General features: G+C 43.0%; 2 protein-coding genes across 3 annotated transcripts; one reads left to right on the plus strand and one right to left on the minus strand.

Moving 5' to 3' along the window:
- Window positions 1-3,099: 3,099 nt before the first annotated feature.
- Window positions 3,100-36,634, minus strand: SEL1L3 (SEL1L family member 3). The gene is made up of 23 exons (XM_074147763.1): window positions 36,073-36,634; window positions 34,346-34,472; window positions 31,237-31,358; window positions 29,726-29,841; window positions 26,648-26,703; window positions 25,559-25,691; window positions 24,836-24,968; window positions 23,969-24,112; window positions 23,339-23,544; window positions 21,586-21,765; window positions 20,653-20,772; window positions 19,890-20,030; window positions 18,828-18,890; window positions 15,979-16,155; window positions 14,324-14,451; window positions 13,661-13,744; window positions 10,595-10,685; window positions 10,401-10,485; window positions 7,788-7,897; window positions 6,836-6,963; window positions 5,627-5,729; window positions 5,458-5,530; window positions 3,100-4,334 (listed from the first exon to the last, which is right to left on the minus strand). The coding sequence occupies exons 1-23, from the start codon at window positions 36,569-36,571 to the stop codon at window positions 4,168-4,170; spliced, it is 3,186 nt and encodes a 1,061-aa protein (XP_074003864.1). The 5' UTR covers window positions 36,572-36,634; the 3' UTR covers window positions 3,100-4,167.
- Window positions 36,635-41,900: 5,266 nt separating this feature from the next.
- SMIM20 (small integral membrane protein 20) lies at window positions 41,901-48,895 on the plus strand. Of its 2 annotated transcripts, XM_074148102.1 has the most exons (3): window positions 41,901-42,042; window positions 47,333-47,389; window positions 48,375-48,895. In XM_074148102.1, exons 1-3 carry the CDS (start codon window positions 41,934-41,936, stop codon window positions 48,410-48,412), a joined length of 204 nt encoding a protein of 67 aa, XP_074004203.1. In that variant the 5' UTR covers window positions 41,901-41,933; the 3' UTR covers window positions 48,413-48,895. The 2 variants fall into 2 exon arrangements, with proteins under 2 accessions (XP_074004203.1, XP_074004204.1); XM_074148103.1 differs by lacking the exon at window positions 47,333-47,389 and having other exon boundaries at window positions 41,934-42,042; window positions 48,375-48,412.
- The last annotated feature ends 22,356 nt before the right edge of the window (window positions 48,896-71,251 follow it).

Here is a 71,251-nt window from a genome sequence, read left to right on the forward strand (position 1 = left end):
CCATGAGGTAACCGGGTTCCCAGGAAGAGTTTAGCTACTTGCAGCCGGGCAGCGGAGCCTGGCCTTCATTAGTCCATCTAGATAGGGAGATCTGCTTTGAGCTTGCACAATTAAAGATACTTGCTGTATAAACGGGTGACGGGGGCCATGCCATAACGAAGAGATACCTGCACAGGATTGTCTATCTGGGTTCCTGCTATGGCAGACTGCCACATATCAGTGCTGGGCGCTGCTCCTGGACTCGTGCTTTCTCCCCTTCACCTGGTAGAACTGATAGGAGCCAATGCTGATTAGCAGGAGCTATCTAGAAGGTTGCTGAGTGACTGAGGAGAGGTCAGTGCGGACAAAGGAAGGAGAACAAAAGGAATCAGAAAATGTGAGGCGGGGAGGGAAGCAAGGTCCAGGAATACGTTAGCAGAGAGGAAAGATCACCAAACACAGTTATAAATTAACCTCTTGAACCCAGCTTTCTTCCAGGGGTTTATTAAGGTGCCCAAAGGTGGATGGGTATCTGATAGCACTTACTAAACAACGCAAGTTGCTTAAATCAATGGGTATAATTTGAGTTTGGAACTGTCGCGGACGGAGTGATTAACTTCACTAGTTAGAGTGAAGTAGTGAAATATTTATTAAGGTGAAACAGTGATTTAACAAAATCAGTAGTAAGTGCCATAAAACCAATAGTAATTGCGATAGTGTTTTACGAGATTCGATGTCAAGGTACACTCTATTATTTACTGCACAGAGGACAGGGTCAGACAAGCTGTCAGGGAGACCTTCCCGTTGAGTCGAGGTTCAGAAAGGACCCCGTGGCTTTCTAAACTCCTTCTCAGAGAGGAGTCTGGATCCAATCCTAGTCCCAGACTTGGTCAACGGTTTATATCTACAGGATCATATATGCGCAATCAACCCTTTATATTACTTAGCTAAGATTTCAAAGTTTAGCATGCTATTAGTCACTTACCAAGAATCTGTTGCGGGAAGGAATCTCTCGACCTCGAGGAGCAGAACCTTAAGCGAGCGTCCTCACAAGAGGGGGGATCCTGGCGTGCAGCCCGCTGCCATACAGGAGAGCTCAAAGGGCTCTTGGGCTGCCCACTATTTATACAGTAAGATAATTGACCTATAGTCATATTCTCATGGGAACAAAATTTCTAGGTCCCCACTCCAGAGAGTGTTTTGATTATGTTGCCAGCCATCCCCCGAAGTCCAGGTGCAAATTATCACAACTAATGTTGTGATGGCCATGGTGGCCAAGGCCTGAGCAGGAGCTGGGTGGTGGTGGTGGTGGGGAAACAAGAGAGAGCACACCACCACAAGAACGTCAGTGCTTCAGAATATCTAATCTGCAGCAAGTGGTTGGGGTTTTTGTTTGTTTCCATGTGGGTTTTGTGCAGTGTTTTCGTCTTGTGACTTATCATTTCCTGACCACTCGGCATGGGCTCCAGAAACTATAAACTTTGGTGGTCTTCTTTGAATTTAGGAAAAATAATTTTTGGTACAGCAACTCTTCTTTTTTCTTTTTCCTTTCTCTCTTTAACATTCTTGTGGATGTACTAGAACAATGTAGCTGCTTTGCTTAACTAACCATCCTTTCTCTCCCGTAATTGTTTGATTCTCCAGCTTGTCGAATAATAGCACCCTAGATCTTGAAAGAAATGAATAATAATAATGTAACTATTATTATTTCAGCCTTAAGTATTGCCAGTTTATTGTGAAGAGTTGCTTATCTTAACATACCTTAAGTATACTCTGCTAGAACTTCTGATGTAATGGCTAACAATAAACAAAGAGCCAACTATTAACTGCTGGCGTCAAGAAATACATTGCAACTTCGGCAATTGTCTGCTGAAATACAGATGTGGAATCGTGTTCCCGGCAAACCCCCTCAAAAGGAGTTAATTACCAAAGTTGAGAACGTGGGCTTCCTTTGGAGAGGAAAAGGCAGTCGACAGCCTGACTGCTAACGCTTAATTCCGAGCCATGGGCACAACCTAAATCACCGCTGCTCAAAGAGCCCCAAGACCCCAACACGTGGGTTACAAACGTGCCACCCCTGAAAACCTCCCATGGGATGAATATTTCACCAGGGGCTTCACTTTTGCAATATATGACCTATGTATGTAGTAAAATACAGCTCCCATGTGTAGCTTACTATAAGCAAGATTTCATATGCACGTCCAAGCAGTTTTTTGTGACCATCTAACTGTATTTGGTACCTGTTGTGATGATTCTCTACTTGTCTTCAAAGGTTACACTCGTCTTTCTGCAATACTTCTGGGTTTACCACCTAAACATGCCCCGGTTTTAGTGTAAATGCCCACCGTTTCCTTTCATTAGGTGATAAAAGTGGAGAGAATTCTTGAAATATCCGTCCATCTGTGTTAAGGAACTTAACATAACGGAATTTAGCTGCAGAAGTCTTTGCAACTCGGAACCGACTCTGAAACGCTGGTGCTCCGTTGGCAACGGACACCAAAAGCACAGCAGAGAATCTCTGCAAGTCACCAATGGCTTAGTGTGGAAAAGTGTAATAATTCGTAATACTTCGCTGTACATGAAAAGAACAAAATACGTACCTACGACTGTACTATGAACAAAAAGGAGTCTTTGCCCTGTTACGAAAAACTCCGTAATGTGGCACGTTCTGATTACATGGGTGGAGGGTGAGGAGGGGGGAGAGCTTCAGCATCTGGGTAGGTTTTTTTTTTTTTCCTGTTGCTTACTCAATGGAACTGCTGCTTCAAAGCAGCAACTCTTCTCTGATCGCTTCTGAACGCTCAGTTTTCTGCAAGCGAAACGCACCCTGATGGTGTGTGTATAATACGGTTTAATATATATGTAATCTCTCTCGAAAGCTGGAAGCTTTTTTCCTTTTGCTTCATTCCTTTCTTCTCCCTTTCCCTTTCTCCCTTGATTGAAAAACGAAACAAACTCTTGGAGGTGATGCTGTATTCCACAAAGGAAGCCAAGGGTTGATTGTCCCATTTGGAGCTGAGAACAGATACCTTCATAATGTTCTGAGATATGATTTCACCTGGCAGGTGCTTTAAAAAAAAAAAAAAAAAAAAAAAAAAAAAAATCCTTCACATACAGGCTGAATTAGAAAAATATTTTTATTTACAAGAGTAAATAATGTAGTGCAAGGAGAGTGGATTTAACCCTCAATAATGCATAGATTGATGCAATTTATCATCTGTGATCTGCCTCGTTTCGCAGAGGTGCGTGCACACCTGCTTTAAAGGTCAGACCTTTCCTACAGCCACTTACCGGACAAATTTAAATCGGACAGAAGGCATTTGCACTCCATACCTGTTATCCATATATCCCATCTAACATATAACAATAAATCCTAGCCAATGTTATCTATGGAAGAATCAAACAATGAATTGTTCATTCGTGTCACCCGTTTGCACTTAAATATTCTTTTATTTATTCATTGAGGAAGCCACTTTCTCTGATCTTGGCAGAGCAGGGAGGCATTTTGTTGTGCCCACCAGGGAACTGCTGACACTCGTGGAACTTTGACCAAGGGTTAATCAGCAGAACTACTACATTATGATCATATTGCAAAACCTCCTGGTGTTTTTCTTTTAAAAAAAACAACCACTCTTTTTTGGCATAAAAGAGTTAGGATGGAATATAAAATGCCAAAAAAGTTAACTGCTATCACTGCATGTACCAACGTCCTGCCTGATGTGCCATGGAATTTGGAAAGTGCTGGTGGCTAGGTTTCACTTTTATGTAATTTCCATGCTTCCAGCTTGGAAAACTCTGGTAACTTCACCAGTAAGATAAGCTCAAATGCAATAAAGGCAATTTAATAAGATGAGTAAAATTAATTCCTCATCTAAACCGATGGGAGGTTTGCTCATTCTTCAATTAGGCAAAGACTTTGCAGGTTTCGGTCTAGTCCTTCAATGAAATACAGTATGATCATGTGTTGTGTACAGTAAGATCACCTCCCTTAACTGTTTAGAGTGTTAAACAAATTATAGGGATGTTTTTCCTTTATACTGGAGAAATCAGATTGGTGAATTTCCCTAAAATTTTGGCTGTTGGACTGCATTATTAATGACAATAATGGGGTTGGTTGCCAGTTCTTAAATTTGTAGTTCTTCATATTCCACCTTCCCAATGGGATGCCAACCTGGAGAAAACTACACTTCAGCTTGTAACAAGAGGATTCTGAGGGTTTGGCTCCTGCTGTGCTAAATCGTTTGAAAAAGTAGATTCATTTTGCTGTACGAGTCTGGTGGCATCCTCAGTGCTGTTCTCTGAGGAAGAAGGTTCATCTGATGATGGTTCTGATCTCGTTCCAGGAGAATTATGGGCTTCAGAAAAAAAAACATCAAAAGAAATTATTAAAAAAGACCCCACTGCATCTAGGAAGTCTATGAATCAATATTTAAATATTACGTGGATATAAAATCACATATAAAGATAATACTCAAAGGTTAGGAAATATTGAAAGAAGAATATCTGTAACTCTATACTTTGTACATATGTAGTGTGATTCCCAAGTTACAGAAATTATAGCTAGTAAGAAAAGAAAGCAGAGTTTCAGAATTATTTCCATAGTCAGCATGTTAGTCACAGCTCCGTGTCTTAAATGCTACCTAGGAATTATAAAATTCAAATAATCTTATTACTTAATGGTGCTTTTTTTTTTTTTTTAAATACCATTCCCTTTCTATCAATGTGGAAAGTAATTTTTGCCGTATTGTATTACAGAAATATGTCCAAACCCAGTATTTTCTGACATAGGCTTAAGCTGCCTACTCTGGTTAAACCACAATATAAGAAAATGTATTTAGTGGAAAAAATTCTTTTCATAACAGATAATATTCATTTCACCACTTCCCAATCAAGATCCTGCCTTGGGATTTGAAGAGAAACACTCAGTTAAAGCTGGCAATGCTTTTTAAAAGATGATTATTTTTGCATGTGATGGTAGGGTTTTTTTCCCCTTTTCCTGCACAATATAGGTGAACTAGCCAAAATCTAGTTTTGTCTCTGATACCTCTTTCAATATGGTAAGAAAATAATGGGAGCTTTAAGAAACTGAAGTCTGGCATTTGGTTTTCTGTCCCTCAATATTCTCTGTCCCATCAGAACAGAGAACATACAGCAAACCTTTCTAGTTTACGATAGGAGGATTGAATGCATTTACTGATTCTGTTACTGGTATGAAGAGGCTCTCTGAACCTCCCTTTTTCTCCTACCTTTTATCAAAAATCTCCTTCATTAAGGGAAATTCGCCAGAAACCAACAGGTTTAAACCTGCCTTGCTTCATCCACCCCTTCTCAGTGATCAAAAAATAACTTGTGTGTCAAAGAAGTTGCTGTTCAGAGGTACCTCTACCCAATCTAGCATTCCTGCTTTTATTTTTGACGTTTTTACCGAAATAAAAAATTCACTCATCTTTCTTTGGTTCTACTACAACAAATACTTACCAGGTAAAGACTGAAAATACTGTACCGCAAATGCAACCAGAATAGATAAAAGAAAGGTTCCCATGAAGTAGATCTGTGACAGTAAGTTTAAAAAAACATGATCAGAGCAGTGTAAAGCCAAGGTCATGCTCCAAATGAACTGTGCGTGTACCAAAGGAGCAATACGTACCAGAGTAGACTGTAAAATATTGTTCCAGAAAACTCTCACGTGAAAATAAAGCAACGCTAGTGAGCATGGACTAATTGATTCTTGGTTACTATTATTCCAGCACCTACAACAAGAAGATTAAATCAACTAATTAGTCCTCATCTACAATTTTGTGGCATTCGCCATCTGGTATTCTAAAGCGGGTTTGCAGCAAACCTCAGTAACCCACAGAAATAAGCAGATATCATCACTGTCGCACAGATGGTGAAGTAAAAATTCATAGAAATATGAGATTAACTTCATTAAGCTTACAATTGAGCTTACAGTCCCAGACAAACCAGCTAGTCCAAGAAGCCCTGCTTATCTGACTGGTAATTTCACGTAGAGTGGAGGTAATTTAGGGTACAAGTCGAGGCTAACTTGGGAAACTGTGAAGAACAGTTCCAAGGGATAGCTGGTGAACTGACAAATGAGGTTTTAATGTTGACATTGTCCCCGCTTTTGTTGGGTCACACACACTCAGGAGCAAACCAGAAGAAAACCCCACTCATTCTTGATTCACAGCCTCATGGATTAAGCGTTTGCTCTTCCTTCTTTAAATATCTGCAAGGCAGTTCCACAAAGCCACCAAAAATTGTGTACGCTTCCCATTCCCGCTGTGCTGTCCAAGACATGTTGCTCTACCCAGGCAAAGGAAACCAAAGTTCTGTGCCAGAACTAGAGCTCTCGAGGTGGTTTGTTTGTGAGCAGCACTGGCACAGGCAGCAGACATGGAACCTTCTCGTGTATCTAATATTCTGTGCCACTACGTCTGTGCCAGGCTGGAACATCTTTGTGGAATAAATAGGAAGGATCGCTATTATTCCAGTTACATAGTTTTAAGTTCTGTATTAAATTACGCTATATTTATCATTAAAAGACTGTTTTGGACTGCATGCAAATTGTCAGCGCCTAACTTAGGAACTTAAGCATATTGAATTGGAAAAGCCCTCCTGGATCATTAAACCCATTCCCTGCTATTTCAGGTACCCACATATAATCAGGTGTCTTTAAGAGGCACAAACTAAAATATATTTAGGTCATTTAATCATTTGGAGCATGTTGACCTTAACCTGCCTTAAATCACACAAGTGAACAAAGTTAATAATTACAGGAGTTGCTGTTCTCCAAGAGTAAATGTTACTCACATGGAAAAACAGAAGATGCTGATTAAGGGGAAAAAAGACTCACCTGTAGTAAAGTTCCTGAAGAAGTGAGGTATTACTAGAATGCAATGCCTGGTCAATTCCCAAGTGATCCAGAATGTAGGAAGGTATGGAGTTGCCCTCTTCCATGACTAGGGCCAAATTAAAGAAACCCTAATAATAAAAAAGCATACATGCTTTTTAACCATTAAATTTTCATGTCTGTATTTAAGCTAAGCATCAAGTATCTAAATAATTATACCTGTCTTCTATAATATTACAGAATTCCCCATCGGTTTGGCTTTCATCCTTTAAAGAGGCTGTTCATGCGTCTCTTCTTTCCTTTGCTAGATTAGCAGTCATGTTTTGTCCCACTATCCTCAAAGCACAACACAACTATGCTGCCTCTAAAAAATTCACTTACGAGATACTGTCTGGAAACGTCAGAGGGACAGGGAAAATGCAATATTGCACCCAGGACACTTCAGGAGGGTCTGAGGGCAGTAAATTCAGTGTTGAAAAAGTGCATGTCTTTGGTACAGCGATCTGGGTGTATCTTTTAATTATAAAGCACTTTAAGATGAAGCTTTTGTTGGTGGAGTGAACAAAATCCACCCTAGGATTCACCCAATAGATCAAGGGAAACGGGCCAGTCTTTTTGTTTATATCCTAAAATAGCCGAATAGGACTGGAATACAACTCAGCAGTCTATTAATTCTTCCCCTTGCAGAAGCAAAAATACCAAGGTCACAACAGGATCAACTGTGCCAGGGTAAGGTAGCACTGAATTAGGCCATTCACCTTCAGCTTCTAGGACTATCTACGCTACATTTACCTTCTTTTATCACGGAACAGCAACTACTGACCCACAAGGTATTTTGAAATAATTACAACTTATTCTAGCGGGTTCCTTCAGCGCAGAATTACTAGTCTCAGATAAATCCTCAGATTGTACTAAAATCTGATGTTTTACAAACACGTTACAACCGCAGCCCCACCTGTGAGTCTCCCTCTAAGGCAGCTTGTGCGTACATCCGCATCGACAGCTCCAGGTCTTTAGACTGGTTCCGGTAACCATAGTAGTAGAAATCACCCATCTTCAAATAAGCTGTGGAAGAAACCAGTAGCAGATAATTCAGAGTATTTGTAGAAATAGAACTATTAATGTGACAGAGAAGTTAACAGTAATTTTATTTAAATTATTATTTTATTTAATTAATTAATTAAATTTAATTTAAATTAATTTAAATTATTAACAGTAATTTTATTTAAAGCACAGTATTAAAAATACAAAAAGGGACTCTCGTTCTCTGGTTGTCTCCGTGGCAATTTTACATCAGTCTGCCCCACTGAAAATATATATACCAGAGGACATTTCTCATGGTTTCTCTTTAATTAATTTAGTGAATGATATTGCTACTTCTACAAAATCTAGACTTTGAGACTTTATACTGCATTTTCTCTTTGCTTGCCACTGTCTTTGGGCAACCTGTAGCCTTACTATTCAGGTTGGCCCTACTAACTTCATGAGACTTAAAAACATGCTGTCTCAGCGTTTGTTCTGTGCCTGTCACTGCGGTGGCTGAACCCATCCCAAAAGTTACAGAACTTTGCTGTTTCAAATCCAACCCAACCCACGACAATGGTAGGTATAGAATTTTCTTGGTCTAGAAGGAAGCAATGCCCAGCAAATCTGTGCTAGAGTTTAAAAAAAATCCCATGTCTACACTTATCTGACCTAAGCCTTCCCCAAATGGTTTGAAACTCTTCTACGCCTCACCTTGTCCATCTACAGCAGCTACTTATAAATTCCACTTGTTTTTACAGTGGACAATAGCAAAGCTCTTCAAGGAAGCGAGTGGGTCACTGACCCAACAGCAAAGACCTGGGAGTCCTGGTGGACAACAGGATGACCATGAGCCAGCAATGTGCCCTTGTGGCCAAGAAGGCCAATGGCATCCTGGGGTGCATCAAGAGGAGTGTGGCCAGCAGGTTGAGGGAGGTCATCCTCCCCCTCTACTCTGCACTGGTGAGGCCCCATCTGGAGTCCTGTGTCCAGTTCTGGGCTCCCCAGTTCAAGGACAGGGAACTGCTGGAGAGGGTACAGCAAAGGTCTACAGAGATGGTGAGGGGACTGGAACACCTCTCTTACGAGGAAAGGCTGAGGGACTTGTCTGGAGAAGACTTGTCTTTTTTGTCTGCAGAAGACTGAGGGGGGGATCTGATCAACACCTATAAATATAAAAATAGTCAAGAGGAGGGGGCCGGTCTTTTTTCAGTGGTGCCCAGTGACAGGACAAGAGGGAACGGGCACAAACTTGAACATAGGAAGTTCTATCTAAACATGAGGAGGAACTTCTTTCCTCGGAGGGTGGCAGAGCCCTGGAACAGGCTGCCCAGAGAGGTGGTGGAATCTCTGTCTCTGGAGACATTCAGACCCCGCCTGGACACGTTCCTGTGCAACCTGCTCTGGGTGGACTTGCTGTAGCAGGGGGGTTGGACTAGATGATCTCCAGAGGTCCCTTCCAACTGCATATCATTCTGTGATTCTCTGAAAAGCAGAAAGACTCCCCTTATGTTACTCATGTGAGGAAGCAATAAAGTAATAAAATCCTTCCCCTGTTGAGCCCAGCGAGTCTTCTCTCCTTTACTCGAATGGAATTACAATCTCACCCCATGAGTCTGACCTTCAGAAGCTTCTCTAATGTAAGACTGCACCAGTGGATCTGCCAAAGGGTCAACCAAACTGCACCTTGCTAAGACGTCTACAACCTCCTCACGAAAGCTAACAGGGATTCTCAGCTCCTGTGGCTTCAGGCTGCATCAATGAGCTTCAGTTTCCGCCCTGCTGTGTATTTAAATGAACAGCTTGAATTATTTTTACACTCCATTTTTCCATAAAGCACTTAAACCTTTTAGTGAAACAATCAGATCAACGTTTTCAAATACTGAGTAATTCTTTTAAAGGCATCAAAATGACTTAATTGCTAAAGTCACAGATGTCGTAAAATTTAATGCTGGAGAAATAAACCTTTTTCTTTTTTTTTTTAAACAGAGAATCCTTTATTTCCCTAAGGCAAGCTGTGGCAGTGTTGATAAACTCTGTACCCTAACAGAAAAAACTCATAATAAATCAGATAAGGAATCCTTTAGCCTTCATTAGTTTCTCATGACTCAATTATGATATGGAAGTATATTTGCTTTTGGATTTTCCCTATGATAAACTGAACAGCATGAATACCTGAAGTCTACTACTACTTTTTTTTTTTTTCTTAGACCTTGAGTCAATTGCTCAGGCTCCTAAATATCTAACCCCTTCTGAGGGCTTAGCTATTTTATTTTATTTTATTCAAATTGTATCCATTTTATGCCACAAAATGGAAATTGTCAGAAACGCTGTGCTGAAACACAACACTTAAAATACATTTTTTTTCCCTCTGATATTTGTATCAAAACACTGAAAAGGAAATGTATGATAAGTGGGGATTACTCTTCCCTTAACTTGCTCATTCGCATGGAAGTTGTAACAAACATAGTTTTTGAAATTAAAAAAAAAAAAAAGAAGCATAGAAAGGTTTAATTAAAATCCAGAAAGAATTTCCTATACATACCAAATGATGGTGCATTGACTTGAGAAACAGAGAAATTGTAGTATCTCCAAACACAATCCGTTGCTAGGTATTTCCTTGCTAGGTCCTGGAAACAAAAGAATGGATCCATTCGTATCCCAGTTAAGAGATTCAGATCACATTATTATTAACAAATATTCCTTTTAGGATACCGAGTTGTGAATACATTTACTTACTGGTCTTTCTTCGCAGATGTGTGCTAAATTTGACTGTGACACTTCAATCCCAGTTTCAGCTGCTAAAACGTAGTGCAGCAGAGCTTCATGCCTAGCGTTAGACAAAATAAATTAGTGAAAAACATAGCAAAAATAACATGCACTTTTGTTAAAGTTTAAAAAAAAAAAAAAAACCACAAACCCACACTAAATACAATGATAAAATTACCTAAGGGCAAATTTTTGGTAGAAGGTTTAAAAGCAAGAGGCTGGCAAACACACGCAACAGCTACATCTCCTGGCAGTGCCTGGTGCAACAAGCCACGCTGGATGGCAAGAATTTGCTGTGTCTTCTCTCTTGCGCTGAAGCCAGATTGGCTCTGGTGTGCAGTCTGAGTGCAAGACTGACGATAAACTCACTGAATTTCACTGAATTTTTTTCACTGAATTTTTAGAGTTGGAAGGGACCATAGAGATCATCTAGTCCAGCTCCCCTGCCGAAGCAGGATTGCCCAGAGCATGTCAGAGCATGTTACTCAGGACGGCATCCAGGCGGGTCTTGAAAATCTCCAGAGAAGGGGACTCCACACCCTCCCTGGGCAGCCTGTTCCAGGGCTCTGTCACCCTCACCGTGAAGAAGTTTTTTCTCATATTTGAGTGGAACCTCCTATGTTCCAGCTTGTGCCCGTTGCCCCTCGTCCTCTCACTGGGAACCACAGAAAAGAGTCTGGCTCCCTCAACCCACCCTTTAGATACTTGTAAGCATTGATAAGGTCTCCCCTCAGCCTTCTCTTCTCCAGGCTAAAGAGTCCCAGCTCTCTCAGCCTTTCTTCATAAGGGAGATGCTCCAATCCTTGAATCATCCTCGTTGCCCTTTGCTGGACTCTTTCCAGTAGTTCCCTATCCCTCTTGAATTGGGGAGCCCAGAACTGGACACAGTATTCCAGTTTTGGCCTCACCAGTGCTGAGTAGAGGGGGAGAATGACTTCCCTCGACCTACTGGCCACACTCTTCCCTACGCAGCCCAGAAACTCGAATTGATATTAAGCCCAATTATCTACTTAAATGCTTCAGATAAAACATTCTTAAAAGACTCTTACCTCCTCCACTTAAAAAAAAAAAAATCCATAATTAACTTAGCAGTGTATGTATCTGTCAAACATTCATCTGAGTACTTCTTTGGTATGTTTTACCCTTTTATTTCTACGACTTGTCTTGTCTTTTTAGACCATGGGCTCTTTGGAACAGGAATCTTCTCTCGTTATATTTGAACGTGGAAATAAAGTAACAGTCTCAGTCCCTCTATGGACTCTACGCACCCCACTGACTGTAAAGCAAGTAATAAAAGCTAATTTTGCATTTGCAGGATAGCAATTCAGTATCACGGTCCAGTGGTACAGCATTGGTCATGATTCCAGAGGTGAATTAAAATTACTACATTAAAAAAACCACTTGGTGTACTTTTTTCCTACTAAAGCTTCGTAATAAAGGGTCACGCTTCCATCGCTCTTCCTCCACAACACAAAGCTAAAACCACGGCAAGTTTAAGGTTTCGACGGTTTGTTTAACCGGAAGCAAATACAGGTAAATATGCATTTGACTTCAAGGAACTTTAAATCAAATTGTGAAAGCAGTTGCCCTTACAGAGTTAGCAGTTGTCACCTCCTGTTTCCCAACTGCTTCTGCACGATTACAAATTCTGCCTTGTACTTTCCCTATAAAAACATCTGGGACAACGGATACCTGGCAGCACAGATGGAATTCAGGATACCGAAGCTGGGAAGTTAGTTCTTCTGATCCTTTAGTCTCAAAGGGTAATTCAGAAAAGAAAGTACATTTGAGGCCTCTAAATCAGTCTCTGAAGATCAAACTACCACGACTAACAGGTGTGTAGAACACATGGCTGCTAACACCAATACATGAAAAAATATTCAGAAGCAAAAGATTTCAACATGAACGTACTCCTAAAACCAGAGATGACTAGGACCAGTAACTACCCATACACTCCCAGTCCCATCTCAAGTGGGACTCCAGCAGGTTTCTCCTCCTACCGGCTGAGACCAGACCTTCTGGGATTTTAATGCTCTACCTGTCACTTGCACAGGACTTTCACGTGACTGTACGCAGCTGGGTGGAGTCACAGGCTTGTACATCAGAACAAGAACACGCTACAAAAATATTAACTCAGAGTTTTCCAGTGTTGAAAAGTCAAGTCAAATCTCAGGACAAACGTCTGTGATGGACTGAATAAAAAGAAGCTTCTTCTAGAAATGGGTTACTCCAGAGCAGTCCATCGACATCTTGTAGATCTCCTAAGCCTGAAGAACTAATTAAGAACTAGCAAGGGGGAGGCTGCAGGCCTAAACGAGCCATTGTCTTAATCACATACGACAGTCTGATGCCTGCACCTACAGCATCTGATGCTCATGCTGACAGGCCGCTGCAAAAACGGAGCATTAACCTAGAGGCTATTTTGAAACCTCTTGGATGGCTGATTGGATATTGTTGCCTCCTGTTATACTTTACAGAAAAGATAATATTAACCATATACAAAAAAAGAACAAATCTGATCCAGCAGCTGGAGTTTTCATGACATGGAATTATAGAGAAGAGAGAAAACAAAGTATGGTTTTAGAACAGACATAATATATGGTTTAGTGATGGTTTTTGTCAGAGTTAGGTTGACGGCTGGACTCGGCGATCTGAAAGGTCCCTTCCAACCTAAGCAATTCTAATTCTAATATTAAAAGTGGAAGACGCTCCTCTGGCTAATCCAGCGCACATTACATGGTACAGTACTACAGGATGAAAATCACAGGCAGCAGATACAACACTATTTCAACAATACAAATTCCCTACAACAAATTCCCAACAATTCTACAAACTCCCTCTTTTTCACTCGATTCTGTCAGAACTGTTGAATTATGCTTTGGGTCAACTTTATGTCAATGGGTGCTTTGCTACCGATTTCGCTGGTGCCGCTATTTGTGGTTTTCTGAAGTGATGCCCCAACGTTAATTATTTTATCATGCTATAAAGTAAGTGAAAAGTAGAAAATGAACTTGAAGAGAACAAAACCAAACATACCATGAAAGTTCCAGATAAGCGTTGAGAGCTTTTCTGATGACGTGACCCAAGTAGCCGTTCTTCTCTGCAATGTGTTTTGCCCAGCTGTAGACAAGAACAAAGAATAATAAATGAACAGCTGAGCTCCACTAACCTTATCCCAACTCACACCAGCTCAAAGGACACAAAGGCATATGGGATCACCTTCTGACTTCTTCCAGCAGACAAACTATGGGATCTCACAGTAACTGCTGCAACAGTCTTGTAACTATTGACTGAATGTTTTAAGAAAACAAACATAAGTTAAGAAGTGCTATAACTAATTATCTGCTTTTTTTCTTGATGTAAAATACTAGTTCTACCACATCAGGAACCCTGATATTTCTTGGAAAATCAAACAAGCACGGCTTTGTTAAATACGACCTCTCATAGAGTTGTCCGATAAAATCTGAGTTGTTCCAGAAGGAAAAGTACAAAAAGTACTCAGCATCTCTCAAAATCTACCGGTCATTTAAATAATACACATATTCATGCGGATCAAACTTTACTGGAGAAGAACCCTTTGTTGAGGAGGTAAGCACCATGAAGTACAAGATACTTAGATTATGGACTTAAAAATCACCAACAATCAAAATAATCCCACCAGAAATATATTCTCCTTTAACAAATGGTTTCATTCCTTACATTACAGCTTTTTCTGGATCTCTAGGGAAGTCTTCCATATTTCCTGTGATGTAGTACAGAGAGCATCGTAAAGTCCCCTCTATGTGTCCTCCTTGGGCAGCTTTATAGAAATAGCGTGCAGCAACTGTCTGTGAAGAAACAAGACACAATTAACAACTCTGCATTATTAATGTTTCCCAGGACTCATTTCATTAAAGGAATTAAAAGAGGCAATCGGCTGATGAGGGCAAGCCAGTTTAACTACTTTTACTGTATTTAGGTGGAATAAATTCCTTTCTTCTAACTTTTTAATAGTTTGGGTGGGAGAAAGGTCTGGTAATATATGGAATGTCACATAGAAAAGTGTCTAAATGTGTCACTAGCGCCTGATAGCACAAGTCCTATGTGCACTGACAGAAATAAAGTTGGTTATTCACTAGGAGGGAGATGAATCCTGAACATGACACCCAGAAGGGGACGTCTCTCAGGGACACTGCTCAGTACGTCCAGCAGAGCACAACCCCAGCACTCAAGCCTCTGAAACTGGTTTATAGAAGATAAAACAGGCTGAGTAGGCAGGGCCAGAGCCGCAGAAGCAGGAGGGCTGTGCGACTCTCCATGTTTTACCCTCAGAAACAGTAATCCATAATGTGAACCAAAGCAGCATACAGCCTGAAATTATTTACTTCAGGACATTTTTAGCCATTGATATATTTCTGTGAGTGATCATGGACTTCTGAGTACCCAGTACAGCCTTAACAAAGGACTTCTCCTTGCCCATTGGCTTTGGTGAATAAAGAAACCTGGGCACTTTGAGGTATACTCTTATAATCCATCCACTCTGAAATGTGTGTTTTGGTCCCTGGGGAAGGAAAATGTGTTTTCCAAATGCACATGTTGGCGAGCAGAAATGCTGACGGTCTGGAGCGTATCCGGATCTTAGAACTCACGCTGGAAACATCTCTTAGCCCCAAGCACAAGGTCTGCATGTATTTATTACAGCCTACCTCACTATGTTTGTGCTGTTGGTCATAAACAACCCAGTTAATTAAAAGAAATGTAACCAGAGTAGATCCCTCCTATTAGGGGAAAATTAATTTTGCACATGTCAATGAGAAAAGTTAATAAATGGGTGGCGTCATAGAAAGACAAACCGAAACACTGCAGTCTAACAGGGCTGTATTAAATAGTTACACCTGCAAGTCTGGCTTGAAGGTCTTTCACTACAGGTCTGAGGTTCACAGAAGCTCTGTGCATTCACCAGTTGAGGGACAAGGTTCCACCGCCTTCATCTACTGTGGAAAGCATCCTTTCCCTATATACTTTCCAATCTAAAACTGGGAGGAAGTGCAAGGATCACACGATGTGAGAGCACACACTATCCTGGCTGGCGTGACTGGAAGGAGCAAACCAGAGGCAGCCCCTGGAGCTAAACCTGCATCTCCTTTGTTTCTAAATCAAAGGAACACAAACACACACACGTAAGTATGACTGAGATATTTGAGTAACATCACTCTCTCCCTAAGCAATCTGATTGAATCCCCCAGTAACACCCTTCTTTGTGATAACAGGCATCAAAATCCAACACAGAGAGAACACAGCACTCTCAAGAATGAAGGAAAAACTTCTAAACTGGAGCCTGATGTAAGAAATAGGACTATTAAATATTTACTCACTTGATTTCTACCAGGCACTCCAGGGTAAATCCCATCTAAATAAAGGACACCGAGGTTGTACGATGCATCTGGATTTCCCAATTCTTCAGCAATTAACCAGTGTTTGGCTGCTTTTCTGTAGTCTCTTCTAAAATTGTGGTAATACCATCCCAATCCATTCACCGCCTGGGGCAAGCCCTTGGGGAAAGAGAACAGCAGTCTCAGGTCACAAATTTGATTCAGCTTTGGGTCACGTCGCAATTCCAATCTGCTCCTTGACTTCTGGTGCTCTCACGACCTTGCTCAGATTCTAGATGCCTGGCACAAGGATGCAGCCAAAATGCCACTCATCCGGGACTAAGGGATATAAAGGTTTTCTCGCTTTAATTCTTCCTTGTGGTCTCAAATTAAGAGCAAGGAATAAGATTCCAGTGTTGTCTTATTCCATAGAGTCTCAGCTGTGTCTGCATTCAGATTTGTACTTGTTGACAGAAGCAAACTATGACTGTTTTTCACCTGCTTCCTCCGCAAAGCCAAGAAGGGGCACCTATTCTCGTGAATGCCCAGAACCTGGCTGACTGGATTAGCAATACAAAACCCCACTTCTTTTAAACTACAACATTTCCCTAAGAATAAATAGGAAGCAATGAACGCAGAACTTTGTGATGTAGCTCTAAAAACGTATTTGACCAACATCATACAGATCTGCTCAAGATAGTGCTACGTGATAGCACTAAGTTGCATCTTTGCATCAATAATTTTGGACCAAGAGGAGGAAACCTGCCTGGGACAGTTTTTATTTTGGTTGCAATGAGTCACTGTCTCCTTGCATAAACTGGTGGATCATATGGTGGCTGTAAGTACGCCAGCAGTTCAAATTACCCTGTACCAATAAACGTGAACATGCTATTTACTCCTATTTTATAATGTATGTTTAATAGCAACCGTGCCAGAACAGCAAGATAAGGTAAAAACTACCTAAAAAAATCTCAGTGCACAAATACAAGTTATTTGCTTGCTACTGTTGGCTTCTACACTGCACAGTCTCCTTCTGTGATCTCTGCAGAAAGAACTGGCTGCAGTTTTCATATGACTGGCACTTACAAAGGCACTCTGAAAAAGGATTCCTTTTCTTTTTAGATTTAAACAGTATTTTATTTAAATTTAATTTTATTTAAATTTATTTTACTTAAAAAGTATTTGAACTTACCCATTAAAATGCAAAAGCAGTTAAACTTTTCAACAATTACAATGTTATTTTTGTATAGAAAATGTGCAGTGGAGCATAAAAAGAATAAAGTATCTGTGTTCAAGGAGAGTAAGGAAATTGTTGTCTCCAGGATGCCTCCTGGAATCTGCCCCTCAGATCCCGAGTCAAGGGACTTTTGATCACACTGTGAAACCCGCTCAGTTTATTCAAGCCTTTCCCAAACAGGTAGCGTCTCCTGTTTCAAAGGAATGACAGAATCGGCACAGTTCTTTTCTGATGGTGGTCAGCAGTGAAGTTCTATTTTCATTGTCAGTGATTTAAGCTCTGGTTCTACAGCTAGGAAGGTATTCAAGGTCTAGGTACTCTTACATTTTTATACTAAGGACCAGATCATGGACCAGAAGATGCTCAGAGGGCTGGAGCACCTCTCCTATGAAGACAGGCTGAGAGAGTCAGGGTTGTTCACCCTGGAGAAGAGACGGCTTTGGAGAGACCTTATAGCCCCTTCCAGTCCCTAAAGGAGACCACAGGAGAGATGGGGAGGGACTCTTGATCTGGAAGTGGTGAGATAGGACAAGGGGTAACAGTTTTAAACTGAAAGAGGGGAGATTTAGATGAGATATTAGGAAGAAATTCTTTCCTGTGAGGGTGGTGAGACACTGGAACAGGTTGCCCAGAGAAGCTGTGGCTGCCCCATCCCTGGAGGTGTTCAAGGCCAGGCTGGATGGGGCTTTGAGCAACCTGGTCTGGTGGGAGGTGTCCCTGCCCATGGCAGGGGGGTTGGAACTCGATGATCTTTAAGGTGCCTTCCAACCCAAACCATTCTATGATTCTATGGCCTGGATAATCTGACTGTACTAGATCATTAAACAGAGTGAGTCTCCTCCTCTGTGGTGCTTGTCAATGCTGCCCCCTGCTACGGAAAAAAACAGAAGGCTTTGGGACATCCAGGTCTTCTCCCTGAAGTAGAGAAGAGCTGGCCAGAGAGAGTGCATGCAGTCTTTTTCCAGTCACCAGCATTCCCTGGAGGAGTTCTGACTCTAAGCAGAGAGAACCAGCCATAAATCACTACTGTTCAGGGGTGGTGAGCCAGGAAGCCACCGTTCTGCATTAGGCTCTTGTGCTGCAGGAATGCACCATCGCTCATTGCAGACTGTGGAAGTACAATCCAGATCTCGGTCTTTACTTTTTTTCATTCACCTTCTGACTTAAAGATGTTCTGTTTTTATAGCAAAGCCTGCTGGCACAGATTTTCAAAGCCGGCAGTCATCCCTACCTGACTCCAGAGAGATCACCATGTCAAAAGCTCAAGCCTGGTAGGCACCCCTATGAAAAAACGTACCTTGTACGGTCTAGAGAAAAGTGCTTCGGAATATGAGGCAAAAGCATACTTCTGGATCAACTATTCACTCCCTAAGCTACTTAGCTATCATCAAGCTGCAAAAAGATATAAGTAGAGAGAATTACTTTTTTTCCACAGAAATTTTGAGTGGTCTAGTCTCCCAGTTTGGGGAAATAACGCTTTCACCATTCACGGTGAAGACACTGGGAGAAGCAACTAGTATTTACACAGAATTATGGTAATATGCGCTTTATACAAGTTCATTATTATTAGCACCTGGTATAGGACTTTTACAATAAAATATTTATTACATTTTACCTTGGCTGCTGCTTTCCTCATCAATTCCAAAGCAAGCTTCGTATTCTTTTTCACACCTTGGCCCTAGGGAATGGTTACGTGAAACAATCATTGCTTACAAATACAGGCTGATGGAAATTCACATATACACATTTAAAATGCATTTTAATATTGACATTATTATTTACGAGGTGTTATTCAGCTTTAAACAGCTACAACAACAAAAAAGCAGCTTTGTGCCCATCCTTAATTCACAGCTTTACAAAATCTCAGTGATTCAGTCTAGGAAAAATTATTTCACCAGTCAATCCGACTGATTTTTATGGGTAAACAGTATCATAGATCTTTAATTTTCGACAATGAAAAGCATTCAAAGGCGCATAGATTGTTCATGATGTGGCAATGAGTAAGAACTCTCAGCTTTCCTGAAAAAGGTTGTCAGAGAGTCTCCAGAGGAAATACACAGATATCACGCTGATGATTTCCATATAAATTAATTCCAGACACGGGTCAAACAGGCTATGGGTGCTCAAAATTAACACAAGCCAAATTTAACCAAGCATTTTGTAAAGAACAGCCCTTCACTGTCAAAGGAATGAGATGAAGACCCAAGGGCTACGCCTGAGTTTAGCCTCTGCTGTCTACTGCTTCTAGCAGGGAAAGAAACAACTGCATGCAGAAACTATTTAATTTCTACTCAAAAAATCCAAATTCCCAGAGATCTAATAAAGGGCATTCTAAGAAAGGATCAAACTTGCACCTACCTCTCTACACCAAGGCCTATGCCTACTAGCTGGTTAGATTTTTGAGGTGACAAGCCATTAGGAAAAATTAGGATCCACAGTTCAAGTGGTATTTTGATCCTGAATCTGGCTACCAACAAAGTGCTTTTAATTTGCCCTTTCAAAAATTTTCGTGCATAACTGGTAAAAATCAACATTAGCTTCGTAACTATTAATTGATTTTCTAAGTAAGTCTAAAAGCACTTGCGTAGAGTCTCACGGCGTGTCGCTGTAGATAACTGACAAACATCCATGTCATAGGAATGATTTTTTTGAAGTGAAAATACGAAATGTGACTTACCTTAAATAACACAATGGCATAATCATATATTAGCACTGGATCTTCTGTTTCCGTGGCACCCTTTGCATACCATTCTATTGCAGCTTCGGGATTTTTTGCCACTCCTTGTTGGCCCCAAAACAGCATCTGAGCCAATCGTTGCTAAAAGAAACCAACATCAGTGCGAATGTTATAAATGCTGGTATTGAAACTGGAATTGCAGGAGTGGACTTTTGCAGGCTTAAACGGATCTTAAATATGTGAAGAAACTACTTATACATCCTCAACAGTTTGAAAACAACTGGTTATCGGGAATATAAATAAAATAAAATAAAATGTACTAATATTAAATCTACCAGTAAGGTTATTTTTTTACAGCTGTCAGTACCACGAAAGCCTGATTTGATTTAAGCGCAGAGGTGAGCGCTAAAGGGGGATTTGATAGATGGAAATGGCTCGGTATTACAACATCTGAGACCAGCAGCAGTAACTGCACCGGGCCAAATGCAAACCTGGGGAAAATGAACAGAGAAGGAGGCCGCTAAGTCTTGACAACTCTTCCCCTTGACCTTGCATCACCGTTACAGCTTTTTGGATGGTCACTGGACATTATCAGATAGAAACAAGGGAAATGGTTCAAACTCATAAAAAAGAAGCAATTCTGGGTGGAAAGAGAAAATGACTGTTTGCTTTACCCTCCTCCACAACTTTCCTACACAGCCTATAGATGTACATACACGATGTGTGTATAAAACCAAGAAAGGGGAAATGCATTACTTTATACCTGTGCAGCTGCATTTCCTCTTGTTGCTTCATGTTTTAACCACATAAAGACATCACCATTTTCTTTTGTTTGAGCTTTTAGCAGTTCATCATCCATCAGCCTTATAGTTTCAACAAATGCCTGAAGAGTAGGTGAACAGAAATAAAAAATTATTATCCAATGAATTCATACATCTGCCACCAAAATGTTGCCCATTTCCTGTTTATCCCTAGAAGCCTGTGATCAGTTCTGGGTTTTAAAATTCTCACCGCTCCCTGCTGGCCAGTGCATTAAGAACCATCCTTACATCCAGTGTAAAAACCATTTACTGTTGCATTACAGTACCAAACTGTAAGTCCACTCTACACTGGAAGGATATGCCAAGACATTTTAATGTAACTTTATCTCATCAGATAGCTATTTAACAGCCCAATCTTTACACTTGCTTATCAAAAAGATAAATATGGAGAGAACAATTTATCTTTTGCACGAACTTCATTATGTTTGGCTACTGAAACAGAAGATAACTGTTTAATAATAATACCAATTAAGCAATTATTATTGCTTCATAAACACATCCAATTATATTAATAATTAAAAATATGAGTGAGGAGTTAGAGCCCAAGACTAAGACTTAGACTTTACTGAAAGACAGGAATGTGGACAGGCTCAAATCCTGAGTATTAACTTTGATTTGGTTTCCCCCTTGCTAAGAAACAGAGTAATGATACCTACATATAATTTGGGGGATTTTGTAACAATCTTAGAATCATAGGATGGTTTGGGTTGGAAGGGACCTTTAAAGATCATTTAGTTCAACACCCCTGCCATGGGCAGGGACATCAATTAGATGAGCTAATATAACTCAAGCCAAAAATGTTCTGGCCACATAATTAATATATGGAAAGTCATTTGCACAGAAAACAAATTCAGATATACTTCTAACTCTTTTACCTGTTCCCCTTTTATATTGTGTTGATCCAACGATGTCTTTATTGCAATATTACTGTAATAAGCATACGACAGCTCCAAATCAAGTGGATAGTTATCGATGCCTTGGTAATGTTTATAGCCAAGATTCATCACAGCAAGTCTCTCATTCCCCTGAGCACCAATCAAACTGTACAGCAGTCCCTGGCAAAAAACCAACAGACATAAAAAAGAACAAATTCACTGCTCATCTCACAAGTTTAGCACTTTGGTGGAGATTTACAGGGAACAGAGTGTTCATACTGGTAGCTGATATACTAGCTATACCACGTAAACAGAGTTACAGAATCAAACACAACCCTAAAGTAGTTAAAATGTCTTCTATATGTATAGAAAGAGCTGAAAGAAAAACTAGACTCTCTAAATACTTTTCAAGTACTGCGCTTATTCTGCCACCACTAAGTGTGCAGCAATTTTTTAATGCCACATTGTTATAGTGTTAATTATACCTTGACACTTTTTATACTCAGCAGTGACTTAACTAGTCACTCATGTCGGCTGGAGTTTTCCCACTGAATTCAGTGAAAACATATGGAAGTTAACAAACAGCACTTGGAAAATCTTACCCTAAGGATCTGACAGGACTAGAAGGATGGGACTTGTGGCTGACAAGGTTTCAGCACAAAGCTCCCTTGAGATACACGTTAATTGGTGCTAGAAATAGTCCAGGTATTGCATGTTTGCCAAAGGCACTTTCAGCACTACTTGTTATTTTTCACCTGCACAGTAATAAAAACAGCGGTGTCCCATCTGCACTGGATATTAAATTGTTTCCTACACTATCTGAAGTGGATCCAATAATGAAATTACTCAGCCTCCATAATTAGCACTAGGTAAACTCCATAATCAGGGTATAAAAAAGGCTCCCGTCTAAGGTTTCTTGTGTTTGAGAAACTGGAGTGAGCTTGGTCTCGGATTGGCCTCTCGGGGGTTCTTCTGATTTAGTGTCCTGTAACCACATTAGGCAAATCTTCTATTCTTTATGAGCATTTTATATTACACTATTATATCATAATTAAATACCTGTTGGCAATTTCAGCACAGCCATCTTCCACTGATGTATAAACACCTCCCCTTTATTTGACCTTGCAATGGAATCGCATGGAAACATTTCAATTATGTGCAACCTGCCTAAAAGGTCAGGAGTTCACATGCTCTCCAGTTGCTCAGCTGAAGCGTGGTCAGTTCTTTTTTTCCAAAAGCAAACTGTTCTGCTGTGGTTGCCTTTAATCATTTGACCACAACATACTCGGTGCCACATTTCTGCACACCGTAAAATGGGACTTCTTTCCTTGACTGTACAATGCAGCCTTTCCACTTTAGGAGATTCGCCTGATGTGAGGCTTTTTTTTATACCCATCTACAAATGACTGTGGGTGACTCCAGTGTTATTACCTCATCCTACCTCCTCAGTGCCTGGGAAAAGCAGTATGTTCCATGCTGTTCACTTTACCACCGTTTTCAGGTCTTACTAAATCACGTATTTCCTTGTTCTGGATGAGCAGGATAAAGATTCCCACCATCAGGACTTCATACAGACTTCGCTGCCACCGGGCTATTTAGGAGAAGCTGTATTGGGGAATCCCTTCAACCACAGCCTGGATCTGAGCCCATTTCACATTTTTTAATTCAATTGATCATAAAGCCATCCTGTTTCTAAATTGCCTTTAAAGATAATTAATTTCACAGTCATAACCAAACATATTAAATACACTACCTTTGTACGATCCACAGGCACACCGAGCCCTGTTTCCAATATAACTGCAAGGAAATAGGAAGCCTTATGGTATCCACAACAACTGGAATCCACCAAGAGAGGAACAGAGGAGCCCATATTGCTCAGGCCATCGGCGCTGGACAGACCCTTTGCAACCTTCTCAAATACCCTCCGGCCGACTTCTAGAACTGTATCACTTCCATCTTCTAACATTAAAAATAAAACACAGGATGCAGAGTTATTGCAAGAGTTAAAATCAGGAAGTGATTTCCCCTCCTTAATTTAACGGGACCGAGACAGTTTCTGTTATTTCTCATGCTGAATGGTATTCTCAATGCAGATAACAAGAGTCCTAGAGATACAAGGTATTACTGAATAGGAAGGGTGAATAAAAATCCGAAAGACCGTCTCAAAGTAAATAACCACTAAAAACATAAGGATATCTCTATTTCCTTCTACATAATAAGCCATCCTTCATTTGCAGCACAACATATAAGCCACATGATGCTCCTTTACTAAGTCAGCTGATATGAAAAAACAAATGTATAAAACATGAAGTAAAGCATACTAACTTACATGACATATATTGTGGTGTTGTTTAAGAACAATAAAATAAAACATGATTACCACCTGGAGCACTGAAATCCATCTCTTGTAACAGTTTGAACAAAGTCTGGTACTTTTCCCTGAGCTCTTTTCCCCACATGAAGGCATCACATTTGGATTTTTCTCCATATTTGTGAATCAGCTCCGAATAATAGTTTTCGTAGTAACCTAAAGAAAACAACATATTTAAGACATGAAAGCTGACTTGGCTGGTCTTTAAAACAAGCTTCTGGTAGGAAAAAAAAAAAAAAAAAAGATGTTTCTAGGGTAAACTGAAAAGTCCTGGGCAAGACGAGCACATCCTTAACACAAATAGTGCTAAAACTCATATGGATTGCACAGGCCCCTTACAAATACGTAAGATTTCTTCTACTCTCTTCCATACTCTGGTCACAACGCATGACAGCAAATTCTAACTGGAAACACAAGATAGTTTTCAGCGCACACACGTAAGCTATGTTATTCTTCTTTCACTAAAGTGGTTGCTTTGGGATAAACCTGTCAATTACTGTGCATTAGGCAACTGTGGCAGAGACCTTCTAGCAAAACCCACCCATTTTTGGGAAAGGGCTTAAAATGCATGTGCCTTTAGGGTCATTTGGAAATGAAACAGAGGCAATCAAACAGCTGACATATAAACCTGAAAGTGTTTCTTTGCCCCTTTATGCACTTGACTAAAAAGAGAAGAAATACTGAGAACATGATTTATGCTCGTATTCCACGGCAAAGAAGTCTTTTCAGGGACAAAACCACCAATTGGCCTTTTTTCTTGTTATGGCTGAATTTAAGTTCACTTTTGATGATTGCTATCAAGGATTCTGGTAAAAGGAAAAAGATACAGATCTCCAAAGAGGACAGTTTAAAATTTGTACCTCATAGATCAATACTTACAATTTCTTTGCACTTTTTCGCCTTGGCTTACAATATTTCTGTACTCATAAACTATTTGTTGAATGTCCATACATCTCTCATAGTACACTTCAATTTGTTCCACTGTTTCTTTGTCATGAAGAGGGTTGGAAATCTATAAAGAGGAATATGATGGATAAATGCCATCTACAGTATCTCTTGCTGTCGATGCTTGGCTGGAAAGAAGTGTTGTAGGCAAAAAAGCTGTTTATAGTAAACAATCTGTTTCCTTTTGTTATCTGGCACATTAACACGATGTGCCAGACAACCTGACGGTGGCCACGGTAGACCAGGACTTCAAACAGTCCACACAATCCAAGAAACCACGGATGAGCTTCCAAAATTGACCAAGGTCTATGTGACTTTTACCACCGAATTCAACAAAACCATAAATTAATCAAACGTGTTCAATCCTGTATCATCAAAAACTCTGGGAAACAAAGCGATACTGAATTAAGTCCTTAAAAACAGATTTAGGAACATTGATTTACATAGTTCTAGAAGTCTTATCTTTTAGCATTTGAAGTAGTAATTAACATTCCTAGATTTCAAAAGAAAATTATCGTATTTTGATTATATATTCCCAAGTACTATTATGCGTCACAGCAAGTTTATCACTTGGTAAAAGCTTCAGCTAAAAAAAAAAAAATATAGCCATAGCTGGCTGCTAATATTTAAACATTTCCAAATACTGTTTTTGTTTACCTGTTCTGTTTCCAACACATTGAGACGATAGTATTTCACAGGTCCAAAGAAACCTTCAATACCATTTACATATCCACTGCCTCCAAGAACAAAGTATCCAGCAGTGTCATCATAATAGAAATCTTCCCTAAAACTTTAGAACATGAAAGAGAAGTAAGCTGGCTACCGAGAGGTACTATGAAAGAAAAAAAAAGGAATTTGTATCTCAGAATTTCTGTACCTGACAGCCTTAAACTCATTGCCAGTATCTTTTTCTTTTCTTATCTGTTTACTCTCAAAATCTATTCTGCAATTTAGTGTAATAAATTCTGGAGTAAATTTAACAAATTGTCTACAAACATAATAAACCAGCAGGGTGTTTTATTCTTCTGACCTGTAGTATCTTCTAGTGTTTTATGCATCATTACACAACCTCAAAGATCTCAGTTCCACCCCTTCCTTGCAATTTTCTAAAATTGGCATACGGAAATCTAAGTTATCTGTCTCCTAGAGTTACTATCTACAAATTTACAATCTCTGGTTTGTAAACCATAGCAGAGAAGGATTAACACTGAAGTCTGCCATGAAATTTACTGTTACACAGTTTCCATATTAAAAGGGTTTTTTAAAATTATTTGCACAAGAAAGAGTCAATATTAAATTACAGTCAAAGAGAACAATTAAAGATCCATTTAAAAAAACCCAATTATTCAGTTGCTTAGAATAAAGGACCGAGCAAGAACATTTTTGGTAGAAATTTCAATGGCGAAATCCTAGTTCTCTGACAGCAACAGCAAAACATCCCTTGACTTCATTTGAAGACTGATCCTAGTGCCACTGACCTTCCAATCAGCTTCTTGTGAGGGTTATCAGACTCCAGTACTAGATCATGCAGCACGTTCTCAACTAGCTCACGGCATTAACAAAATTATTCCGCTCATGTTCAATGCAAGCACAGTAATGCAAACTGGTTTTGAAAGCACAGAGTGGAAAAAGACCACAGACATTTGGAAAAACATTTGTAATCTCAGAAACTTGTGCTCTACTCCCATTTTCCGTATCTGAACACCAACACACGTATTACTCGGGAAAGGGGAAAATGCTGCTTACTTAAAAGACTGGTGATGACGTCGTTTCAAATTCTTCCCAACAGTGCTTACTTCTATCTAAAAGAACACAAAATATTAATTACAATAAACGAAATATTACAAAGTACATTCATTAAGCCACTTCAACTCATAGTCCAGAAGATTACAGCTGCAGCTTGTTCCATCTCCTCTGCAGTAAAGAGCATGGCGTCATGTATCAGATATATGCTAGAAGAATTCAATGGAAAGCGTTGTCTCTGCTCTGTCCCGGTCAACCATGAGCAACGAAAAATAGCAAAAATAGCACAGGTGTTGCCTACTACAGCTATTTCATTCCTGTGTTCAGTTACAAGACATCTGTACTTTGCTGAAGCTTTTATTCTTCCAAAGTGTGAAAGGCTGTTTTGCTTTTAAATAGTAGAGAGGCTAAATGAAGAGAATATTGGTCTCCTCAAGAAATTGTCACTTACAGGCGATAGGACGAGGGGTAACGGTTTTAAACTGAAAGAGGGGAGATTTAGATGAGATAGTAGGAAGAAATTCTTTACTGTGAGGGTGGTGAGACACTGGAACAGGTTGCCCAGAGAAGCTGTGGCTGCCCCATCCCTGGAGGTGTTCAAGGCCAGGCTGGATGGGGCTTTGAGCAACCTGGTCTGGTGGGAGGTGTCCCTGCCCATGGCAGGGGGGTTGGAACTCCATGATCTTTAAGGTCCCTTCTAATGGGAACCTTTCTATGATAATGGCCAACAGGCCATGATTTAAAAAAAAATCTGGTTTCAACTCCTGCTTCTACAGGACATGTACTTTCAGTAGACTTTCAGTACCAGAATGGTTAAAGGAATCCAGATGCTTGAGAAGGAAGACAAGGTAAGATTTTCATACATGTTGGTATTGTAAAAAGTTGCCTAGAGACTCACAAAACAACCCTGAAAAATTTTCTCAAGTGCCTAGGAATTTTTAGGGATTCATCTGCATCTTCAGATGCTCTTAAAATCTGCCTCTTGATTTCTCGATTCGTCAATTTCCCAATCTTCCCTAATTTATATATTTTCTCTCAGATCATGTTGGACTAAATGTATCTAAATCAATAGGAGTGAAATAATCATAGAATCATTTAGGTTGGAAAAGACCTTTAAGATCACCAAGTCCAACTGTAAACCTAACACTGCCAAGTCCACCGCTAAACCATGTCGCTAAGTCTTTTAAATACCTCCAGGGAAGGTGACTCCACCGCATCCTTGAGCAACCTCTTCCAGTGTTTGATAACCCTTTCAGTGAAGAATTTTTTTCCAATATCCAATCAAAACCTCCACCGTTGCAATTTGAGGCCATTTCCTCTCGTCCCATCACCTGTTACTTGAGAGAAGAGAACAACCCCCACCTCTCTACACCCTCCTTTCAGGTAGTTGTAGACAGTGATAAGGTCTCCCCTCAGCCTCCTTTTCTCTAGGCTGAATAACCCCAGCTCCCTCAGCCGCTCTTCTTGTTCTCCAGACCCCTCACCAGCTTCATTGCCCTTCTCTGGACACCAAGTGCCCAAATAACGAGATTCTTCTGTACCTTTCGAGGACAGTAGCATTTAAAACCTTCCTACAGCAAGAGATGTCAGTAAGACGGAACTGAAACACAGCTTTGTTTGTTCCAAAGAATGGTTCTAAGTACTGAAATGTTTTAAAATTTGGTCCCACTTCTTCTTTTTTCCACAAGAGTGCTCATTAAACACTTCATGGCTCCCTCATTTTGTCCAGAAGTGGAAATTTATTGACGACAGGTTTTATCTCACACCTGAATAAATTCCCTCTGCTCTCTGATGGAACAATATTTATTTCTTAATCTAATCGTTCAAGCAATCTTCAAATTTCTAGCAAGTCAAGACTAACGTAACCTGTATCAATATTCACAGTAACTTTCATATTTGCATCTGAAGCTGAGCTTCAAAAGTCAGAGGCTCTTCCCTTTCCCACGAACTTAAATTATCTCTACAATTTAAATAAATTAAACAATTTAAAATTGTCTGCTTTTAAGCAAAAAAAGACAGATCTGGGTTATAAAATACTTTTTTCACTTTTCCTTTTAACAATATATTTAAAAGCATATTATATTAGAAGTAAATACACATTTCTACCTGATTTTCTTGCAAGACAATCAATCTGCTCACCACTTACATACTTAAAAAAAAAAAAAAGGTGGGGTGCAAAAGGAACAGCAGTAGTTTAGCCTGTACGTTGCTCTCCAAGTACAGCACTGTTTCAGCTTTATCAGTCATTCACCTCGTACTTTAAATGTGCTTAGTTGTTCTTGCCATTAATTAGAAATTATTTTTACAATTAAAAATGTAATCTATCCAAGCATTTTCAGGGAGAAAGAAATTGAGAAATAGAAGACTAAAGTTTTTGGTTATTTTCACACCCTAATATCTTAATAGCTGGAGGTTCAGACAAGAACTTGGGCAGGGAGCCTGCGTTTTCAGAGCTGTTTTTGGAAGGTTTTGTGAAAAAAACAATTGTGATTTGCTAAAATGTAAATTATGTATTTTATCTACTAAAGAGGGATACTGCAATGTTTTTTTGTCTTTTAATGGCAGTCAATCCTATGCCACTTTGTGAAATACGCAAAACAGCTGACAGGAGGCATGTTCAGTTTCCAACACATCTAGGCAAGCAGCACGCTGCCGTACAGATGCCCAGACATTTAAATTTTCATATCAGGGTGGTAAAAACGCCTAAGCCTCCAAGTGCAAACTCCCTCAGAGCTATTCACACCATGTAACTTCGAGTATCTAGGTGAGGTAGCTAAGCCAAGAGTCCTGGTTGCCTGTACAGTCAATAAAGTCTTCGGAGAGCAACTGCACCAAGACAGCCACTGAATACACAGTAATTCAGGGCTCTTATCTTAAGCATCTAAGCTGATTTCCCAAAGTCGGATGGTCTGAACATCCCCGGACAATTTCTAGTTTTAGATTTTTTCATTCTTTTGCTATGTGAGCATGTACAAATTACAGTGTTTCTCTCAGCCTCAGCTCTTAAGGGGTTTGGCAGAGGCATGATCAAATTAGACAAATCTCAGCCTTCAAATCTCAGTAATTCAGTAGCACACGTACCTGTCCACCCCTAAAAGAGATATCCAGTCGTAGCCACTGCTTCAGAGGAAGGCTGAAGCTAGTTTTCACTGCAAGGTCATCTCCTCTCATGAGGTGCATCTGAACGTGCACATAACCTGACAACAGCAAAAAAAGGAAGAAAAAGGAAATAAACACCACAGAAATATCAACATTAAGAATGGGCTTCCTAAAGTATTATTCACAGCAATTCTGTCTTCTTCACCCTCTTCATCAGCAGAGATTTTGGCACTCACCAAAGCCATATATCAGCTCTCTCAGAATCCCAGGGAAATGTGCTCCATGTTTCAGTTACAGTTCCTGGATGCTAATGCCCACATGAAACCACAGACTCCAACAGTCTGAGGGATAAACACACTAAACTTAAGGCAAACGGGGAGGGTGCCATAGTTATCTCGAACACCAGAAAGCAGATACGACTTGCAGCAGACAATGGTATCTACTCAACACTCAGCTGCCAGCACGTGAAACTGCAACCATCAAGTTCAAGATGACTCTACCCTCCACTGCTTGGACCTGCAGAAGCATGCTCATGGTCTGAGCTCTTAAGACTAGAACGGGCTCTTATTATGACAATCTAGTTTGACACTGAGGATAAAACTGGCCCTAAAACCTCTCCAAGCAAATCTCGTATCAAGCTGATAACTTCCAGCTGAGCTGCCATTTTTGTTCATTCTTCAAAGAAAAGCAGCCAGTTTATAATGGATAGATTAATTATCTATATGGGTTACAGGACATAGAAAATCGAAATAGAAAAAAAATAACAGAGAGGAAACTGTTGATCAGTTTGTGAAACTTGCAAAGAAGGGGAAAAAATGTAATGTCTTACGAGAAAGCCAGGTGTGCACTCTTAAAACTGCACCCTTGTGTGAGTTTCCGCTGCGAGCCTGCCAGCCAGCCCCCAGCTGCTGAACTTCATTCTCTGTCAGAGGCTGAAGAACCGTCTTCTGGCAGGAACGTTCCTCTACTGCAAATGTTGCCAGACTAAGAGAGTGCTACCTCTTAACTTCTTTTTTGGATCAGGGAAATAGATTGTGCTTCTTGAACACCGCAATATAGGCAAGACCTTTAATGACGTGGAGTTTTGCTGAGGCTATTTCAAATTTTCAAAAATTTTCTTGAGGTGTGTAGATAAGAATTGAGAACAATATTAAAATAATACTTCAAGAATAATAACAAAGGTTGTTCATTGAGATAAGGCTGTTTAATCCCAGTGGATGTTCCTGACCTGTAAGATTCAGTCTATTCTGCCGATAAAGCAGACATTTTCTGAAATTAGCCAAGACTGGATGCTATGCAACTATTTCTCAGTTTTACCCTATTTATTTAGTAGCTATTTTCCTACTGAGACACCATAGCCAAAAAGAAGCATTTTGCAAGGGATCAGTTTCACAAAATAGGTCTGATAATATATTTATGAATGTTATTCCTAGGCACAGATCTATAAAGACTATATTAGAACCCTTCTGAAGGCCGTTAATAATATCCCTTACCTTCCTCACTTAGAAATACAGCAGGAGTACTATACATTTCTTTCGGGTCAATAAAATAGAGTATACCACACAGATCCTTTTCACAGTGATGGAGTAAATATAGCCAGATGGAAACGGTGAACCTGCACGAGCAAAAATAAACAAACAAAAAAAATCCACTCTTGATGAGAAATCTCCCTATAGAATTGGAAAAGCACACATTTCACTTTAATCTAGCAAACCCCTTTCCCACATGCAATCTTCAGAACAGAACACATCCTCTGCAGGGACAACCTTCAGAGCAACAGTAGTTAAGACTCTTGGATCCGTGATCTCCTTTTAACCGCACGCTTTTGTGGTGTCCCGACAGGAGAGGAGAGTCAGGGAGCGTTATCTGAACGCATTCCAGAACGCTGGGTCAGAGTAACTGCCAGATCCCACATCAATAGGGAACTGAAAACACAACCGAGACAACCCGGAGCCAGGCTCCCGAGTGCAGGCTGCAGAACAGAATCCCCCAAGCGCACGGTCTTGTAAATCCTGAGCGTGGAAACCGGTAAAAATTAAGCTGTGTCCTATGTACTAAATGTCATCTGTGAAAACGTGCTTGGGAGAAGCAGTTAAAAATGACCCCAGGCTCTGGGTAGTACAGTCAGGGATATACCAGGATAAATAAAGGTGGAGTCAGTGCAAACTATGGAGCAGCGCAAAATAAAAACCCAAAGCCCTGACAACACCATCTAGTGAGAAATTTCTGTACAAAGCTGGCTGAGGGACTAAAAGCAGAATTTATACCACAGAATCCAATTTTAAGGAGTTCCCCTGCACCGGACTAAATCTGCTTTGGTGCTGTTAGCAGGAACTTGACCACTTATTTCCATAACATTTTCATAGCAGTTAAGCCAATGCTGAACGCCTTTGAAAACTGTACCTCCAGTGTACATCCCAGCAAAGCACTACAATTATTATCATCTCTGATACACTCTTGTCTTAGTGACTTTTAGAAGGAGATGTAATTTGGGTTTTTTTTTATTTCTATAATTAAGAAAAATAAGTATTTGTTTATAATACTTTAGAAATGGGTCAGCTTGCCTTGTTTCTCTCTCAAGAAGCTGCCAAACATACAGTACCTTACATCTCTTCCTAAACTGAACCAATGTAGGGCTGAAAGCCTAACACCTGCTCTCCTGCTTAAAAAAAGAAATGGAAGAGTGGTGAAGTTTTCCCCAATAGAGTCTATACCTTAAATAGCTAATAACACCGTATCTTCCACAGATGGCACATGGATGAGGTAGAAGGGTGTGTAAAAAAGCACTCCTAAATTGATTGTTATGACCTTAAGGCAAACACTCTGCTTCCAGGAATCACAGAATCATAGAATGGTTAGAGTTGGAAGGGACTTAAAGATCATCTAGTTCCAACCCCCCTGCCATGGGCAGGGACACCTCCCACCAGACCAGGTTGCTCAAAGCCCCATCCAGCCTGGCCCTGAACACCTCCAGGGATGGGGCAGCCACAGCTTCTCTGGGCAACCTGTTCCAGTGTCTCACCACCTCACAGGAAAGAATTTCTTCCTAATATCTAATCTAAATCTCCCCTCTTTCAGTTTAAAACTGTTACCCCTCGTTCTATGGCTCCACTCCCTGATCAAGAGTCCCTCCCCATCTCTCCTGTAGCCCCCCCTTTAGGGACTGGAAGGGGCTCTAAGGTCTCCCCGGAGCCTTTTCTTCTCCAGGATGAACAACCCTGACTCTCTCAGCCTGTCTTCGTAGAAGAGGTGCTCCAGCCCTCTGATCATCTTTGTGGCCTCCTCTGGACCCTTTCCAACAGGTCCATGTCCTTGCTGTGCTGAGGACTCCACACCTGTAAACAGTACTCCAGGTGAGGTCTCAACAGGAGAGGAGTAGAGGGGCAAAATCACCTCCCTCACCCTGCTAGCCACGCTTCTTTTGATGCAGCCCAGGATGCTGTTGGCTTTCTGAGCTGCGAGCGCACATTGCAAGCTCGTGTTGAGCTTCTCATCCACCAACACCCCCAAGTCCTTTTCAGGGCTTCTCTCCATCCATTCTCTGCCCAGCCTGTATTTGTGCTCAACCAGATCTCCAGTGCCTCAGTGCCAGCAGCAGAATGCAGCCGCGCTGGTGAGCAAAGGGCAGATGGCTGTACAAACCAGGCAGCCACCCACCCTGAAGAAGCCAGGAGCTAAAATTGGCTCTGCACTTATGGCTTCAGAGTTTGAGGGCAAGTAATTTGTTGACCAGCTGCGCTATCTGGCAAGTCTTCTTTGGCACTCTTCTTGTGGTCACAGGCCAAACACAAACCAGCAGGCAAGTTCCAGTTCCGACCATCATTTCCTATATCTGTAATAACATTGCTAGGGTAACAGCATCTGGTGGAAGGGAGATATATTTATATATCTATATATATACTCTTTCCTCTAAAGTTGCAAAACATGACTGAAGAGTTGTGACAGTTTCGGGGAGGGGGAGAAAAGTAGAAAAAGATGACCTTCACAGAGTGATTACTCTGCAACCAAATGGTGGGCAGGGGCTGAGGGGGTTTTACTCCTCTCCCACCGGGAGCTTACACAGTGATGGTGGAGGAAATAGAAGCTCAAGCTGGAAGGCTCTCTAGGCAGGGGACTTTATCACTACGGGTTTGTCAACTGTAACATAAACTAGAGTGTGAATTTATAGGGGAAAAACTGCTCCACGCTGTCTGCCCTTGCAAAAAACCCCACTCAGTCTGGAAATTATATTTGAAATGCAGATCTCTCTGTAATGCAGACAACCTCAGGCTACTCATGAGACAGCAGGCTGATAATGACAGCGCGAAACAGCTAATTTACCCTCCCAACCGTACCTAATTAGCACTGTTATATCTTGTATCGGCCTCTTACGCAGCGCTGCACCAACACATACTGTAACGATCTTCCTGAGGTTGAGCTTAATCCCCTCCAAAACTCAAGTCAGACAACAGAAGGAATTGATAACTAGTTTCCTTTTTAGCCTTTTCTCAAATTAGTAGACAATACTCCTTTATTTTGTGGTATAGCCTAAGAGTTTAAGTATATTCTATAGCCTTCAATAATCAAAATTACAGACCACTTCATTTAGTTGCCTGTACTTACATGGGAAAATCAATCTGATGCTGCCTGACTGTCTCAAGTTCTCTGTTTTCAAATTGCTCAAATCTCTTCACGATTCCTGTTTTCTCCCCACTGGAAGCATATATGAAGTTGAGAACCTGGACACCATCTGCAAAACACAATCTTTCTTAATCTGCCAGAAAAAAAAGCATTGGTAACTAGTTAATTAGTTCACACTTACACAGTCAAACATTTGAATCACACAACAGATTAAAAATTAACACAAACCTTCAGTAAGCCCATAAACACAAATTCACTCACTGTTATTAAACACATTACAATCCTGGCTCGAATAACCCACGGGAAAATGAAATGGAGTCCACTTCCAGCTGGTATTAAAAGCAGGGAAAGAACAGACTCAGTTAAATCTAAGATATTTCAAGGACCAGTTAGTAAGGAAGAAATCTTCATTTATGTTATTCGTTTAAATCTCATCCTGTCTTCGGTTAAGCCTACATGAGATTACTCCACAGCTCTTGGACTTAATCTCCATTTTCAGCTCTCCAGTTTATACTGTATACATGGACAGATACCAATTCTGTTCTTAACTGATCTGCATAATCCTGTAATAAATCTGATAATGCTGTCCTTGCTAAGAAACAAGAAAAAGATCTTCAAGGCCATTACATATCATCAACTTTCCTAAAAAAACCCTCCCAAAACAACAACAAAAAGAACCCCAAACCCCCAGCAATTTGTTACAAGCTTATTTAAAACAATAAATCTGAATGTTATTTCTTCTCATTTCTTGTTATAGTGTTTTCATCTACACTATAATTAGATAATGCAAAAGATGTTTCTCGCTGTTGTCAGAGATCACACGCTCTGTCTCCAACAAGCATTTTAGAACGCCCCTGAAGGCAGCAACATCATTGCTTCCCTGTTTGTTCCAGTGCGTTTATGCACCAACGTAGTGAAAGCAAATGACATAAATACCATCATGGGATTTTCTATGAGAGAATCTTTTAGAAGCAAATAACGTTTTTTGCTTTTAGGTTCTGCTTCGAATATATATTGAGGATGAAAAGAACTGTCAGCAGGTCTAAAGCTAGAGATAGGCAGACAGGGAAAAAAAGAGAACTCTGAGAAAATCTAGAAAGCAAAGTTGTGAGTTTCAGGAATTTATTCAGTTGGGCAAGACACTTTTTTATTTAAAACTATAAATTTCTAAAACAAGAGGGATTGTCCATAATAGCTTTGGGCCAAAAAAAAAAAAAGTACTATATAGTTTATTGCACTAAAAAGACTTAAAAATATGTTTCTGAATGTGTGGCCATCATCTCAAGCAGAAGCAGACTACGTGTGGGAGAATTACGTATGTAAGAACTCCAGGATTGACTCGCAATGATGCAACAAGGGACTGAACAACTCTCTCTGAAGACCAAGGAATGACGTTCCACTGACACCAGTGGGTTTAAATGAAGTTTTTTGAATACACTTAGAAAATAGAAGGCTGTGCTGCTACAAATCTCCAGGCTGGCTGTGATGAAACAGGCCAGCTCTGGAAGGACAGGATGACTTCAGTCCTTTGCAGCTCTAACCCCGCAGTTAAGAAGCTTACACATGCAACAGCGTTGGCCAAGTAAATCATTCTACATAACATTTACTATTTACTGCAGCCATGCACTTTCTGACAGCTTACCAAAGGTGTTATTTGGGTCCCGCTAGTTTCCTTGGGGCCAAAAAAAAAAAAGTGACATTACACCTACCACTTTCATGAGGGCACTGAGGTATCCTGTTTGCCTGGAGCATCCACAGATAGTCAGCACCCCACTGAAGACAAACTTTGTGGTCCTTATACGGGCGTTCAAAAGGTGGAACTGCTTCTAAAAAAGTGTAATTCTTGGCAACTGCATCCTGGTAGTCTTCATTCTGCTCAGCGTCACAGCTGCTAACTGATTTGTGACTAATCCACGCATACAATATCACACTGTGCACTATTATTGAGTTTCTGATGATAAAATCATCTCTGTAAACCATGATGCTGGGAAATTTCAAATGTACTTGTCGGGTTCTGCTAACGTAAAGGTTTTTTTCATCCTTCCATCTCCTTCTGTACACTGGTACACCAGTCCTGAATTCCGAGGAAGCTACTGCTTCCAAGTTGATGATACAAGGCTTAGAACATAAATACTGAACCGAAACCTCCGAATTGTTAAGAACTTTCTTTTCTAAAATGTTTAAATGAATAAAGTCCGCGTAATCCATGTTTTGCTCAAACTGTGGATTAACCGCCGTTGTCCGTAACGTCTCCTTTCCAAAGGATGGCACAAAATTCTGGGGGGAGATAAAAAAAACAAACCACAAAAACATGTTAACCAGAGAATCTCAGTTTACACGATTCCTAATATACGCATAGCGATAACAGAACACTGCGCAAGGAGGTTTATATACCATATTTGAACTCCAAAATGCCAGGCTTTAATGGTAACAGCTCCCCTACGTCAAATTCTTAAAGTTACATACGCCTCTACAAACAAACTGTATTTACAGGGTGTATCCTTCGGCTCTTCTGCAAGTGGAATCCGGTCTAAGGTACTGACTTCCACGTCATGCTATTTACACACGCTCCTAGGATCAGGCCTAAAGAGTATATACTAAAATGGACCGGCATTTATTCATCGTACTGTCGTTCACTTGTGCTGCGACAGCCTGATGTTTCTATATCTTTTTAAAGTTAGCTAATTTTGTTACCTCTTATGCAGGCACCTGAAGAGCAGAATAACAACTAAAGCAGCTCACGGTGGTTTCCTGAGAACGAATTCACATTCATAAAATGTTCAGGAGGTTATTACAGAAACATTCCTCTCCTGACGACGGACTTACAAATCTGAGCAGCAAGACCAGCAGGCAACATTCGCCCAGTTTTTGCTCTCTAGAGCTACATACATTATAACATACTTTGCGAGTGAGTGCTTGGCCATACACCAGGATTATCATCCACACTGAAGTTCTTGTCTCTTGGGGTGCTGATGGACGAGAAGCTGGACGTGAGCAGGCAATGTGCTCTCGCAGCCCAGAAGGCCAATCCCATCCTGGGCTGCATCAAGAGATGTGTTGCCAGCAGATCCAGAGAGGTGATTCTGCCACTTTGCTCTGCTCTGGTGAGACCTCACCTGGAGTACTGTGTGCAGGTCTGGAGCCCTCAATATAGAAAGGACATGGACCTGACGGAGCGGGTCCAGAGGAAGGCCACCAAAATGATCAGGGGGCTGGAGCACCTCTCCTATGAGGACAGACTGAGGGAGCTGGGGTTGTTCAGCCTGGAGAAGAGAAGGCTCCGGGGAGACCTCATAGCAGCCTTCCAATATCTGATGGGGGCCTACAGGAAGGCTGGGGAGGGTCTGTTTACAAAGGTCTGTGGTGACAGGACGAGGGGCAATGGTTTTAAGTTGGAGAAGGGGAGATTTAGATTGGATATTAGGAAAAAGTTCTTTACTCTGAGGGTGGTGGAACACTGGAACAGGTTGCCCAGGGAGGTGGTTGAGGGCCCTTCCCTTGAGATATTCAAGGTGAAGCTCGACGAGGCCCTGGGCAACCTGGTCTAGTTGGGGGTGTCCCTGCTGACTGCGGGGAGGTCGGACTAGATGACCTTTGGAGGTCCCTTCCAGCCTGGACCAATCTATGAATCTCTAAGGCTTCAAGCAGCTTTTTTTTTTTCTTCCCTTTCTGCTCTGCAGTCAGCGTCCGGCTTGATGGCCTGCCAAGTATACTGAGGATTACTCAGCTCAGAGGGCCAGCCACCAGCACCGCACTTCTGCCAGGTCCCCGATCTCTCTGAAATATTCAGAACTGTCACTCTGGATTACCGGAGAAGCTGGTCATTACGATTGCTGGGATTGAGAAGATCTGTCTTGGGTGGCTTTTAACTTTGCTGAGCTTAAACAAATCTGAATTTTTTAAACAAAACTGAAATTTACCTTGGATATCTACCTTGGATTGATGGCTTTTTCACTGTGATTCTCAAAACATTTAAAAGCTTCGGCCAAGTCGTTAGTACATTTCTAACTGGAATTACATGTTGTGCACCCAGAGGACAAGACCTTACCCACGATCCAATATGGGAATCAGTAAAAGTCCCTAATATTTTGCATTTTATTTCTTAAGAATGTATTGTCACTTCTTGAGAGCTACACTGAGAAAACATCAAGCCAGCAAAACCTGCGGAGGTGTAAATATTAGGAAAAGCCAGAACTAAGTTTACTTATCCTACTTCCTTGTTCTTATACATGAAGATTTGGGATTTAACTATGTGATCAGATGGTGTTTCCCCCCAGATCCTTGCCTCCTTAAAAGGCACAAAAGAGCTCTAGGGTTGCAAGTGGAACACAACTGTCCATAGAGACTATTTAGAGACTATTTACCCCAAGACCTTGACTTTGTTTAAGGCAGAAGCTGCAAGACATAACTGAATGAAGGAACTTTTGGATATCATTACTAGCAGCTGGGTAACTCTAGATAACTAGATTTATTTAGCGTTCCTAGATCTTTCTGAACTTGCCACTTAAACCACTTTTCACAAGAACAACCACGTACACTTTATCTTCTTGTCTCCACCAAAAGAGGCTGGAAGGCAGATGTGCAGTGATGCTGAACACTTATAACCACAGGTGTGCAAGCACCAAGATCATTAGAGAGCATATGTCATTCCTTTCCGTAGCCAGCCCAGCCCAAGCCGTGACAAAGATACACACTTTGAACAAATAAAATGCTACAAAAAATGCAGAACACTCCACAGTGTTGGTACCTCGGCTTTCCAAAATAGTCTCTTCAGAGTGACAGGGTTCCTCTCTGCCTCGTTTCCCATTCTATAAAATGGGTATTGTAAAAATGATGTGTACTGAAGGGGCTAAAAAAAAAGGAATAGCGATAGGAGGCTGGTGTCCACCGGAAAAGTTATCACCATGTCATGTAATAACACACATACACAAATACTGATATAAAAGTTGATGAGAGAACCTTAATTTTAATACTAATTTGAATATCTTTCAGAGCTCGACTTGACAAAGATACTATTCTTTTACACTTCCTACGTAATTCTTCTTTGGTTATAGACGCCTGTAAAAGCATTAAAAGCATATACCAGCAACCACAAATTATTCTAAACCTCTTCTACTTGATGGTTATCATTCATATTTCATACATATTTTTTCAATCTTACAATAAAGAGTTCTTGTAAACAGCTTAATCCTTCTGATATGGGAGCTGCGTCATGAGAAAGATGGTAATATATAATGAAAATAATGCCATGTGGTTATCACAAAATGTAGAAGTGTACCGGGCCGACACTAAAAAGCCCTGTGGTACCACCGTGTGCTTGCCACAGACACACGTTTACTGCCAAAATACACACACAGAGCCAGCTCCCAATTTGCTCAGGGGTTTATCTGACACAGAGATACAAGAGCTCACCCCCAGCAAAGACAGCTCGGGTCTGGCACAGTTCGTTAACAAAAATGCCACAGTGTACGAAACGTGGCCATCCGACCTCCAGTGAACGGCAGAAATTCTGTGGTGGGGATCCCAAGCTCTGCAACCCCAAGCCAGTTCCTTGTAGAACAAACTCCACAATGTTTCTAGAGCACTCGAGCACGTTGTCCCAGGACTGCTGAGGGACAAGGGTTATCTTCAGCCGTGCTTTCCCTTTAGTGCCTGTTCCGCAAAACGGCTCCCACAGAGTTACTCAAGAAACTTTTCTTTGTATTCTTCGGTGCTTGGGTATTAGTCAAAAATGCCCGAAGCAGGTTTGGGTCTGCTGTTACACCAGACCTAACAAACCCTTCAGGAGGCTCATCCAAGTAAGGAGCACGGTACAAAGACCCCCGAGTGATCTGGTACCGATGCAGCCGTGGCAGAGACTGCTGAGAGTCTTCCAGACCACAGCCGAGTCTCCGTCACCACTTGGTTGCCACAGTTCTCTCCACCCCCCTGCGCAGCCTGCGCATCATCTCAACGTTCCTGCTCGGAACGTTCTTCCCTCGTTCTTCCCTCCCCATTATCTCAGACAAGGCAGAGTTAATTGTGGAAAAATCTCTGACTACAAAGAGCGAGGATGAAAGGATTACACAATGAGTGTGATTATGAGATTTAAATATAAAAGTTTCCCAGTATAGCAATAGCTCTGCTGCATTCAAGAGTGTTACCATGAACTCGGCAGAGCTCAACAAGAAAGACAGAGAGGCTTTGTTGTGTGGGGGACACTTAGACACAAAAAGCTGTCAAAGATTTTTTTCTTGATCTTTTCCTTAAAACCTGCTGAATCTGAAGGAGGTAGCCCCAGTCACCCCGTCAGATGTTGGGATAAAAACAAAAATCACTGTGGGAGGCAACCACAACGATGGCAGGGAGAGTGAACACTGTCAGTAGGGTGGAATATTACAGAAATGAGAAGAAACCGTTCTTTCACTCACTGGAACAGGGTCTCGGCAGGACTTTCCCCTCCCAGAAATCCCACATGACCCTATGGAAGGCGCACCTGTAGATAAGTGTGGTCCTTTACCTCTCTGCCACGTCACGCCAAGCTGGGGGATGCGGGGAAAGGGGACACCCCGAAACGGGGGCCCCGTCTGTTCCCAACCAGCACCAGCACGGTGCTGCCACACAAAGACTTTAACCCCAGTTTGAGTTCAGCAGCATTAAAAAAAAAAAAAAAAGGTAGTTTAGCAGCTGCCCCCCCCCCCTAAAAGGCAGGGGTTTCCCTAAGGCAGCCCAGCACCAGGCTCCCCTGTATGTGGATGTCAAAGGCACCCCCCCCCCCCCCCCCCATCACCACCCTTCTTTCAAACCCAGAAATGGTCATCTGTTTTTTAACACGTTGATTTAAGGACCCGGGTCGAGAAGGCCGGGGAACCCCGGGGGATAGAGCCGGGGAGGTGGGGGGGCGGGAAGCCGGGACAGACCGGACAACCGCTGCGAGAGCCCCCGCGTACCCCACCTCCGGCACCCCCCGGGGGCTGCACCTCCCTCTCCGCCCCGCAACGGCCCGGGCACCCCCCGCCCGCGGGGCTGGGAGCTCACCCCCGGGGCCCAACACCCGGCCCGGGCCCTCGTCGCGGCCACCGGGGGCAGGTGCGGGGCCGGCCGCCACTCACCGTGAGGAGGAGGAAGAGGAGGATGAACGGAGGGGGGCGGCGGGGCGCGGCGGGGGGCTCAGCCGGGGGCCGCATGCTGCCCCAAGCAGCGCCGCCGGGAGTGCGCGGCCGGTCCCGCCGACGAGGATGCGGCAGATCCGGCTTCCTGGAGGAGGAGGAGGAGCCGCCGCCCGGGAAGGGCAGGGCCGGGCCGGGCGGGGCCCCGCGCCGCAGGTGCGGAAGGCGGCGGAGGGCGCGGCGGGGGCCGGGACCCCCCGCGGGTGTGGACCCCCCCCGCCTTGCGCACCCGGGTACTACGGGCACCGGCGGGGCGGGCGCCGGTAGCGGGACGTGGTCCGCCGGCCCGCCGGGGGGCGCTGCCTGCCGCCGCGCCGCTCCTGCCGGGCCGGGGCGGAGTCCGCAGGTGCCTCGCCGCGCCGCTTCCGGTGCGCGCCGGAAGCGGGAGCAGCATAACTTCCGGGTGAGAGCGGCCGGCGGCGATGGCGGGGCTTTCCCGCACCCTCGCTATCTTCGGCGGCTTCGTGGCCGTGGTGGGGGCGGCGTTTTACCCAATTTACTTTCGGCCGCTGCTGATGCCGGAGGAGTACAGTGAGTGCTTGCGCTAGGGGGGCGAGCGGGCCGCGGCCCGGCCCTGCCCTGCTTGTCAGCGGGTCGGTGCCCGGGCCTGGGGTGTGCTGAGGACCGCCACTGGGCGAGCAACGGCCGAGAGGCTTTCTGCTCGGCCGAGGGATCCTTAAAAAAAGCTGTCAAAACGTCGTAGTACTCTTGTTTCAAGTTATTGGCTGGCACGTGGCTCAGAACCTTCAGAACCCTTTGGCTGTGCTCTGAAGCGGTTAAGAGGGTTGAGACGCAGCTGAAGAAGTAACGCTCAGAGGGGCTGGAGCACCTCTCCTGTGAGGACAGGCTGAGAGAGCCGGGGTTGTTCAGTCTGGAGAAGAGAAGGCTCCGGGGAGACCTTACTGCGGCCTTCCAGCACTTGAAGGGGGCTACAGGAGAGATGGGGGCAGACTTTCTCATAGGGCCTGCAGCAACAGGCCAATGGCTTTAAACTAAAAGAGGGCAGACTTAGACTAGAGATAAGGAAGAAATTCTGTATGCTGAGGGTGATGAAACCCTGGCCCAGGTTGCCCAGAGAGGTGATAGATGCCCCATCCCTGGAAACATTCAGGGTCGGGTTGGATGTGGCTCTGAGCAACCTGGTGTAGTTGAAGATGCCCCTGCTCATTGGTGGGGGGTTGGGACTAGATGACCTTTCAAGGTCCCTTCCAACCCAAACCATTCTACGATTCTGTAAGTTGTTCAAGTTTTGTTTTCCAGCCACAGTTGAAAAGTTTTAACTTAAAACGTGGTAACAAATCATTTACCGATTGTGATGGTTTTGCTAGAGCTGGTTGTAGCCCACAGAGTTTTCTCTGAAACTGGCTGCTGCTGAAAACCCCACTTCCCTGACAGAAACATGGAAAACCAGCCAAAGCCCACAGCTGACCCTGTCACCAGGGAGGTTCTGAGCACTCAAAGGCACCTGACGTTCCAGGTGTGAAGCCTCGGTGGCTGCAGGTGAACACTCTGTGCCACGGGAACAGTAGGGAGAACATCTGTTACTCCTAAACTTCTGTTAACTACCACCAGAGGAAGTGGGGGAAAAAATCTGGTGTAACCAGCCTCATCCCCTTGCTTTAACTTACATAAAGCTAAGCAAGCTGTTGGAGGTAACCTGAAGATGTATGTGGTTAATCTGCTGAGACAACTGAAGAGAAGGGAAAAAAAAAAAGGTAAAAAGGGAGGAGGGTGACCAACTTATTGATCTTCTTGGAGGGACTTTAGCCTCGCATCAAAGCTGAGTAAAATTTAACTTGCAAGCGAGTTTGTATTTAAGGAAGTTGGAAACTGCCCACAAAGATAGGTCTTCTACTCTGTGTTCCCATTCTTGACTCGTGTTTGCTTATGGTGCACTTTCCAAAAATATAATATTAGAAGTGTGACTCAGCATTAAGGAAAGAACAAAACTAGTGGGCAAAGTCCTCTTTTGTGCTTGTGAATTACAAGAGCAAATGTTCACCAGCGGGTTAGTGATTTTTTGTTTTAACATGTTTTTAATCTCCATTTAGCATGTAAAATGGGCAATGTGCAGTTAGCAAGTGTTTAAACTTGCTATTTAATACCTGCTTCTAAACTTATTGCGTGCTGCTCAAACTCTACTTTGATGTCACTTTTATTAATTTCCTACGTGCTTTTCTTCATGCTCATCGCTGCAATATGAGAGAAGCACAAGCATTCATTGTCATGATCCTTTAGACAAGGACATGGAATTTCACAGTTACGGTACCTGAGTGGAAGTATTTTAAACTTTGGGGTACAAAGAATTTGATTTTTTCGGCGTGCAGTGTAGTAAGCTGTATGACAACAAAATTTCTCTAGAAGCTCACACCCCTCATTGGCTTGAGCTATGGATGAATACTCAGTAGTTCTGCGTTTTGAGGTCCTGGGTTTGAAGTCATACATTTCAATTAGCATCACATTATCGTCCTGCAAAAGGCAAGAATGAATTTTAGTTCTCTGGGACTAAATTATGTAAACATAAAATGCTGTCTTTCCTTACTTCAGTCTTGTTTTTCTTGTGTATCTCCCAAATTCTACACAAGTGAGGCTCAATACGTTCAGGAAGAAGACTTTTTTGCACAATTCTCATATATCTTCAGAGGAGTTCCTAGCAGTTTAACAAGTAAAATGGAAGACACTTGGAAATACTGTATCATTGAATCATAGAATGGTTAGAGTTGGAGGGGACCTTAAAGATCATCGAGTTCCAACCCCCCTGCCATGGGCAGGGACACCTCCCACTAGACCAGGTTGCTCAAAGCCCCATCCAGCCTGGCCTTGAACACCTCCAGGGATGGGACATCCACAGCTTCTCTGGGCAACCTGTTCCAGTGTCTCACCACCCTCACAGGAAAGAATTTCTTCCTGATATCTAATCTAAATCTCCCTTCTTCCAATTTAAAACCATTACCCCTTGTCCTGTCACTACACTTCCTGACAAAGAGTCCCTCTCTGGCTCTCCTGTAGGCTCCCTTCAGATATTGGAAGGCTGCTATGAGGTCTCCCCGGAGCCTTCTCCAGCCCCAGCTCTCTCAGCCTGTCCTTATAGGGGAGGTGCTCCATCATTTTCGTGGCCCTTTGATTATGTAATCAAATTGTTAATATGTACCTTAAATTGTGCACACAGAGGTTGGACTTAATTTCGTACAGAAGTGCTTTCATTTTATAGTTTTTCAGTAACTCAGTTTGTGGCCTTGATGTTTGTAATATTTTCCTGTCTGGAAATAGCTTTAAAAAAGACTCTTTCCTTATACAAAACACAAAGTTCAGTGGCAGTGTTGAAACTTTGAGATATTCAGCATGAACCTCTTCCACTCAGATTGATTAAGAACTTTGAATTGATATTGGAGCATTTTCACAGTAAATTTTGTGATTTTGCTGAACTGTGGGACTCAGCTCCTGTGAGGTGTCTGTCCTGTGACCGTCCTGTGTCCGTCCTGTCACTTCGTCCTGTGAGGTGTCCGTCCTCTCATCAAGACTGGCTTTTCCTCATTGCCCTTTTTTTGTCTTCCCTGTTTTCCAAGTTGTTTCCAGGCCCCATCCCAGTCTCCCTATTGATTCTTCCATGTCCTGTCTCCGTATTTCTCACCTGTTTATTCTCTGCGCTCGTGTCTTTGCCTGAGCAGTTAACAGCTCTTCCTTTTCACCTCAGGTGTGTTCCCAGACCTGTCTGATTCCCACTTTGGTCTCTGCCTCTCTTCTGGTCATAGTCTCCACCTAAGACTAAATATCTTTCTCTTTCGTGCCCTAGAATAAGTCTGATTCCTTGCCCTAATTTATTCGGTTTTCCTCTGTCTGGGTTTTGTACCTTTTCCTTTGAAATTAGACAGTTCCGTGAGATTATTTTTTTTTCTGCTAAAAAAGGGTGGAATAGCAAACACCATGCTCAGTGAACTGGAGAGGCTGGATCTGCCTCTAGTGCCTGCCCCCTCGCAAGCAGAATCAATGATTGCCATGTGCTCTCTAGTCTCACCCGCTATTTCACACCATCTTTCCGACCCTGAGAATCTCATCTGCTATGAAATGAACTTCAACTTTTGTATATAGAGATAAACTATAACTGAGTGACTTATCTATCTATATATGTTTGTGTGTATAGATTTCATAGATAATAGTATTTGTGATCTAAACGTGATGCAAATGGTATGGAATAAGGGGTGGAATGTCCCGGTTTGAAGTAAAACCGAACCGATTTTCTGTTCTGTAATTTTACGTCTTAGCTAGGCCTCCTCTAACTCTCTGAAATTAACGGCAGATTGTGGAGAAAACTGCTCGTTCTCAGAATGATAAGCCCAATGTTTGTGCTCCGTGCCAAGGATCGGTGTGCAGAGAGGCCCTTGCTTATCCTTACTGCTATAACAACCAAGGGCAGCCCATTTCGTTATTTGCCCCCTTAGAGGGTCGGAAACAGAAAAAACATAAAGGGGTCAACATCTATAGGGAGGAGCGGACAGGAGAGGTGACCCAAACCTGACCAACTGGGGTATTCCATCCCATCTGCCCCACGCTCAGTATAAAAGCTGAGGGATCAAAGGGTCAACTCTTTCTTCGATGGCCAACGTCCGAAGAGGACTCTGTTCATCTGCCTTTGATCCTGATCTGTGTGTTCCTGACTCCAGAGCTGGAATCCAGTTCCCGTCCGTCACTGAGTCCAGTCTGGGACTTCCCCAGTGCCTGCCAGTGACGTGACTGTCATCCTGGGAGCTTGACATGGTTTTATATATATTGTATCTATTTCATTATTTTTCTTCTTTTTTTTTTTTTTTTTTTAAATTTTAATATTAACTCTTCATTAAAGTAGTTTAGTTCATTTTAAACTTCTAAATCTCCTTATCTCTTTCTCTTCTCTCTCTTCTGTGGGGGGGAGAGGGGAGGAAGGGCCATCTGTCAGTCTGGTTTTGGTAATTCAGCCAAAACCACGACGTAGCTTTAGGGTTGTACATAGACAGCCTCATAACATCTCATGCGTGTGCGTTCTCACTGGGACAGGGTGATGAAAAGTTTCAGTTTTAAGGTTTTCTGAGTTTCCCCTGAGAATGTGCACCCTAGAATTTAAAAAAAAAAAAAGTAAATTGTAGGCTTAAAAAGTTCAATGGTGTGGGTAAGAGGCTAATCCAGCTGAGCTTTGACTTCTTGTGTCAAAGTACCATAGTGGTAAAGCGCTTAACTGGAAAGGGGAAAAAAAAGAGCATTTAATAAGGGGAAATGATAATAGTTTTTTCCATTTCTCTTCTTGGAAGTGGTTGAATCTTTCAAACAAAAAGAAAGAAGAGCCTAAGGCAGGGATGTTGTATGGAAAGTATCCCTCCGATACTTAAATTAGAAAGTTTATAAGCACTAATTTTATAGATGCTGTCATGAAATCTACTTGTGATAAGATGTAAGATCTTTCAGGGCCTGAAAATGGAGATCTCTCGTTCTGGAAAGAATAAATCCTTTGAAGAGTTTTACGTTAAACATATAAGTGATAGCTCCTAAAAGTGCTAATCATTCCGTAAGTGCTGGGATTGTGACAGGTATTTTGGCATCTTTTATTAAACAGTGGTCATTACTTTAAGATTATTATCTTAGTGTTTGTAATCTCTCAAAACAGATTAGCTGATAGTTTTTCAATAAGTATGAGTACTACATTCTCATTGTATAGGTGGATACTCGCCGGAATTTTACCGTGTAGCATCCAGAATGAATACAATTTTCAGTATTATTTTATTGGGTGCAGTCAAGATGTCTGGTATTTTCAGGGTTTTTTTAGTAGTGTCCTTTCTGTTCTATTTTCCAGAGAAAGAACAGTCAATAAACCGAGCTGGTATTGTTCAAGAGGATATTCAACCTGGAGGTATACTTGATTCATGTGTTTGTATTGATTGTTTTAAAGATCTTCTTGAAGTAAGACCTGAATATTTATATGGATTTAGATAACACAGTGAAGGATACATAGAAGGAATACATATATAATGAACTTACTGTGAAAATACTCTTTTTCAGGCTAATTCTTCACTTGAAAACTATGGGTTTAATAAAACTTGTTTTAAATTGATTTAATTAGCCAAATAGAAAAAGCCTATGAGGGGAATAAAAATTAAAAGTAAAAATTAAAAATAGCTCATTGTTTCGTAGGTAATGGAACTGGTTATTCATTATGCAAGGTTGGCACTTCTTGTTTAAAGACACGAGAGGGCTTGTCTTGATGAAACAGTTCCTATCTGAGTATGTTAAAGGGTAACTTATTCCTATTTTTAGAAAAGCCTAACATCAGCAGCCAGGGAAAACCAAATAGGATTAATGCCATGTCCTTACTACACATATCAGTTAAATCATCAGTGCAGGAATTGCTTTCCAGGAAAGTGGTGAAATGCTGAAGAAGAGTAGGAAGGGTATTGTGAAACAGAAGTCTGGTAAACCTGCCTTTTTTATTAAACATTAAAGAGGACTGGACTGGATCATTTATCCAAGATGCGGGTACTTGATGACCGGTTCTCCGCAGTATAACTTTTTCATCTAAATTTAGCTGCTGCTGAGAAGTTAGGAGATCCACTTGCTGAAAGTGAAATCTAGATAAATTGAAGTGCACGGTACAATTCTAGGTGGTTGTTCCAACAATGTTAGAACACCTGACCTATGGGTGTGATAGATTTTTCCATTACTTGGAACTTAATATCAAGATGAGGTTGTCTTTCTAAATATTTTTGCAAGCTTGAGCAGAGTTCAGTGCAGGTTCTTTCATTCTTTCGTGCACAAGGCTGGAGTAGGAGACCAATTTTTTTTTCTTTTCTCCAACAGTCTAGTTATGAACTGCTGGTCTTCTCATATTTGATTTGTAGGGTTAAAAGTGTGGTCTGATCCGTTTGGAAGAAAGTAATGTCGGCGGCTGGGTGCCTTGCAAGGCAAAACTGAAGATGGACATCTTCAGCTGTTTCCTTCTTTCACTGAAGTGTGTCTTTGGAGAAGAATTCTGAACATGCTGTGTGGGCACGTGAGGAGCGACAGACGCTACTGGCTGGAATCCCAAGAGATAAAAATGTGCTAGTTTTGACTGAGGATGCTGGGACATAGTGCACGGACTGTTAGAAAGCTGAGTGATTCTTGAGTTTAGAAGTGAAATATTTATTTTTCTTGAGAAAAGAGAAGAGGAATTATTTTTGTGGTTAACCTGTAAACACTTGTAGAATAAATTATGAATAGAATAAATCATGCAGACCGCTGCAGTTTCCTCCCTAGTTTGAGAATTACTATTTGTGGTTTTATTACGAAAACACGATAGAAGTATATGCTGAGAGATGAGTGCAGAAAGCATGATGTGGTGAATGTAAATTTGTACATTAAAATTGCTTCCTTTTAAACCAATGTGTACTTTTTTCATTTGTTTTGCGAGCAGTTGTGGCTGGTTAACCTTGCCAGGTGCTTCAGAGCACTGGAACAGGCTGCCCAGGGAGGTCGTGGAGTCCCCTACTCTGGAGATTTTCAAGACCCGCCTGGATGCAGTCCTGAGTAATGTGCTCTGGGGAATCCTGCTTTAGGAGGGGAGTTGGACTAGAAGATCTCTAGAGGTCCCTTCCAACTCTGACAATCCTGTGATTCCGTGCCCACCCAGCCACTCTCACTCCCGCTCCTCAATAGGACGGGGGGAGAAAATAGGATGACAGAGCTCGTGGGTCCAGATAAACACGGGGAGATTGCTTCCCAGGTACTGTTGCATGCAAAACAGGCTCAACATGGCAAAAATTAATGCAGTTTATTGCTAATTAAAATAGATTTGGGTAGTGAGAAACAAAAGCAAAAATTAAAATAACGCTTTCCCACTGCCTACCTTTTTCCAGGATAAACTTCACTGCTGAGTCCTCTTTTTCCTTCCCCCTGGTCCCCTCAGTGGTGGATGGGGGGTTACAGTCAGTGTGTGACAGTTCTTCTTTTGCTTTTTCCTCCTCACGCTTCTTCCCTGCTCCTGTGTGGGCTCTTCGTGAGCCGCAGGTCCCTCAGGAAATACCCAGCTGCTCTGGTGTGGACTCCTCCCCAGGAGCTGATGTGGATAACCTGCTCCAACATGGTCTTCTCCACTGCAGGGGGATATCTCCTCTGTTGCGGTACACCTGAAACAGTTGGTGTTAACCTCCTGTAGGGATGGAAAAGCAGACATTTTAAAGAATCCTTTTTAAAAAGCACTTTTATGGTAAGAGTAATGAGCATCAGAACAGATGAGTAAAGGATTGCCCCTGCTGTCACAAAGCTAGTTCAGTGTTTGCTGGGAAAAGAAGAATCAATGAAACTGAAGAACAAAGAGATTTTTATCCCTTAAACCTTTCTTCAGTGAGACTGCAGGAATGAGGGAGCCTTGTTTTTAGCTTTCTTGAACAAAACGTGATACCGATGGATCAGACAGTTTCAGCAAAGTTGTTTCTTTTCAAATACCTTTCCAGCAGAAGGACGGTATCGCTGACATGCAGATTGTCCATCTATAACTGACAAGCTGCAAAACAAAGAGTTTTAGGAGAAACTGGGAATTGTTCAGTAAATGCTGCTTCTGTCGCTTGGCGACCCAGATGCTTAAAAACCCTCACATCATGGTGACGTGAAACAATTATTAAACCACCCTTTCAGGATAAGTGATGTGACAGAGGATATTAAACCACTTAGTTTGGAATTGGGAGATAAAACAATCTCTGCTACTTGTTTACTTTGCGAAGTTGGGCAATTTGCTGAGTCAGGATCTTGCCTTGAGCTTTCAGAGCGGCGGCTGTTGCTGGCGGGTGCGGAGCCTTTTTTGCCTTCGCGTTACTAAAACGTTGCAGAGCGTTGGGGTACACGAACTCAATTATTTCACGTTTATAGAACTCTACCTGTCTGTTGGCCATGATCTCTAGTTCACTCCGGTGCAAAAATGAGATATGCAAATCAGCTCGCTAAGTTTTGTAATTGCCCGTAGAGCTTTTGCAGGGCTTGCGTGTCTGTTGAATACCGCTGAAGCGAATCTAAACTCTGATTTGGTTTTAATGCTCACCACTTCTCATCTTCTCTGTTCCACCTAATAAATTAGGCTGATTGGCCTTGTCTTTAACCTGTCAGGATAGGGGAATGTCTTTTCCAAACCTTTGGTATTCTGTCTGGATGAAGCTAATTGCTCTTCTTGGAAACTAATATAAAATAAAACTGTGAAGTCAATGAGGCACCTACTGGAATAATTCTCTAGAATTTACACTGAAATGGTCTATTACTGCTCTGGCAGACTTGCCCGAGACTCAGGTGGGAAGTGCTACTCCTGCAGGTGGCTTTCTGGGCTTGGTGACGATGCTTTCTTCTGCTGGTGGGCACTGGACACCAGCCTCTCCTTCTCCCAGCTCCCCAGTATCAGGTGAAGTTGGACGGAGAGCAAATTGTGCTCCCCAGGACTCTTTCCTTATCTTGCTCTGGAAAGAAGAGTTTTTCTTGTCTTTGTAGCTTGTAAGTACTATTATTTTTTCAGGGCAACCATACAAAGAAATTACAAGTTTTATAATTATTCATAATTTTATGTAATTATACTTGGGTGGGACTAGTCTGCCTTTTGCAGAGGAACTGATTTGCTAGTTTTGGTCCACCTGTTCTGATAGCAACTTTGGGACAAAACATTTGGTAAAAACGTCCTCTAAGAGCGTTTTCAAAACAGTTATCGTATCTATTTTGTAATATGAATGCATTTTGCTTATTTATTCTAGCTGGAATACGAACAGCAAATATAACTTCAGGCTTTGGAGGACTGGAGAAGTTTCAAACGGTGCTCTTGACATCCCAACAGAAAGATCTGGTTGGAGTAATCTTGTGGCCTGCTGTTGCACGCTGATAAGTTTTGAAATGATTGAAACACGTGCCATGAAGAGCAAGCCCGGAATTTTGGTCAATAAGCAGCTTGGTTTTGAAGCATTTTGAGACGGTCGATGATGCAAGGAGACGCTCAAGCACAAACCCTTCAGGAGGAATAAATACAGCAAAAAATGTCGGCAAGTTGCCAGGTTACACGCATGAGCAAGGAAAATGGGATTTTTTTTTTCTTGCTGAATATTGTACTTCATTTCTTGAGATTGTTCCCACTGGTGAGAGAGGATTGGTGTCTTTTCTGTAATACTCGAAGCACATTGAATAGCCTCAACTGATAGTTGCAAATTTTCCTGCAAATTTTCCTCCCGCAAAAAAAAACCCCAAACAGTCCAGAAAAAAGAAGCCGTTCTGGTGACTTGCAGTTTTCTAAACCAAAATGAATCACGTATTTTCCCTTCTTGCAGCCTAGCAATAATTAACTACTCATTTTCTCAGTACTGTGTACACTCCTACTGACCTTCTTCGTGTTAACATGCAGACACAGCAGTAACCGAAGAGCTGCATTGGCTTTTTCCGTGGTGCCACGCAGCCCAAGCCGCCTGTTTGCTAGTGGAAGGAAATGATTTTCCAGCTTCTGAGAAAGTGCTGCAGAAAATACAGTTTCCCCTGTGGACAATGTATAACGGGAGAGAGCAAAAAGCAAAGTGCAGGTCAAAGCGTGTCAAAGCTCTTGTTTTCCCATATTGGCCTATGATCCGAGGTGGGTTTGGGCGTAGTGCAGACCGGATGGGCCTTGCAAGAAAAATGGGGCAGTGTTTAAGACGCTGCCTTGGAAATTAGGACTGTTGTGGTCAGTTCCCTCTTCCACCCCTTTTGTCTGGTAGCAGGTAAGTAATTTAGCCTTTGAGCTTCAGTTCCATCTGTAAAATAGCAATAATAGTACTCCCCTTCCTTGCAAGGCACGAGGAAGGTAAATACAGGCGTGGGGATTTTTTTGATGCTCTAGGAAGCATTTTTGGGTTCTTGTATGAGAAGTTTGCTTCACGGGTAGGAAAAATAGGTCTGGATTTGTGTGGGAACCAGATATTTTGGTTCCAAGAACTTAAAATGGTTTTGAAGAATCTTTTCCAAGAGGAAACAACTGCTGAAATTTCCCAGGACTTTATACTGCTGAAAGGCTATGCTCTGGATATGGAAATTTTATATTTTGGGAGTCAAACAGAAAACTCACCCACTTTTCGCAATACTGATGGTTTTTTAGAAGATCTCAAGATTTGAGTATAAACTCCTACGTATAAGTTGAAATGTAACCCAATATGAATGTTATGACAGTTGCACAAAAAAAAAGCAGAAAATTGGTCAGCTTCTGTTACTGGCCCAGATACCTCAGAAATTTTCTGAGACTCAGCAATTTTCAGGATTTCAACTTGCCACTTCCCTTGTCTTCTGTAACAGCGGGTCCTCCCTTCTGAGCTCGGCATGCCAAAAAGGTAGCCAAAAGTCTTCTAAGAGAGCTAGAAGTACGGAGCAGGGGAAGCTGAGTGGCAGGTAAAGGAGGTGGGGAAGAACTGGTGATACTGCAGGGAAATCACTACCTCCTGCAGCCCTGGAGGAACACCTTGGAGGTAGGGTGGTGGAGATGAAGAGGAGACACTGGAATGGGCAGGAGCGTGAGGGACGGAGGTCATAAATCCATTGGAACGCAGCCTTCATAGGCTCTGCTGCTCACAGAGCAAACTGGGTGATACCTCTTTCCTTCTTTTCTGTTTCCTCCCCAGCAGATCAGAGAGAAACATTTCTCAAGAAAGTTCCTAGTCAGGACAAGGAGGTTATCGAGAGAAGAGAGCATCTAAAGGTGAAATGATCTAATTATCCTTCACTCCAGCCTACCTTGAGAGGTCAGAAATTGTGGAATAACTTGGGTTGGAAGGGACCTCATGCTGAAAGTATCTTTCAGGTCACGGGGAAAGGGACCTCCTTCACTGTCAACTCCTTCCTGTAATTCAGTGCAGGGAATATCAGCAATACCAATCAGGGTAGAGGAGGAAGGTACTCCCATTGCTTTAGCAGAAGTTCCTGTAGGAGGAGTCCTCCTCAGTCGCCCATTCACTCCCAGAACTGGATGGCTCAGGCACAGTTTAGGAATGTATTGATTCTTCCACCCTGGATGAAGAGAAACCACTGTGGATATTAACCAGAAGCGCTGTCTCCCTGGTCTGTTATCTGTGACTTTTGGGGTGGCAGTGATTGTAGCAGGCCAGGTCTCCTCCTTTCTACAGATAAGAGGAAGGTTCATACAAGGACTCCAACTCCTGCCATTCCTGGCTGAAGAGCACCTTTAGGAGTCCTCTGAAGCCTGGAAAACAGGTAATCTTAGCACCAGAATCTTCACTCTCTGCTTGTAGCTTCCTCTTAAATGAGCTCCGTTCCCCTGGTCCTTACAGCCATCCTGTGTGTGGCTAACACAGGCTTGCTGGATGTCCCACGTAACAAAGAATTTCTCCCCGGTCAGTCCAAAATCCCATGTCCCGCATTAAGAACTCGGGAGCTATTACTTCTCCCTGCATTTACTGCGTGGTTTTCGTATGGGTTATGTGATTTCGGTGGCCTCTGCTGCCTGCTCCCTGCCTACCTCTCTCTGCCTCTGCACCGAAGCAACCATGACCAGCAGCACCACCAGCTGAAGGAGCCTGTAAGGAGCTGTGAGGACCTAAGGGGAGGCATTCCCATACGTGATGTCTGGCAATCCTCCCAATATACCTCAGGATTCCTCCTGGTCATTGTCAGCTGACAAGTTCATAGCAAAAACCTCTTGTTACTATTCCCTATTGCACTTAGCACGGTTAAATTTGGTCCCATAGCTACCACTCCAGCTATTCCAGTCATTTTGCACTGACATTGCCTCCCAAGTTGTTTAATCAGAACATTTCATTAGTGGACTGCTGGTTTCGTGCCAAACAATTACGTTAAATTTGTCCCGGGACAGTTCTTTCAGGAACGCCACCAGGAAAATCCCTCCAGGCCAATGGCTTCCTGTTTGTCATTTCAGCTTTAGCTGCTTCCATGCTTGGCTTACAAATTCTTGGAGCTCCTAATTGTTTCCCACGTGACATCGTTCCAAATGCTTTGCTAAAGTCCAGATGGAATGTATCCCCTGAATTTTTATCACGTTGACAAGCCGGTTACCCGATTAAGTAGCAAGATTAATACTCTGACGTGTTCTACATTGGGAATTTTCGTTGTTGTTCCCACTTTTAATTACTTCGGAGTTTGCCATGATTCTGCATAGAGTAACAGCTAGGTAGATGTTCTCCAAAAGAAGTTTCAGAAGTACCTGGACATCCTCATACTCCTTCTGTGTGGATGCATCATAATACATATAAAATGAAAGACTGGGTCTCTTAGAACGACCTAAACATTGCGGCAGTGACCTTCCTCTCCAGCCCAGGCAGACAGGAGAGATGTTTGCTGCTCCTGCTGGTTTGTTCCTAAAGCTCAGAAGTTTATATTCATCCTTTCTGTGTGTCATTGATTATTGGCTCATAAGAACCGGTCCTAGCTAATTAATAGAAAATTGCTGTAAACATAGTACAGGGACACGAGGCTGGTTTCGTTTAGTCAGAAAAGCCAGCACCCATCGAACTTGCAGAACAATAAGGGCAATTAGCAAGCCTTATTGACAGAATGTGATTAAGTGAATTGGCACACCTGCATTCATTAGCAAAATTATTCAGGAGGGGGCAAAAGAATTTACACCTGGTTCTCGTTTCTGCAGGTGATTGGGTGCATAGCACTTAGAAAGGCTCCTGACAAGGCAGGTGTGACATCCAAATAATGACTGCCTTGAAGACGATAAGTTCCTCTTTGCTTCAGTCCTTTGGAATCACAGAAGAGACACAGATAAAGGTAAAAACATAATATTTCAATTGTGCCAGAGGTTTTAGTGGACAACACTGGTAGCACTTTGTGATTCATTTGTGAACTGTCCCATCCTTTGGGAACTACCTGGAATATAATCTGTGTGCTGTGTTGGATCCTAGAAATTCTGAAGATGACTTACTTTATCCAATATCATGCCCTATTTACAGTCAATCGCTTCGCCCCACCCTTTCCTGGGAACCTTCCCACGATGGTGTGTTCTAGGTAAAGTTCTGATCATCTCTAAGTCTCAGGAGAGTGAAAGACATATGAAATATGTTCCTGCTATTTTCTGTCTTCTGAGATAAAATAAGTTTGCATGCTACCCTCTGTTGAGACTACTGTGAATCTTCAAGACCGGGTTCTAATCCTAGCCCTAAATCTACGGAAGATTTCTCATCTCCTGGATTATTTTTCCTATCTACATTTGCAGGCAGATGGCTCCAGTACTAGAAGTGTCCACATTAGGTGTTCTGCTGGTAGAACAGAAAATCTTAATCACATAGTTTCTGAAGAAGCATTCTGCATTACCTTGCTTAGGAACCTGGCTCTTGGGGCAAATATATCTACAACAGGTATGAAGCTCCTTGCCGCTTAATTCTTTCAGGATTCAGCAATTTTGCCTCCTCTGCAGGTTTTGAGTTAAATCAAGAGACTTTCTTCAGTCATGGAGTATCTGTCCTACTGTCGGAAAACACCTTGTGGTATTTTCAGTACCGTGTTCTGGGTGAATCGCCTTCTCTGTGTGTGAAACAGCTAATGAAATGTTATCTCTACTGCACAGAAGCAGTATGTGAATATTTCTGTCTGCTTCGCTGATATTACCTGGATGTGAATGGAAGTTGTACCCTCTGTTCTCATGTGTTGACTGTCCTGTTACCATTAAACTTCTCTCTCAGAAACCCGGCAGAGGAGAGCCCTTAAAAATATCGGCATATTCTAAGCGTGTATTCTTTATGGTCGGCTTCATGATAGTACTTCTGAGTTGAATGCCAGCTGTTATGTTGAAAGTCTTCCTCATAATTCTAATGGATTTACCATCTTGTATCATCGCAGAAAACATCACAGCCACACTTTATATAAAGTTAAGAGGGAAGGGCCACATTCACTTGAATTTGCAGAGGCCGGGCACCTGGGGAATTACTATATTTAGTACAATGTTCTTCCATATATTTGCTGTTGTAGGAAGTGACTGAGTTTTTGAAGAGGAATTACATGTAGGAAGGGACCCAAGATGTGTCTTGGGCAGGAGCACATGCCATTGACTTATCGTATCTGTCTTGCCAGGAGGCTCTATTCAGCCTGTGGTATTTTTAGGGGAGTGGAAGGTCATGGTGAAGTCTTAGTCTTTATCTGAGCAGGGTCCTGTCCAATCATAGGATGGTTAGAGTTGGAAGGGAACTTAAAGATCATCGAGTTCCAACCCCCCTGCCGTGGGCAGGGACACCTCCCACTAAACCAGGTTGCTCAAAGCCCCATCCAGCCTGGCCTTAAACACTTCCAGGGATGGGGCATCCACAACTTCCCTCGGCAACCTGTTCCAGTGCCTCAATGAACACACTTATTACGTGTCCAGAGTGCAAAGAAGAGCTAGAGAGAGGTATTTGCTTTTCCCACCACGGATGAGGGAGTGGTAACCAGCAGTTACTGCCTGGTGACTGTATGGATGGAACGGGCTTTCAAAGAGGTGTTTGCACTGCCAGGAGGAAAGTGAGGAGCTACTTCTGGGTGAACTGGCCAGCCATGATCCATTCTGAAGCCTCACTAGTGGGAGTGCTTTGGCAGCGGGAAGGCAGCCACAGAGTGGGACACAAGCGATAATCCCACCTCTCTCCACCCAGCAAAGCAAGAGCCAGAGTCACGTTTGTGCAAACTCCTTTTACTCCCCAGCAAAAGCATGGGGGCTGCTCAGCCCAGCCCAGGACAAGAAGAGAACCATCCCTCCAGTCCAAACCGTCTTATCTATTTTCCACCTAGGCAGAAGCCCTGTTTCTCTAAGGGAGGGCTACTACCGTTTGGAAGCCCTCTACGCAAGCTTTTTCCAAACACACCTCTCGCGTTTCCCTTGGGCTAGAAGTCATTTTAGGTTTGCCAGCTGGGACTCGGCCCCTGGGCTGATTCCAGCCCCTGAGCCTAGCTCTGTGTCAGAGCGAGCTGGCTGATCCCGTGGGACGCGACACTGTGCCCTGACCCAGGTGGTGCTTGGAAAGGTGCTGCCGGGCTTCTGCGAGGAGGTGGAAAGTGACAGCGGCCAAGCTGAGCGGTGGCAAAGCAGCGATTTCCAGCTCCTTCTGATGTTTATTTCCCGGTGAGTGAGTGGCATGTTCGAGAATATTCTTAATGCTTGTGGTGGTAGTAAGAAGTGATATACTAGTTGCTTTGGCTGTTCCTTTCATCCTGGATTTTAGAATATCTGTGGCTAAAGATATAGTTACCCCTGCACCCCAGATGATTAGTCTCTGCTTTGGGGATTCAACTGGATAATTGCTCGCTCCCAAGTGTCTGAATGTAAAATGAAACTTCTGGTTTAGTAATTTTCTGTGCTGCTTATTTTTCAATGAAAGCAAATTGCCTTTTGATATGAAATACATGGTTCAGTCTCTAGGGAACCCTGTCTTTGTGTTCTTCTTGTGCATTATTATTTAAAAAAACAAAAACAAAACACAACCAACCAACCAGTAGCCTGAGTGATCACAGCTGAAGAATGCAGACTTTGTTCCCAGGAAGGTAAAATGGAAGAAAAATTGCATTCAGTTCTGTTAGGTAATGAAGAAAATAAATTCCTTCAGAGAAGAATAGTGCTAGATTTTCCCCCTCAAAGGTATTGTATATGGCTAACATAATTAATTATAGAATTATTCACAACCAGGAACAAGGATGTTTGATTCACTTTGGTGGTTTTTTTTTGTTTTTTTTTTTTTAAAAAGGGGGATTCTCAATCTGTCGAATGCCATGCAAATAGCAATTGAAGATTGTTTCTGAACACGGATAATGGGGCAGAGCTTGGGGAGTTATGGGATGTGGAGGATTATCTCATGTACCTTGATAGCAACAGAAAAAGAATGGTTTATCTGCTGTTGTGGTCGTAGCTTTCAGTTAAAGTCTGGTTTATATTCAGAGTTCTTGCCAAACATTTGCTGTTGCCAGTTCTGGATTATTTATCAGCTCGGACTGACATAATAAGCTTTGGGCCTGTGATGTAAATCAGATGTCTAAATCTGGCCACGTATAGGGGACTACGTGGGTTTTCCCAGCCTAACAAGCTAGAACTTGGCCTGTCAAAGGTGTCTGCCATGAAGGACTAGAGAAGTAATGAAGCCTGATCCTTTTCTCTGGAGGCTGCTTTTGAGAGTGATACCACTCTGTGGTAGACTCGGGGGGCATCCTTTCAACATCTTTCTTCAGCAGGGTTGCCTCTTTCTTCTCCAGCAGCTTCCACCCGGTTTCAGTGGGTCCCCCCAGCGCAGTAGGGTTGAAGCTTTTGCTCTTGGAGGGGGTGGCTGCTTGGGGAGCCAAGTGCCGTGCATCCCCCAGGGAGGGAGGAAGCCTGAGCTGTTGGGAAGTACATTTCTCTGGGTGGGTCTTCATGCTCAGGGAGCTGTGCACGAATTCACAAGCCCAGGCACAGTTGGCACGTGTTTTCTCAGGTGTAAATTCTGGCCCCTTTTCTATCACTCAGTATTTATAGCATCGCTCTCCCGATGCTCAGAGAACAGGGGGGTAGCCCTCGGGGCCTGTCTTCAGTGGACTTTCCTTGCAGACACTTCTGGACTCAGTGTTTCTTCCACCCCAGTCCCTGGGTAACTGGGGGGGTAGTTATTACATGCTTCACCTGAGAAATCTCTTGGCTGTTTCTGTGACCTCTCCAGGGATGTCAGGTATAAATGCTGGATCCCAACTTACACCGCAGTTGTGAGGCTGTGCGAGTATTTGTTTTTTTCCATTATAGAGTCTTGGACTCCAATGATTTCGGATACATTTGACCATACACTTAAGACAAAAAACTCAGCCCAAAATATACTTCTGGTAGGAGGCAAAGCAAACCTTTTGTGATGATCTTCGGAGTAATGCATGTGCTTTATGAACTCTCACGTACATCACATCACTTGGTATACCAGGAAGTCTAGGTCTACTGCCCAGGCTTCTTTCCTTGCCTGCTATAGGAATGATATATTTAAGAGTAGTCATAATTGCTTCTCAGGTTTATCACCTGAGATGCATGAGCCTCAGTGGGGATGCTGTTCCTCCTCCTGCTTTACAGTCTCTTTTCTGCTGTGGCCAGTTTATTCTCACAGGGTTTTCTGGGTAACAAGAGTCATAACTCCTCAAGATAGATGGTCGCGCCTGGGCTTTGCCACCTGACAATGTTGGGCTCTGCTGAGAATGATGGTTCATCATTCCCTGTTGTGGTTGTGGCAACTCCTCTGTGAACTTTCATGCCTGGGCCTAGGTAAACAAGCTGATAGCTTAGTCCCATCTCTGCTTAGGCTTTTCAAGACATGGTTGTCCTTTGGGAGGAGACTTGTGTGTCCTGCAGGAAATGTAGTTACTTGCATGCTGAGCATCTGCCTAAGCAAACTGCCAAAGGCTTGCTGGGGTCACCTGCAGAGAGTGTGGCTTAGGGGTAAGATCTCGTGGTGAATCAGCTTGCAGGTATATTGGGTTACCTGGTGGGCACCTTTCTGTTGGCTGCAGCTTCTATTCAGGTGCGTCTGACTGGACCCGCAACCAGCATGGGAGTTCTGGGGCGGAGGGATGTCACAGTGTGAACTCCGCTGCCCTCAAAGAGCGTGGATGAGAGTAGGGCATGTTCTCAAAGACATCTGACAAGTCTTCCTATGTGCCGTAGGGTAAAAGGCCTCTTCGAGTCAACCCAAACTTCACATTTTCAACTCTAGACTCCAGCCTGTGCCCTGAAGGCACAGACCCACTTCAGGGGGACGGATGCACTGCAAACGCTGATGGAAAATACAAGGTCAACAGACCTTTAGGAAATAGGACTTGCTATTTAGTAAATAAATACTTCTAAAACAAAAAAATCCCTAAGAAGCCATGGTAACCTTGTAGTGACCTTACTGGGCTGCAGTGCATACGGCTGCTTTGTGACAAGGGCTCTGCAGGCTGCTACTTTATAGTATTAAATGACCTTAGACCACTTCCGAACAAAAGAAGGCATATTTATTTAATTTTTCATGGTTAATGAGCCAGCATTACTGAACAGGCTGTGCTAGTATTTTCTTTGAAAAGAATGCGTTTTCAGAACCAAAGAAGTCTTTGCCCTATTCCTGCCACGATAAACAATCAGCCTTAGGCTCCAGTTTGGCAAAGCACTTATGTGCTTACTGAAATGCTACTGTCAGTGGCATTTACACATCTGTTTAAAGTTAGAAACAGAGAACTTGAGAGTTCGACTGAATGGGGGCCTCGGTGGTACTGCTTTTAATTGTAGAGTAAATCCAGTCTTCCCACTCACCGGTAGATGGGGCAAGTGAGCCTCCTTATAGTCACTGTCAAGATTTTTCTGAGTGCGAGGTTAAAAAGTAGCCCTCGTTGGCTCTTAGTCCAACAGCCTAGTTTGAAGGCTCTTTACCTTTGTACTGTAAGGGTAAATTACGTACTTTGACGCAACTGGACTATTTTCTTTACAAACATGTGTCGTAAACAATTGTTCTGTTCCTTGAAATTCTGAGATTTAAAATGCTGTTCCTTTCTTTACACAGGGATGGAAACTAATATTTTGATGGTTTTGTCGTGTGAAGATATGGGAATGAGTGTTCCCTCCCCAAAACTAGCCAATGGTTGGGTGTTTACAAGGCTCACGGGGGATGCAAAGGGTCCAAGTTTTAGTCCCTGGTAGTCTTCCATGTGCCTGTAGAGTGTACCGATGACAAGATCGCCTTACCTGCCTTTGGGTCATCTTCTCCAATTCTCTCCTCCAAAAGCCGTTGTCATTCTTATACATTTATCGGTGCACCAGACTTGTACGCACCATATGAGTGGCCACAGTTGCTTTCTGCCCACACTTCTGGCTTCCTGTTCACATTTTGTGTGATGTACTTGTCCAAAGAGAGGCTAACTCTCAAAATAAGGCAGTCCTTGAATACTGCCTCTTATAAGGAGTAAAAGTTTTTTCTTGAACACATAGAAACGTAGAGTTCTCAGCAGTTCCCCTTTAGCCACAGTCACACTCCTGCATGTTCTAGCTCCCTAGGCGTGCTCTGCTTTGTCCCCACTCCTTGGAGCCCAGCTTGGTAGTCCTGGAGCTGGTTGTGTTCTTGCAGGCAATGTGCTGTGCAGGTTCATGAACTGTTTGCTGCCTTTTGCTCCAGGCCATAGGTTCCTTACAACTCCAGTGAAGTTGGCCTTGTGTGAGGCAGGAGCCTCCGCAGGTGCGGAGCCTGATGATGGTGGGGAGCTTCTGCTGGTCCCATAGACAACATATCATTGTTTGGCTACTTGGGTATACCTTGTCCTTGTGGAAGAAGCTCCCACTGTTCATCCTTGAATAAAAGATAGTGATTTATCTATCCTGGTTTATTTTACAGTGGGGCAAGCTTCTTGAGACAGCTGGGTGGAGGGGTGAAGAAACCTGTATCTATATTAAACTGGACAGACAACACAACATGTTAATATTAAAAACAAGCAAACAAAAAAAACCAGTTTGGCTAAAGGTTGTGTTGGCTTTTTTTTTTAAAAAAAACAAAACAAAACCAAAAGCCACCACAACTCTTTCTCCTCAAACTTTCAAAAACTGAAATGAGGTGGAATAGATGTGAGCCTACCCCCTCAGATATGTAGGGAAAGCCTCAGCTGCTGGGCTCTGACTAGTTTAGCAGAGGGAGCTATGTGCCACCATCTGTCATTATCCGTTTGTGATACCCAAACCTTGTCTCAGGGTGGGAGGGGGCACTGAGGAATTCTTGGCTGGATTAGCATGACTTTATGCTCTTGCTTGAAGCCGTTATCATGTGGTTAAAGCTGAGATGGGTAACACTGAGTACGGAGGGGGACAAGGTTTAAACTGGTGTAAACCAAGGGCAGCTCCTTTGCAGACAGTGAAAGTAACCAGGCTCTACAGACGTCCAAACTGGTAGGACTCTGGCTCACCTTCTCCCCATGTACATTGTATAGAATCTGGGCATTACCTTAATGCTTTCCATATTTTAGAGGAGCAATTTGTGTTACGTTTCCCTCACATAACTCAAAGGTTGCTCCAGCTTCTCCCTCTTCCACAGCCTCCTGATGCCCTCAGACCTCACCTCTGACACTGCCTCCTCCGCAGTGAGCAGCCTGACTCAGACCAGGCTTCTCGCAGCCAAATTCCTACAGCCGGCCGCAGTTCTGCTCGCTTTACTTTCCATTCAGTCTACTGACAGTTCTACAGCAAAAATTCCTTTGGCTCCTGTCGTATCTACCTTTTGCCTTTGAATGTTTTCATTGGCTTACTATGTATGAAATTTAAAATTCCTCAGTGCGTTTTCAGCCAGCGTTTGCATTTTGTTCATTGTGTCTTGACCGTCCGGCATCCTCTGACTTCACCCCTATCCTCGAGGTCTTCCTCTCTTTATTTTCTTGAGGTTGTTCAACCTGGAGAAGAGAAGGCTCCAGGGAGACCTTATAGTCCCTTCCAGTACCTAAAGGGGGCTACAGGAGAGATGGGGAGGGACTCCTGATCAGGGAGTGGAGCCATAGGACAAGGGGGAACAGTTTTAAACTGAAAGAGGGGAGATTTAGATGAGATATTAGGAAGAAATTCTTTCCTGTGAGGGTGGTGAGACTCTGGAACAGGTTGCCCAGGGAAGCTGCGGCTGCCCCATCCCTGGAGGTGTTCAAGGCCAGGCTGGATGGGGCTTTGAGCAACCTGGTCTGGTGGGAGGTGTCCCTGCCCATGGCAGGGGGGTTGGAACTGGATGATCTTTAAGGTCCCTTCCAACCCAACCCATTCTATGATTCTTCATATCCTTCCTGGTTCCTGACAAGATGTTCTCCTAATAAGCTGAGCAGTGTTCCTAGCACTCAACCCCCTTACTTTCACACTCCCTTCCTGACCTTCCTTCAAGAGCCAGTGATTTTTCTCTTAATTTTCTGCTTTGTGGATGGAAAGAATGGCTTTGTAAGAAACGTACTGCTCCCGGGGTAGGTATAAAGCACGGCTCAGGCTGCACGGGCTCCTCAGGAACGTGGGTTGGGACACAAATGCGGCGTGAGGCAGCTGGAAACACCTACGGCGTGCGGTGGTTTATAGTAAGCCAACTGTTCAGTGACATGCTGGCCTCTGAGGAAAGCTATGCGTGCCGTTAGCCAGAGGTATCTCAGGAGGATTGAGAGTCTGTCTGCTATTTGGCTCCTCACAGAGAGCAGATGTTCCACGAGAAGGTGAAACATGCAATAAATGACTGTATTTACTTGAAGCAAATCAGAGCTCAAGAAAAAGGCAGTGGTCCAGCCAAGTGTGTTTACTGCTGCGGGACTGCTTTTGTGCTGATGTAGCATCTTTCACCCCAAATCTCTGAGCGTTCTGAAAGCGTTAGCAAAGGTAGGCCAATGCCAGTGTTTGCCGGCGTATTTCAGCCAGCTTTTTACTGCCCCTTATGGAAACCACCATCCGTACAGCCTACACGGAGTTTGGTACAGCCATGGCTATTTGGCCGAGCGTTTCCTTAGCTGCATAGATGGCTTCTGCAGCTGGTGCTGAGCTCTAGCTGATGGAGCTATGTTGGTCACAGGACCCAAGTGGGCCACTGTATGGCTAGCTCAGGTTGGTGGACATGAGCTGGAGTCACTTTAGTGTAAAGATACATTTGTCTTGTTTTTAGGAGGGGACAAAAAAAAAAAAAAAAAAATCTAAGACCTGGACTGAAGACAAAAGACAACTCACAAAGATACACCTCTCTCTTCTACTGCTGCTTCTGTTGGGGGGGGGAAGTGAAATACTGAGTAGATTATCACTAGTGAAAATAGGTTCAGGCCAGGTTGTGTCATGTCTACCTGCTGAGTGAACGTTCAGCCAATGCCTAATGCAGGGAAACGTCCAGTGACACAGAAGGGAGAGAATTAGTCTCTTCACGTGCGTGCGTATTTTCCTCGTGGACCAACAGATACCTCTTTGGATGCTTATGTCGGGATCCAAAGGTGACTTGTTAGTTCTCAGTGGCGTCCAGAAGAGGACTGTATCTTCAGCCAACAGCAGGGTGTTAATGCAGGGATTCCATATTGTTTTTTTAGTAAAGAATGTGCTGCCAAATAAATACCACCTGGTTCTGGCTACCTTCCAGGGGTTAGGCGATGCGTTGGGAGCGAGCAGAACTGCACTGCCCCGAGCAGTTCCCAGCAGAGCCCTGGAGACCCACAGCTGCAGGATGGCTTGGGGGATGATTCTTCCTCTCCGAGGTACCCCCACTCTGGTGGGTGGCTCCTCTGTGATGGTCCTGGTGGTCCTCTACTCGCTTCCCCACAGCACGCAGAAGGGGGCAATCTTCGAAAGTTCTTGGGATGGACAAACAGCTCGCGTCCTTCCTTCCTGTGTGCTTTTTTTAACGAGAAAGTTGCCCTGTTCCCTTCTCCTTTTGCTCAGCTCGCTCCTGGTGGTTTTCTGCGGACATTTCCTCCAAATGACCTTGCTAGAACCAAAGTGAAACAAAAGGCTCTGCCCACTTTCTGCTCCGAGTCCCTTAACTACAAAATATTTTCAGTCTGCGGAGAGAGGTTTTTTTTTTTTTTCCTCTCTCTTTCGTTCTCTCTGCTCTCTGGCTGCCCACGGTGACAGCCGTATCTGTTTGATTTGAGGGCAGCCTCGCGTGTGCTGTGACCCGCTCCTTCTGCTAATAATTTGTGCTCTGGAGCCTGTTGCCGCGCAGTATAAATAAATTTCACTGTTTAGTACTTTCCCGTTTTGTTCCTCTGCTGCTGGCAGTCAGCTGACCCACCCTGCTTTGTTTTGCAAATTTACCTCTCTTTGCCCTGCTTGTACGAGGGGAAAAAAAATCACAAGATTAAATTAATAAAAAAGCATTATTTGTGCGTGCTTTGTTTTTGGCTGTCTTGTGCCGCACTAGAAACTCTGCGTAAAACAGGAATTCGGATGCAGCTGGACACCTTGGACCGATACTCATTTTGGTCCTGGGGACAGGGAATAAGACTTTATCTCGCTTCAAAAAGCCTAGCGGTGTGTGCTGGATAGATACAGCCTCCGTAGAAAGAGCCTTTTGCAGCCATCCTGCCATGTAAACTCCGTCTTTATTTTATAAACAGCCTTAATTTGGCCCCTTCCCTGCGTGCATGCTGCTAGAACGACCAGGATGTTCAGCCCATCAGACTTGGCCTTGGAGTGGTGAATGTAGGTACTGGAAGTTCTCCAGTTGTGGTAGTGTGCATGCCCCTGCAACCCCTCGCTGGGAGCAGGGTAAATATTTAGAGTGGCCGAGCCCAATTTGGGTTCTCTGCTGTTTTAACGAGATTGCTCCTGCCTAATTTAAAGCTGGCTTAGGCATTTCTCCACCGCACCAGGATCACTGCTGGGTACAACGAGCCCCAGATTGGGGATGATGGTGGCCACAGTCATGTTTTTCATGGTTCCGAGCCTGGTGCTTAGAGGACTTGAGGTTGTTTTTACTGTGCGAATGTGACTGCATGTGCATTTTAATTCAGGGAAAAACAGACTGTGACAGACTAATGAAGTCAGCGGGGTGGTTACATTTCCCTGCTTTCTTGGAAATCTTCATCATTCCCGTCTTCCTCGGGATGAATAAAAGGAATCTATCAACCAAACCAATATTCTTTCTGTATATTTTTGAATCTTTTTATAGCATAAATAGCTTTCAAATAACATAAATCAAGCAGTTTTTGCTTTCTCTTCCACTGATTTCTTCAAAGCAAAGAAGGACATCTCCATGCACAGGGTAAAAAAAGGCAAAGAGAAACTAGCCCTTTGCCATTTGCCTTTTACAAACCAGATCTTGAAGAAAAAAAAAAAAAAAAAAAGACTTGAAGGAGGGGAAATTTGTCACCTTAACATTGCAAATGATGTGAAACCAGAATGTCCTCCCACCACAGCATATGTTTGCGGTGGGTAGGCGGGGGGAGATGCAGGGAAGAGGTGATGGTATAAAAATACCTTGTAAAAAAAAAAAAAAAAAAAGTTTGGCTAGAGGAGAGAGTTTGTCACTTCAGCCAGACTAGAGGGGGGAAACCAGACAGACAGGGGGCGGATAGGGCCGGGGGGAGGAAGAACTTATGTCACTTCAGCAAGGTAAATAATTTGGCAAAGTGTCTCAGAAGGAGCAGTCAAATAATTAGCATGAGAGGATCAGATATGAAATAAGTAGGTGGCCTAGAAAGTGAAGAGGAAGGAGTAAAAGCTATTTGAGCAGAACTATGAAGATTGTGAGAAACAGTTAAATGTGTGGCAAATACCAAGCAGAAGGGCGATGGGTAAAACCCTGAGATAAGGTGCATGGCTACTTGCTAGTAGCCACTCTTCCTGCCTTTTCATGAACTGAGAAGTATGATGGTTTTTTCTCCTTAATCCTTCTAATTGTTCAGACGTGCCAAGTCAAATACAGACCGAGTGGCAAATGGCAGTTTGCCTTGTCATGCTCAGGGGGATTTAGTACCCTGTGGTGGGAGATGGACAGCTCTGCATCTTGGGAGGGAGGGTCAGGAGGGATGACCTTTTGGGTTGGCAGTAGCAGCTGTCAGCGTTGGGAGGGCAGTCTCCTTCCTATGTGTGATATTTATAGGGTTTTTTTTGATTGGGTTTTAATTGACTTGACTCAGTGCTTAAGAAGCCACCCGGCCCCGAGGAAGAGTGGGTGAGCATGTGAGAAAAAAGAGAGAGAGACAGAAGAGGTGGGGAGAGCACAGGCTGGTGAGGTGTCCTTTACGTCCGGTAACTTGTTATCCAGACATATATTGCCCTATTTTATGCACAGCTTCAGACGCAGTTTTCCTTTCTACTTAGAATCATAGAATTGTCCAGGTTGGAAGGGACCTTCAAGATCATCGAGTCCAACCATCAACCTAACTCTGATAAAAAACCATCACTAAACCATGTCCCCCAGCACCGTGTCAACTCGTCTTTTGAACACCTCCAGGGATGGTGCCTCAACCACCTCCCTGGGCAGCCCATTCCAAGACTTGATAACCCTTTCAGTGTAAAAATTCTTCCTAATATCCAATCTGAACCTCCCCTGGTGCAACTTGAGGCTTTTTCCTCTTGTCCTATCGCCCGTGACTTGGGAGAAGAGACCGACCCCCCCCCTCTACACCCTCCTTTCAGGGAGTTGTAGAGAGCGAGAAGGTACCCCCTCAGCCTCCTTTTCTCCAGGCTGAACACCCCCAGCTCCCTCAGCCTCTCCTCACAAGACTTGTGCTCCAGACTTCTCCTTATTCCCTGTTGCTTTAATCCCAGGACATTTGAGAGCCGCTTGCATGGATCTCTCCATGAAGAGAAGGTGCTTTGCTAAATCAGACACCACCTGCCCTCTTGCTTTCTCCCTTTAGTTCTCCGGGAAGTATGTCTTTCTCCTGCTTCGGTGGTGATTTTTGGCGACGGGTCATTCTCTCTCCCCCACGGTGTGGGATTCTGCAGGGTATTTCAGCTGAGGTGGGTGCTGTGGTGGCTTCTGGTGCTGTGCCCCATGAGTCTGTACCTCTTGCGAGGGCTTATGGCAACCCATCCCCTGGGCTGACAGAGTGGCTGGTGGCCCTTCGGAGAAGGATGGGACCGGTCTTAGCGCAGGCCAGCTTTCAAGGGTGTCCAAATTGCCATCAAGGGCAGGAGAAGATTCAGCTCTCTTCTCCTCTGATCTAAAGCACGTTGCTGAGGTCTGCTGCGCAGGGTGGGACTTTCCACCAGTAGGTGTTCATACAAATTTGGCTATATCTGGCTATCTTCATGTTGTTGGTGTGCAGTCATTTCATACTTGCATTCCACAGAAAAGCAGCGGGTGTTTTCCCCCTCCTTCGAGTTTCAAAGAAAATACACTAAGAAAACGTTGTTAAGAGAAATTTTGCACGCTCCAGTCAGCAAACTGAAACCTAGAATACCTTCGGAGACCCTGCCTGTGCAGCTGCGTGGTTGCTTTGTCCTCCAGGGCTGACTTAGGGTGGCTGCGGGGATTAGTAGCCTGACTTGCATGCGTGTAATATTAATGAAATATTTTTGGTGGAAATCTAGCTTTTACATTTCAGATTTGTTTCGTTGCACCAGTTGGTGGATTGAAACTGCCGTCACAGCAGCTGCCTGAATATCATGTAACGCAACGTGCCTTGATGCCTTGTCGTATTTCAGTGTTTGCTCACAGCACGAACAGTCCCAAGCATTGTGTTGGGGTCTTTTTTTTATGAAGGTCCAGAGTTAGTGAAATAGAGAGGATCTTTTTCTTTCTTTTTTTTTTTTTTCCTCCACTTTCTCACAAAACCCACCAGTTCTCATGCCTTTCCACTATGCCTGCCTTCCACCGATTTAATGATTCGCCCTTTACTGTGCAAGTGCTTAGGGCCACTTGCACCACGATAAGAAATGCAATACAGAAAGCCTATGTAGATGCTTCTGCATTAATGTCTTACTGAATATATCGAGTATATAATGCTATAATTGAAGAGGGGACGTCGTAATAGCGAAAGCTAAGAGCTGTGCAATTAGTCAAGAACCTCTTTGTTGGAGATGTCAAAACTAAAACCTAAAGCTTTTCATGGAAATTCAGTACTTGTGATGAAACTCTGAGGGGAGTTTCTAATGTGTGGCATGCTATTTCTGATTAAAAAAAAAAAAAAAAGAGAGAGAGAAAGAGAAGTTCATTGCAGGGTGTTCAGTAACCTAGTTGTTGGGTGATCTCCGAGACGTACAAGAACAAGTTCGAAGTTCTCAGGATGAATTAGAAAAAATAGGAATATTAATTCATCTCTCCAGTATCGTAGATAAGTGTCTTAACCGTTGAGCTTTTGAGGAGGGTGCATCAGTCTGATTTCTGTGGTTTCTTTGTGTGAAAACTCTCAGGGTCTTCATTCAATTCTAAAATTCTTCCTTCTAATTTCTTTTTGTTTGATTGTTTGCTTTAACCTGGGATTAGAAGTTTATGTTTTTGCAAAATGGAAACCTTGTCATCCAGCCAGCTAGAATAACAGAAGTTGTAGGTGTCTTGTGAACGTGAGGCAAAGAAGAAAAAGTGTTGTTTCATTTGCTCTATGTGAGAGGGAAGCCTGGACTTCATTTAAAAGTGAGATGTATGTATATTTTTGCTAATTTTGGCTTGGGACAGATCGAGATACGACATATTCTTATTTCCTCTTGCAAGCTGCTAAGGATTCAGACCGACCTCCTGAAAGGAGGTTGTAGAGAGGTGGGTGTTGGCCTCTTCTCCCAAGGGAATAATGACAGGACCAGAGGAAATGGTCTGAAGTTGGGGCAGGGGAGGTTTAGATTAGATATCAGGAAGAATTACTTTACTGAGAGGGTGGTCAGGCACTGGAACAGCCTGCCCAGGGAGGTGGTGGAGTCGCCATCCCTGGAGGTATTTAAGAAACATGTAGATGTGGCACTTCAGGGCATGCTCTAGTGCCTGAGATTGTTGGGTTTTTTTTTTTTCTGTGTGTATGGTTGGACTCGATGATCTCAAGGGTCCCTTCCAACCGTGAAGATTCTGTGATACAACTTGGTTGAAATCTACCTTTGACAGGCGACAGCAGGATTTCATGCACAAGTTCTATCTCAAGGCAACTGCCCCTTCTCCACAACCAGCAAGTGGCAACGGCATTCTAAAGGAAGGATACCAGAGAGCGAGCAGCTTGGTTTTCTCACTTGTCATGGTTATTTGTCTCTCTCCTGGCCCAACCACCAGAAGCAGGTTAAGGATGACAGAAACTAGCAACAAATCAGGGGGTGGAGGATAGAGCATGTGACAATGCCCTGGCCGGGGTGCAAACATTTGAGCTACGTTTCGAAAGCCCTGGATTTGTGTTCCGCAGGGTTCAGGAGTGAAAAATAAAAGTCTTCGACGGTAACAATCAACAAGCTCAATCTCATTAGCGTCTACCCTTCTTCAGAGAAGAGGCTGGAGCGAGTCCCATCAAGCTGTGATTTGGTTGAGTGCACTGGGGAAGGTTCCTAGAAGCATTACCCCAGCTTCTTCACGCTGTGCACTGAGGGGGGGAAAAAAACAACATTTGGCAATTTGTTGTCAATATTTGTATAACTCCTGATGCCACTAAAACTGCATATGCAGGCTTTAAACTAACAAAAACAAAGCCATGGCCAAGCTGGAGAGCTGGATTTGTTTCCATGCACAATTAGGTTTATTTGTTTAGGTCTCATTTTATTTGCTTTCAGATGACTCAGATAGGAGTATTGCAATCCTTTCAAAGTGAAGTAGTGTTCTATGTATTTTGGGCACTGGGCTTAGCCAAATGTGGAAAGAATTGGCTGCTCAATAGCATTTTCCTATCCAGAGGTTTTTCAAACTTTTGAGAGGAACTGAAGGAATGTCCCTTCCATGCCAGGCTTTTTTTTTTTTTCTTTTTCTTTTTTTTTTTTTCTCCCCTCCTTTCACAGTGTCTCTCCACATTATTGGTAAAGAGCAGAGGAATTTTAAAACACTCCTCCGTTGTGCAACTGTTAGCAACTGCCCTTATTAATTGCTTTACCATTATGCTGCATGCTTAAATTCTCACCGGTGTCATCCATAACGTGCTGCTGCGAGTGCCTTTTAACCCCTTCCAAGAAGAATATATGGATGTTGCGCTGCTCAGAGTCTCCCATCCTGCTAGGCCAGCTCTGGGCTCGCTGGAAATTATTTCCTGCGTATAGGAAGGGATATTTACATTTTGGCAAGTACCCAAGTTTTCTGCCGGGAGTCAGTCGCTGAGGGCAGATTATTTTCCAATGGACATGCTTGCACGCTATCGGTGTTAAGAGAATGGTCTCAAGTCTCAGTACTGTGGTGGTTCTTTATCCCCCAGCCCCAAAAACCCAAAATAATAATAAAAAGCAGTT

This window comes from Numenius arquata, chromosome 5 (assembly GCF_964106895.1).
Source record: "Numenius arquata chromosome 5, bNumArq3.hap1.1, whole genome shotgun sequence".
NCBI lineage: Eukaryota > Metazoa > Chordata > Aves > Charadriiformes > Scolopacidae > Numenius > Numenius arquata.

Bases quoted from the DNA above. Each gene is read 5' to 3' on its own strand.
- SMIM20 (XM_074148102.1), top strand. From the start codon at position 41,934: ATGGCGGGGCTTTCCCGCACCCTCGCTATCTTCGGCGGCTTCGTGGCC. The intron at 42,043-47,332 runs GTGAGTGCTTGC...TCTATTTTCCAG, and splicing joins GCTGATGCCGGAGGAGTACA to AGAAAGAACAGTCAATAAAC. The intron at 47,390-48,374 runs GTATACTTGATT...TTTGATTTGTAG, and splicing joins AGAGGATATTCAACCTGGAG to GGTTAAAAGTGTGGTCTGAT.
- SEL1L3 (XM_074147763.1), bottom strand. From the start codon at position 36,571: ATGGATTACGCGGACTTTATTCATTTAAACATTTTAGAAAAGAAAGTT. The intron at 20,773-21,585 runs GTAAAAGAGTTA...CCTACTCTTCAG, and splicing joins ACAATATAAAAGGGGAACAG to GCATTTGTTGAAACTATAAG. The intron at 5,730-6,835 runs GTGAGTCTTTTT...TTCTTGTTGTAG, and splicing joins CTTCAGGAACTTTACTACAG to GTGCTGGAATAATAGTAACC.